General features: G+C 41.2%; 1 protein-coding gene and 2 pseudogenes across 5 annotated transcripts; 2 read left to right on the forward strand and 1 right to left on the reverse strand.

Moving 5' to 3' along the window:
- Positions 1-3,213: 3,213 nt before the first annotated feature.
- On the reverse strand, positions 3,214-37,391 carry LOC102928206 (uncharacterized). 5 transcript variants are annotated; one of them, XM_076558722.1, is made up of 7 exons: positions 37,253-37,390; positions 32,009-32,096; positions 30,834-30,902; positions 28,890-29,082; positions 5,984-6,110; positions 5,717-5,777; positions 3,214-5,167 (listed from the first exon to the last, which is right to left on the reverse strand). In XM_076558722.1, the coding sequence occupies exons 5-7, from the start codon at positions 6,015-6,017 to the stop codon at positions 3,574-3,576; spliced, it is 1,689 nt and encodes a 562-aa protein (XP_076414837.1). In that variant the 5' UTR covers positions 6,018-6,110; positions 28,890-29,082; positions 30,834-30,902; positions 32,009-32,096; positions 37,253-37,390; the 3' UTR covers positions 3,214-3,573. The 5 variants fall into 5 exon arrangements, with proteins under 5 accessions (XP_076414837.1, XP_076414836.1, XP_076414838.1 ...); XM_076558721.1 differs by lacking the exon at positions 37,253-37,390 and adding an exon at positions 32,754-36,225; XM_076558723.1 differs by lacking the exon at positions 32,009-32,096.
- LOC102927908 (nucleophosmin pseudogene) lies at positions 13,119-14,054 on the forward strand (annotated as a pseudogene).
- A 7,577-nt stretch (positions 37,392-44,968) lies between the features above and the next one.
- LOC102927605 (GTPase HRas pseudogene) lies at positions 44,969-47,274 on the forward strand (annotated as a pseudogene).
- Positions 47,275-72,089: the final 24,815 nt, after the last annotated feature.

Raw genomic sequence — 72,089 nt, forward strand, 5'->3', positions numbered from 1 at the left:
AATTTGCCACTGCCATGACTGGCTCCACTCACTATGATGAATTTCTCAATCCACACTGTCCAAATACTTTAACAACTTTCCCCAAAATTAAACCTCCACCTGCTTCTGACTCAACCCTGCCCAGCATCTCTTTTTTTACAGCAATATCCTAACATTCTCCCTCCCCTTTGCATCAATCTTCCTGGGACCCACCCACTTCCCTGAGTCTGTAGGTAAATACTTGGCAGCAGAGGAACTGTATTGTGAGTAGAAACCTTAATGTAACTTGCTGTGCCTTCAAGACATTCTCTGGCAAATCACAAATAAATCACTTCTATTTGATAATATATTGCTGCTATGCACAGATAACACCAAGGTCATGATGGGAACACAGTTCAGGTTGCATGTAACTTCCTGACCCATTGTCTAATGTTCAGTTTCCATTAAGGCCCAATAGTATGCCGAAAGCTGTCTCTAAAAAGGAGACTACTTGTCTGCAGATGGTTGTAGAGCCTTGCTTCAAGAGTCCAAAGATCTCTTCTTTGGTACAACTTCAGGGAATCAGCATCCCTATCTGCCACTGACACTTCACATACCATCAGTATGCCAGTCCAAGTAGTATAAAAGCCTGCACAGCAGCCTGCACCAGTCTCCACACAAAGCTAGCAGCTTTTTAAGTCAGTTGGTATATGGGCCAAAATAACACATCCAAGAGAGCAATGTGCTGTCTCCACAATCCAAACAGGCCCACTAAACACTGTGCTCCTTTCTTGTTGGTGGGAGGGGCCAGGTACAATAACTTGTTCTTTGCCTTAGAAAGAATCTCTCTTCATGCAAAGCACCATTGGACTCCTAAGAATTTCAGTGAGGTATAAAGACTCTTGAATTTTGGTGGGATTTATGACCCATCCTTGATGGGCATATTGTTACCAATGAGTTCAAAGTGGTTGCTACCTCCTCATCACATGGTCCAATCAACATAATATCATCAAGTGTTCACAAATGTGATATTTTGTGGAAGAAACAGGTGACCCATATACCTTCTAAGTTATGATACAGGGAATGAGAGGTAATATAATTGATGTAAAACCAGGAAGGAAGACAGTCCAGTGACATCTATCCTTCTATAGTTTTAAATAGATTGGTTAGTGCATAATTAGAGGTTAAACAATCCATTGAAATTGCACTGGGAATAACAATCGCAGTTCAGGAGGCCAGGAAGGAATTGGTAAATAAAGTTAGTTTTCTGACAGACTCTCCTAAGTCCTCATCAAAACAGAGAGAATTCGAGTTTAGATTGATTAGTAAACTATTCACCCCATGCTTCAGGGTCTTTTTCAGAAAATGGATATGTCCCTAAAGGAGGCTCCAGTGAACTGAGAGAGCTGTCACCTGCATCCATATCAGTGGTACTTAGCTTTCAAATTTGCCTGAACAAAGAAATTCACCTTTCTTGCCTCTTTTACCTATTTTAACTTTGATAATGAAGTTTACATTCATTCCAAGAATTTGATATCACTTCTTAATGATTAACATCCTCCTTAATTATTGTGACAACAGTCCAAGTTGATGACTAAGGGACCTAAAATCTCACAGGGATCTTTCTCCCTTCTTTTTATGTCTTTTCGTTTTCCTTTCAAACTCTGTCCTATACTTCCTCAGCTAAATTTCCACCTTCTGGAAACCAGGAGTTTTAAACAATTTGCATACAATATGATAGTAGTGCTTTTAATATTGTGCTCCTCATTTTCAAAATGATGCACCTGTTTAAGGCAAAGCCTGCTCTGGTTTCTGCACCATCATTCTCATGCACATCCTTCTCTGAGGGTCCTTGCTTTCTCATCTTGTAGCCAATTTCTAGTGCCTGTTCAAGAGCCACTTGTCACCATTCTTGAAATGTTGGCCCTGGGAGAATTGAACTGATAAATGAGGCACACTAACTTCTCATGCAAGAGCCTACTTTATTCAGGGCCCCAGACAATTTATACTCAGGATTAAGAAAGATCATATGAGTAAAGTTCTAATGTGTTCAAACTGTATCCAATGACAAATACAATATACATAGAATAACATGTTTTTCCATGAAGGCATATAAAGCAGTTTAATTCAATAAAAACAACAAACAGTAATGAGTAACATGAAGTAAACTCACTCCTAACTGCTATATTGTGAGGAACATGAAAACATATTCAAAGAACAATTCTGTGTTTTGAAGAAACTTAAAACACAATAGCCCTGTCTTGTTTTCTTGAAGTGTACATACAAGCACTCAAAATTCTCCTCGTATGACTTCATCCAGGACAGTGTACTGACAATACACATGAACAAAAGTGATTTTATTTTAAGGAAAAAAAAAAACATAACATATACATGAAGGTTCTTTTTAAAATATGGAGTCTCTCTCCTATCATACACATACATATATGTATGTACACATTCACTTTTATAACATCAACATACCTGGTGCCCAAGGAAGGCATAAATGGGCATCAGACTTCCTGGACCAGAGTTTACACAGACTTCTGAGCCACCTGATGTAGGTGCTAGGAACCAAACTTGGATGCACAACAGCAACAGTGCTGCTGAGTCAACTCTCCAGCTCACAAAGATGTCATTATACTGCAGAAAATGAAGATGCCCATTCACTCCTTCTGCCTTCCATCATTTGCAGGTGATGAGAGTCCCTGCTACTTGTTCAGTGAATGACTGAATAGATTTCAATTCCTTTATGAATGGACTCTGCACACTGCTTAATTGTTAACACAATTCTCTTGATGGGAATGACCCCAACAATGACTTAGCAAAGTAGAAATGAGTCCACATTATACTAGGGAAAGTTTCACAATGTGATATATACTTTTAAAAAGGATTACTTTGTTTTTACATGAAAAGATGTTTTGCCTTCATGTATGTATGAGTATGTTGGATCCCCTAGAACTAGATAAAAAGACAGTTGTAAGCTTCTATGTGGGTGCTGACAATTGAACCCAGGTCCTATAGAAATGCAACCATCTTTCCAGATCCTGGTTTTGATTTTTTGATAAAGGATCTCTCTACCTAACTAGGGCCATCCTGGAACTCAATATCAGGTAGTCAGGATTAGTAGGAATCACATTTCCTCACTGACAAAATTTTCTGCCATTCATTTGTGTTGCTGAGAATATGAGAAAAAGTATTTAGTCCTTAGAATCAAGTACCATGATCCAAAACTAATGTGATGACAGTATATATCAGTTTCATTTGCAAATACTTTTTATTATTCATATTAGTATGTGTTTCTCTATTCCTGGAATAAAACATGTTTACAATTTAAAAAAGAGACAATATTTTAATTATGAAATGTCTCTACTAACCTTACTCAAGCACCAGTGAGGTAACTCAATGGGGAAAAAGTATGTGGACTACAAGACTTGATCTCATTTATTAGTTCATGAGGATTTCCACAGGGAATTTATTCATGATTTGAACGGATACTGCAATGTGCAAAGACTTTACCACATTAATTATATTCATAGGTTTTTTTTTTTAAATTATGATTTCTATCAGGACTGTGAAGATGACTGTTCTGTGCAGTCTTTACCACATTGATTACATTCATAGGGTCTGTCTCCAGTATGAGTTTTCTTTTATTTGAAGGTGACTGTTAAATGCAAAGTCTCTACCATACTGATTATATCCATAGGGTTTCTCTCTAGTGTGACATCTTTCATGCCTTCGAAGATGACTTTTACGTGAAAATGCTTTATCACACTGATTACATCCATAGGGTTTCTCTCCAGTATGAATTCTTTCATGACTGTGAAGATGACTATTATGTGCAAAGGCTTTACCACACTGATTACATACATAGGGTTTCTCCCCAGTATGAATTCTTTCATGACTGAGAAGATGACTTTTCCTTGCAAAGGCTTTACCACATTGATTACATTCATAGGGTTTCTCTCTTGTATGATTTCTTTCATTAATGAGAAGATTCTTCTGTGCAAAGAATGTAGCACTTTGATTATATTCATAGGGTTTCTTTCCAGTATGACTTCTTTCATGACTAAGAAGATTACTCTTCTGTGCAAAGGTTTTACCACACTGTTTACATTCATAGGGTTTTTCTCCAGTATGAATTCTTTCATGAATGAGAAGATTACTCTTCTGTGCAAAGGCTTTACCACATTGACTACATTCATAGGGTTTCTCTCCAGAATGAATTCTTTCATGACTGTGAAGAGAACTCTTCTGTGCAAAGGCTTTGCCACATTGGTTACATTCATAGGGTTTCTCTCCAGTATGACTTCTTTCATGACTTCGAAGGTTACACTTCTCTGCAAAGGCTTTACCACATTGATTACATTCATAGGGTTTCTCTCCAGTATGAATTCTTTCATGAATGAGAAGCTTATACTTGTGTGCAAAGGCTTTACCACATGGAATACATTCATAGCGTTTTACTCCAGTATGACTTCGTTCATGCCTGTGAAGATTACTCTTCTGTACAAAGGCTTTACCACATTGATTACATTCATAAGCCTTCTCTCCAGTATGAATTCTTTTATATATTTGAAGATAACAGGGACTTAAAAAGGCTTTATCACATTGCTGATATTCATACTTTTTTTCTCTGTGATGAGTTCTATGTACTTGATAAAGACTATGACATGCAGATACTTTATCACTTTGCTCATATTCATAGGGTTTTCCTTCCAAATGAGTTATTTGTTGTAATTTTAAAGAGGAATCATATCTAATGGTTTTATCATGTTGTTTACATTCGTAGGTATTCTCTTCATTATTGGTTGTTTTGTGTGTTTGAAGATATCTGTGATGGCTAAAATTCTCATTACGAAGCTCACATTTATCACTTCCTCTTCCGAAATGAATTTTTTCATGTCTTTGAAAATAATTGGAAGAATTCAGGTTTTTACCACACTGATTGCATGCATAACATTTTCTTATACTGTGAGTCAAACTATATGTGCAAAATGAACCAGTACAGACAGATGAATTTCCATATTGCTTGTACTCATATGGGTTTTCTCCAATGTGAGAGTATAAACTTGTATCACAGTCATCATGTTTTCTCATAGTAGTGACTATAACATATTTTCTAATTGTTTCAGGAGAAACAGAGGTATATTGGTTCTTTCCATATTCCTCATGCTCACATGGCTTGTATCCAGAGGGACAATTGATATGCCTATTAAAGGAAGAACAACAAATAAAAGATTTTCACATTACATTCATATAGTCTAACATTTTGTGCCTCAGAGATGTGGTATATGGATTTAGGTTTCTACACCATAATAAACTCCTTGTCTCTCATAAAGTGCTCCTCTCACTAAACTATGCTAAGTCACTCACTACAAGTATATAAAGAACACTAGCTTTAATGTGGAAGCTTAGCTTAAAAAGGTCTTGGACATAATCTAATCCCCTTATCAACAGGTATATCTTGTATGATGATTGAAAGGCATGGCAATAATTGGATGTACAATTCTACAGCATGCCTCTCATATGGCTATGATTAAATTTGTGACATTTGTTGTGGCATTGTTTCCTTGTCTTGTCCTTAAAGGAATGCTTTGTAAACAGTGATCGGCTACCTGACATTGGAGTGAATGGTGTTGTGAGAATTTAATAAACATCACACAGCTGTGCTTTTACATTGCTGCTTTTCTTTAGAGGTTCAGGGTACATTAACATTTCTTCCAAGATACATATGTATCAGCTTGCACATGAAAATTACCTTCCATGTCTTCTAGAACTTTGACAATTTTCTTCAAAATTGTGGTCTTCCCATTTGTAACCTAAAATATAGTACCAGAAAATGTATGTGATATATTACTGGAAATTAGACACAACTGAAATTACTATCTTTTGTGAATCTTTGAACAATGCCTGCTTTAGTCACTAGATCCTTCCTCTTTCACATTTAAAATCACAGAACAGCAACAATCTCCAAGAAAGTCTTATCCCTTTAAGTTAAAAAGTGACAAAAACCTCACATTCTTACCTATAGAAGTGAGGTTCCAGTAGGTTTCCAGCATCACATCTTTGTACAGACTCTTCTGGGAAGGATCTAGCAAAGCCCACTCTTCATGAGTGAAGTTCACATGCACATCCTCATAGGTCACTGCATCCTAAAGGATCCCATATATGCACATAATAGAAATGTTGAGACTGGCTGCATTGCAAATGTATACTTCATTGACAATATATTTACATAATTCATTGTGCTTGATATATTCTATCACATGGGTCATAAAATAACAAATACAGTCACCAACACATTTTTTAAAAAAGCAGAAAAAGAGAATCACGCCTTCCATTTATGTACCCACAAAACAGAATAGGGCATTGTAAGAGAAGACTAATAATATACAGACGGACATGCAAACAGAATAACACTATCTAGTACATATCAGCAAAATGTTATCGGAATTATTAACTTCAAAACAGAATAGACAATACGGGTGTGGTAGTTGCCACCTTTAATCCCAACACTCAGGATGCAAAGATAGGTGATATTCTGTGATTTCGAATTGAGTCTGTCTGTGTAGATTTCCAGTACAGCCAAAGGTACACAGTGAGATCTGTCTCAAACAAACAAATAGAAAGCACTCATGGCTCACTTGAAATTTCTCCATACAGTTAAAACACTCATTCCAATTCTGTACTTGTCAATCATAAACTGGAGTGACCCCTTGTAAACTGTAAGGCTAATAATTCCTAAGAAGGTATGCATTTTTAGTGAGTTACTGACTGTTGAATCAGAGTTCTCAATAAACATTAGTAAAGTAAATGCTGATCCTAAAAAAATAATAAAAGTTATAGAGTAAAGATGTGTCAACAGATATGATCACCTGTTGCTTTTGAAGAGGTCCTAGCTCAGTTCTAAGCGCTCACTAGAGATTATCAACTCTTCCTATAATTAGGTAAAGAGAATCTAATGCTCTGTTCTAACTTCAGAAAATACTAGGAGGACAAGTGATAGCCACTCACAACCACCTGTAATTACAGCATAGGGGATCTGGCTCTTTCTGGTATCCATGGGTACGAGGCATACACATTGTACACAGGCATGTAAGTTGGTAAATATTCATACATAGCAAAATTATTATCCTAATAAAACAAAAAGAATAAAGTAACTGAAGGTGTACCTCAGTTGGTAGCATTCTTGCCTAGCATGCATGAATCCCTTAGTTCAATTCCTATTCCATGAAGGGAATAAGGATTGGGATGGCTGTCATCACAGCACTTGAGAGGTGGAGGAAGCAGGATCAGAAACTGAAGGTCATTCTTGGGGACATAGGAAATTTGAAGGCAGCCTGGGCTATATGACACCCCGCCTTAAGAAACAAAAACACAGCCGGGCGGTGGTGGCGCACGCCTTTAATCCCAGCACTCGGGAGGCAGAGCCAGGCGGATCTCTGTGAGTTCGAGGCCAGCCTGGGCTACCAAGTGAGTCCCAGGAAAGGCACAAAGCTACACAGAGAAACCCTGTCTCGAAAAAAAAAAAAACAAAACAAAACAAACAAACAAACAAAAAAAGAAACAAAAACACAAAAAGAATGTCCCAGGAGAAAGGAAAGCATGTAGGATGCAAGTGACTAGAGAGTTATGAAAGGCCATAAAGCTGGAACAGCTATCAACATCATTCATAGCTGACAGAAGTGTCAACCTGGGTGTGGGAACTAAACTATCTTCTACAAATTTCACAGGCATACTTTCCACTGAGCCATCTTTCCAGCCCCTAGACACGGTTTATACACAATGTGGCTTCAGTTTCTGACTGTTATTACTAGCAGATGACATATTTACCTTGTTTAAGTGGACTTCTAGAATACCCAAGCAATATCTAAAGAAAACAGGAATTTACTGTCCACAAGCAAGAACCCATAAGATCAAATGAATAGTCCTTGCTTGTCAAGTTACACCTATCACATCCCTATATAATTATGTATGGCTCTGAAAATAAAAAATTGAGGTTTAGGCTAAAGACTGAAGTCTGCAAAATAGAGTCTCCCTAAAATTAATCTTTTAGTGTAAGGTCTTTTTCAGGTAGGCATGGAGACCTGACACCCATGATCTCATCAACTGGGAAGTGGAAACAAGAGAGAGAATTAGAACTTCAAGGCCAGTTTTTGTCCCAAAAGATCCTATCTCAAAAAAAGAAAAACAAAACAAAAGTCTATCTAAGGTGACACATTAAAGTCCCAATTGATTAAAAGGAGCTCTAGGAAAAATAGAGAAATAGTGCCACATAAAACACTTCATTTTCATTGTAAGACTTACCTGTTTAAAACTATACATAAGTTGATGGGACATTTTAATCCCATCACAAATTTAAGTGTAATCCAAGGCCAAAGTTTATTCTCTTTTCCTATCTAGACAATTAAAAATCTAGTATTATGTGATGCATTTGTATGATATGTGTGTCAGGGCAGGCACAAGAATGCCATAGTGAGAGGCTGAAGATCAAAGGACAAAGTCCAGGAGTCGCTTTCTCCTTCCACGAAGGGTTCCTGGGAACAATTTCAGGTCATTCGGCTCACATATCAAGCACTTTTCATACTGAGCCACCTCACCAGCACTATTTCATTGAATTCTAATTCACAGATGGTCTCCCTCCTATATTTACACACATCTCTATTTTTGTGGCCTTTTTGACAAAGGATCTCTTTGTAGCTCTGGCTGGCCTAGAACTCACTCTTTGGGCCAGGATAATCTTGAACTTCCTGCATCTGCCTCCAAAATACTAGAATGACAGGGGTGAGCCCTCATGCTCTGTTAATTCAATGTACTAATTAAATCAAAGTATAATACAGAGATATATGGCAACTTCTTGAAAAAGGACTGTGGGGGACCCCCCCCCACTTTTTTGCCAAGGGTACTCTTGAGGAGTGAGGGATAAGAGACTTAGATAGAAGTATAGAGGGGAGAGAGAGACAGATAGAAACACAGGATAGCCATGGGAGGGCCTGGATCCTGATCCACCGGCCCCTCTGTCTCTTCTAAAGGGCTTTTTAAAGGAATGCCAAGGGGTGGAGCAAAAGACCTTCCCCTAGCACAGCCAAGTGCAGACCCTTCCAAACACCTGGTAACCACACACATGGCCAACCCATCTCCTTATACAGCTCTGCTGTGTAAAGCAGGCTCAGATCTCACGAGGAAACCTCTGTGGGCTCCCACAAAGTGCAAAAGTAAAGTAAAAGTTACAGATTCATTTTAAAATCTTTTAACTCTAGTCAATGCCAAGACTAACCATGTAACAGGCATCACCACTTGGTCTCCCATTGGCCTAGGAAAACTTTGTATTTTATTTCTCAAGGATACACTGTACAATGTGCACAGCATATGTCCTGGTGAGATCTTGATCCTACAATGACAAAACTTTTGTGTTTTTGGAGGATGGTCTCATTCTATTTTCTGGTCTGGCCTCAAGCTAGTGGTGATCCTTCTGCTTTGGATTTCCAAGTGCTGGGATTACAACTGGGAGTCACTAAGACTAGCTCAGAAATTCTGTGTAAAAGATGACTCAGTGGCAGATTATTTGCTTATCATGTGTGAAGTGTTTGGGTTTGACCCATAATCCACAGGGGGAAAATGCGACCTCATTGCTCATCCAATATGCCCATAAGCATATAAAATGCATGTGAGGCTCTTCAAACCAAAATGAATCAAAAAGCGATGGAGGACGCTACAAACTCATTAAAGGAAAAATCCAAAATGATGACTTTTCAATTTCTAATATCTATTCCCCAAACACTTGTAAAAGAAACACTACTGCAGGTTACATTGAATATTGACCCTCACACACTGATAATGGGAGATCTCGATATCCTACTCTCAACCATGGACAGGCCATCCAGACAAAAGCTAAACAGAAATACTGAAGTTACCAGACATCATAAACCAAATGGACCTAAGTTATATTTACAGGATACTTCACCCAAACACAAATGAATATACCTTCATCTCAGCACTGTAAAAAGGCCCCAAACCTTAGCACAATGGACTCCATGATGGAAGTGTCATTCAGGCTGTAAAACTCAGCACATGTCCAGCACCACCTGCCAAAACTAAAAACAGAGGTCTAATCCACAGAAGTCCACAGTTACAGGAAAGTCTCTAAATGTACTAACCTTGCTGTTTAGTTCCTGTAGTTCCACTTCTGGCTAACTGTTCCCATTAATTGAAGTAAATCAAACAAGAACATGTTTTCTGTGCTTAAAAGCTCATCCTTAAACAGGGATGGGGCTACACTGGGATCCTAATAAAGACATTCCATTGGCTTAAATCCATGTCTGAGCAGTCTTCTCTGGTGAATACCCACATTTGGAGATCCCATTGAGTTCCCAAGATCAGACCTCAGAATACCAAGAGTTCTCAGAACCCCTTGGAGAGAGGGGACGTGCAACAGTCAAGGGGCTACTACAGGGTACATAACCTGAGACAGTCAGGTCCCCTGGTGTCTTAGTTAGGATTCTACTGTTGTGAAGAGACATCATGACCACAGCAACTCTTATAAAGGAAAACAGTAAATTGCAGCTGGCTTACAATTTAGAGGTTTCGTCCATTATCATCATGGCAAAAAGCATGGTGTCGAGCTTAGTGCTGGAGAACTGGCTGCAGGAAGCTGAGACACACAGCTGTCAAAGCCTACCTTCAGTGACTCACTTCCTCCAACAAAGCCACATCTATTCCAACAAGGCCACATCTCCTAATAGTGCCACTCCCTATGGGTCAAGCATTGAAATTCAGTCTATGGGGGCTATTTCTAGTTAAACCACACCAGTGCTCCTTTTGATTAAGTACTTCCCAATGCTTCGGAGGGATCTGACACCAGCCCTCAAAAGGAAACAAACCAGAAACTTGCCTGTTCTGTCACCTCTGGAGATTAAGTCTGGTTGAGGTGCCTTCTGTTTAGACACATACCAGAGGTCAAACATGGATACTGATACAGTGCCAGCAACCATGGCACACATCACTGGATCCCTTTGTCTGTGTAGGTATGGATATGTGATGGACACCCTGGTTGTTTTACTTGTATGTCTGCCTCTCTGACTATGTATCTCTATATGTATGTCAGTTTTGTTTCCCTGTATTGGCCAGTATCCTTCTCGGGTGTGAAACTCTCCTCCACCAGGTTAAAGACATGTGCTCCCTCCTGTTGAGGACCTGAACCCCTTTGGCTCTGCGAGGGCACCCAGAGCAGGAAAAAAAAAAAAACAAAACAAAACCAAACACCTGCATCTCTCCTACTATAGGAGAAGCACTTGCTTGTTTTGTTGTGCTGAAATGAAGCCACATACACACATACCCAAGAATAGACAGCTGAATTAAAAAAACATCAACAATTTCCAGAATTTAAAATCCTGAATCATGACAGGACACTAGTGGAATTCAGGTGTTTCTGGTACATGGACTGCTCTCATCCAATGTGAGGTTGAACTGTTGACCTTGTGTACATCCTACTTCACAAATGGGTCTGTCAAATACGCTAAGCCTATAGGTTGAAGATGATGCCCCAACACTGTGGAGAAACCTCAGATGACTGTCCAGGCAGCTGGCTGTTTCTGTCAACTCACAATTTTTTGGAAGTTGCTTGCATATACTTGCTGTTTTTATTTTTGTTAGCTAATATTATTTCCTTCTTGGGTCTCTGAGGGAGTTGAAGATTAGTTAGTTATAGTTGAAGATTAATTAGGATAGAAAGTGAATTAGATACATTTTGGACTTACCAAAATAGGATAAATAATGGAATTATTTTCTCTGAATTTGTCAAATACAAATGGACTAGACATTGTTTAGGTATTTATTACTTGTATATATTGTATATAGCTATTGTACTTTTGTATATAGTTTTTCTTATGTTAGTTATAAGCTTTTTCTTTTTTTCTTTTTATTAAAATAGAAAAGGGGAAATATGGTGATACTTTATTTTGTACTAAAATGTTATTTGTATGTTAATAAATAAAGTTGCCCAGGGGTCAGAGCTATTAGCAAGCCATAGGAAAGCTGGGCAGTGGTGGTGCACGCCTTTAATCCCAGCACTTGGTAGGCAGAGCTAGGTAGATTTCTATGTGTTCAGGGATACAGCCAGCTTTGGAGACACATGCCTTTAATCTCAATACCAACCATAGAAGACCTGGAGGTCTGTACAGACAGGCAGTGACGAGGCGGTCATGTGGTTGGGTTTAAAACCAATGAGAAGGCAGAACAGAAAGTCTTTATAAAGCCTTTAACACAGGAAGTAGCTCTCTTTCGGAAGGGTAGGACCACCGCAGGAGGAAGGGTAAAGTTTTAGCTCTTAGCTCTGACCTCTTGGCTTTTTTCTTTGCATTGGTTCTGTGTTTCTTATTTAATAAGATGGTTGGTTACATCTACATTGTTGCTTGACTCCTGCTCACATTCAGTGTTGGTTCCAGTGTGGAGGTGGAGAGGTCCGGGCCTCTAGTTCAGACCCCACCTCCCCAGCCATCTAAGTGAAATGAATGTACACAGGTTGGGAACAAATAGTTCCCTCCCCAAGTGAGTATTCCCTTCACTTTGTAAGCAGTCCCAGGAAAGGAGACATGTTCTCCTGGTGCAAACCAAAAGCAGTGATCTATAAAACCTACCATCTCTGAAAAAAGCAAAATCACTGGCCCTGTACTAGGCAAGAGAACTGTTGCCAAGCAACACAACCAGAAAGAATAAGTACTCCCTCCTCCCCAACACTGACCAAGGAAATGTTAAGCAACTTCACTAAGTACATTTTAGAAAGATTAAAGATGGCTGCTAAGGAGAGTTCCTTTGTCACCCAGTAAGCCAGAGTATTAGAAAAAAATGTTACAAAGGTTTAAAATAATTTAAAGGTATAAGTAGGTCCCAGTTGCTGGAAGTATTTCAAAAGTTGCCAGTGGTGTTTCAACTACAGAAAACTGATTGGGATGAGACGTATTGTATAAACTGAAAGCCACCTTCACCTTCTCTGATAATGGGACACAATTAGACTTACAGATACCCAGCAAAATTTTGGCATCTTACCCTCTTTCAGAAAAAACATTTCCACCCTGGCGTGATTCCATCCTGTGTGTCTGTTCTGAGGAGCAGCAGACAGCTTCCTCCATCCGACTTCTCTCACACCGAAGTGCACGCCTCCACCTCATGGAAGACTCGATGGACATGGACATGAGATGAGCCCTCTCAGGCCTCAGAACTATCTTTTCGGTTGTGAACTAAAAGCTGACAAGGATTATCACTTTAAGGTGGATAATGATGAGAATGAGCACCAGTTATCACTAAGAACGGTTAGTTTAGGGGCAGGGGCCAAAGACGAATTACATATTGTAGAGGCAGAAGCAATGAACTACGAAGGCAGTCCAATTAAAGTGACACTGGCAACTTTGAAAATGTCTGTACAACCAACAGTTTCTCTTGGGGACTTTGAAATTACACCACCTGTGGTCTTACTGTTGAAGTGTGGTTCAAGGCCTGTGCACAGTAGTGGACAGCACCTAGTAGCTGTAGAGGAAGATGCAGAGTCAGAAGATGAAGATCAAGAGGATGTGAAACTCTTAAGTATGTCTGGAAAACAATCTGCTCCTGGAAGTGGTAATAAGGTTCCCCAGAAAAAAGTAAAACTTGATGAGGATGATGAGGATGACGACAAAGATGATGAAGATGATAATGATGATGATTTTGATGATGAGGAAGTGAAAGAAAAAGTTCCAGTGAAGAAATCTGTACGAGATACCCCAGCCAAAATGCACAAAAATCAAACCAAAATGGAAAAGACTTAAAACTATCAACACCAAGATCAAAGGGTCAAGAGTCTTTCAAAAAAAAAACGGGAAAAAAACTCCTAAAACACCAAAAAGACCTAGTTCTGTAGAAATCATTAAAGCAAAAATGCAAGCAAGTATAGAAAAAGGTGGTTCTCTTCCCAAAGTAGAAGCCAAATTCATTAATTATGTGAAGAATTGCTTCCGGATGACCGACTAGGATGCTATTCAAGATCTCTGGCAGTGGAGGAAGTCTCTTTAAGAAAATGGTTTAAACAGTTTGAAATAATTCCGTCTTACTTAACTTCTGTAACAGTTGATATATCTGGCTGTCCTTTTGAAAATGCAAAGTAAGAACTTTCCCTACTGTGTTTGATAAATGTTGTCCAGGTTCCATTGCCAAGAATGTGTTGTCTAAAATGTCTGTTTAGAGCCGGGCGGTGGTGGCGCACGCCTTTAATCCCAGCACTTGGGAGGCAGAGCCAGGTGGATCTCTGTGAGTTCGAGGCCAGCCTGGGCTACCAAGTGAGTTCCAGGAAAGGCGCAAAGCTACATAGAGAAACCCTGTCTCGAAAAAAAAAAAAAAAAATGTCTGTTTAGTTTTCAAGGATGGAACTCCACCTTTTACTTGGTTTTAAGTATGTATGGAATGTTATGATAGGACATAGTAATAGTGGTGGTCAGATGTGGAAATGGTAGGGAGACAAATATACATGTGAAATAAACTCACTATTTTAATAAAGTAAAAAAAGAAAGAAAGAAAAAAATCTTTCCTAGTTTAAAGTTCTACATCCAATCAAGAGATACACATTACCCAATGACCCTGGAAACAAAGGGGGAAATTGAAGTTCATATTGCCTGGCTTGGAGAGTCAAGCATCCTGGTACTCTGCCAGTTACCCTGGAATATGCCTTTCCTACCTATAAAGAAACCTGGGACCTCTGATTCTCATGAGACTGGTTCCTCTAGAGAAACAGGTGTATGCTGTCTTGGACCTGAAAGATGTATTCCTCAGCCTCCCGTTGGCAGAAGTGAGTCAACCCATCTTTGCTTTTAAGGGGAAAGACCCTGTGAGAGGTTATAGTGGGCAGCATAACTTGACCAGGTTACCCCAGGTGTTAAAGACACTAAAAGCAGAGTGCCTACTTTTCCTTAGGAGTTTTCCTGAGAAAACAGACTATGAAAGGGCCACTGAGGGACTGCTGCAATATTTTCAGAGCTTGGGCTACAAAAGAAAGCCTAGCATTGTAGAAGCCTACCTATCTTGGCTACTATGTGGGGAAGGCAAAAGGAGCCCGCCTTACAGAAGGATTCAGGACATACTTATGAACCTAACACAAAAGACCAAGAAACAGGTTCAAGAGTCCCTCGGAGCTGGATATTGCTGCCTTTGGATATCAGCATTTGTGGGAACGGCACAGCATCTATACACCAGCACAAAGGTGGGCTCTGAGCCACTAATCTGGACTGAGATGAAAGAAAAAGCATTTAAAGCTTTAAAAAATAGTTCTGACTTCTGCACCAGTCATACAATTTCCAGATATCTCAAAAATCTTTTCACCTCTTTGTCCATGAAACAAAAGACAAAAGGGATTTTAACCCAAATTTTGGGGCCAGGGAAATGACCTGTGCAATATCTGTCCAAATGATTAGACTCTGTAGCCACAGGTTGGCCCACCTGCCTAAGAGCAATGGCAGCTACTGTTAATGTAATGAAAGAATACAAACAAGTTAACTCTTGGTCAAGATCTTATACAGACACCACACCAGGACATGGTTGAGACCCTTCTCCGAGGAGCTCTAAAACACTGGCTGTCTAATGCTGTGTTACCCAGCACCAGGTCCTACTCCTGGCCCACCCTCAAGTCTAATTTGAGAAACCCACTGCCATCAGTTCAGCTACTCTCTTGCCTGATGACACAGATGCTCATCCATGACTGTCAGGAGATGTAAAATGAAACCAGGTCCTTGGAACATCAGCAATTCCATCAAATGAAATAATTTAGGCCAGCCGGACAGCGGTGGTGCACACCTTTAATCCCAGTACTAGGGAGGCAGAGCCAGGCAGATCTCTGTGAGTTCTAGGACAGCCTGGCCTACAGAGTGAGATCCAGAACAGGCACCAAAACTACACAGAGAAACCCTGTCTTGAAAGACAAAAAAAAAACAAAACAAACAAAAAAAAAATAATTTAGGCCATATAGGGAGAGATTTACCCCCTATGAGATTATGTTTGAGAAATGACCCCCACAGCTTCTCAGGTTCAGAAACAAACAGTTGCCTGAACTATCTAGCCCTTACTTTCTCAAGGAACTAGAGGCACACTAGTTCTCCATAGTAGCCATTTATTGGACTGTCTGAGACCAGGCTGACCTCTGAAGCCACCAACAGTTTCCTCTTGTTCCAGTCCAACGATACAGTCAATTGAGTAGGCAAGAATACTGGAGCCTGGAAAGGACCCTAAAAGGTGATTCTCTCTACTCCTATGGCAGTGAAGATAGCTGGCATTATACCATGGATATACCACACTCAGGTTAAGAAAACAGAATTTGCAGATGCTGCCAAGTGGAATGTCTGCAAAACGGACCCATTAAAACAAATGTTTCATCGGGTCCCTGTTGTATGATATTTTGTTTGTGTCCTGACAAAACTTGCCTGAAGATCAGAGGGCAGAGCTAGCAAGCAGTTAACCACAGAGGCTAGGTAGTGGTGGTTCACACCTTTAATCTCAGCACTTGGGAGGCTAACACCTTTAATCCGAGCACTGTGGAGATGGAGACAGGAATGTAAGACAGGTGGAGACAGAATCTTGGCCCTTTTCAGTCTGAGGATTTATAGAGGTAAGAAGTCTCTAGTGGCTGCTACTCTGCTTTTCTGATCTTTCGGCTTTCATCTCAATATCTGATTCCTAGTTTTTATTAAAAAGGCTAATTAGGATAACATTTCAAGTCTCCATGCCCTTCCACTCCCTATCCCTCCAATTCCTCCTGAGTCTTACAACTTATGAATACAGGGTCATGCTCCAACCCCCACATCCCTTAGGCTTGATATGGGAACTAAAAAGACAGACACAGTGAAGGTATTGCCTAATTTAACTACAGACCAGCAACTCATATTGATTTTGACCTTTGCTCACTGAATCCCACTTGAAATGTCTGGTAGTACTAGAGAAAGGAAAGATATGGAGATTTATCTTTTGATACAGAAATACAATATATTTGTTTCTGGTCACCAGAAACAAAGGAGTTTCCATTATAAAAACTGGGTTTGTGAAACTGAGGCCTCCTGGAAAAGTTCAGAAAAAAAGATTCTGGTGTAGCTGAAGTTTTCCTGGTCCCACCTGGCTCCTGTGGTGCCATAGTTCCGCAGCTGCTCAGACCCAAATGAACACACAGAGGCTTATATTAATTACAAACTGTATGGCCTAATGGCTTAGGCTTCTCACTAGCTAGATCTTACATCATAAATTAACCCATTTCTATAAATCTATACCTTGCCAGGTGGCTCATGGCTTACTGGTATCTTTACATCTTGCTTCTTATGGCAGCAGCTGGCAACGTCTCCTCTGCTGTCTTTCTCCTTCCTCTTTATATGTTTGGATTTCCCCCTACCTCTAAGCTGCCTTGCCATGGGCCAAATGGCTTCATTTATCAACCAATCAGTAACATATAGTCAAAGCATACAGAAAGACATTCCCCCATCATTCTGGACTTTGGAAAACAGTGAAAAACTGAAGAATCAGACTATATGCCACAAGAAGGAACCCTGGGGATGGAGTTAATCAGTCCTCCCAAAAAATCCACCAGGATTGCTGGTTATGCTTAAATACCTGGCCCCTAACCAGACTGACACAACATTGACTGACAGAACTCACTGTGACCAGGGGCAGCCAACATTAATGTTCTGCTCTATGGGGTAATTCATCTGCATAACAAAAACATTCCTAAGCCTCTGAGATGGCATTGGTGGGCATATAGCAATGATTTCACTAAATGTGCCTTTTCTGATGCTTTCCAAACTAAGTAGACAAGTAGATGACAACCAGATGGTATTAAAAGTTTCCATTTCTGAATTAAATCGGCAGTTGGATTCCCTTACAAAAATGGTCCTACAAAATTGAAAAGACTTAGACTTATTTCTCATGAGATAAAGGAAAGTATGTATGGCTTTGGAAAAAACCTTTTGTTCCAATGATAATTGATCAGGAGCAATTTAAGAAAATATTGCCATGGTTGAGGAAATAATTGATACCAGTCTCTGTTCCCTTGGTCCCCCTGGCTAACTACTCTATCAGTACAAACTGAGCCTTTCATTCTCATTCTGATTGGATTAATGGTGGGGGCCCTGCATGTTAAATGAAAACAGGATAAGTCTATGATTTGATTCATTCACTCAGTCCAGTGGGGAATGTAAGAGGACCCAGAACTCAGTAGGCCCAAGATCTTAGCACAACTGACTCAATGATGAAAGTGCCATTCAGGCTGTAAAACTTAGCAGGTAAACAACACCATCTGCCAAAAATATAAAGAAAAGCCTAATTGATCGAAGTCCACATTTATGGAAAGTCTCTAAATGTACTAACCTTGCTGTAGTTCTGTTCTTGTTAATTGAAACATGTCACCCCAGAACATCATTTTTGTGTTTAAAAGCTCAACCTGAAAAAGGCTCAGGGCTAAACTGGAATCCAGAATACTCAGCGTATTAAACCCATGTTCCAGAAGTCTACTCTGGTGAGTACCCACAGCAAGCACCTCATAGAACTTTCTCGAAATTGACCACATACTCAGACAAAAAGCAAGTCTCAACAGATACAAGAAAACTAAAATAACTCCCTGCATCCTATCAGACAACCACAACAACATCAGAAGAACCAGGTTGCTTACAAATTCATGGAAATTGAACACCTCTCTAATGAAGGAAAAATGGATCAAGATAAAAAATAAGAAATTAAAGAGTTTCTAGAAATAACTGTACAACAGATTGAATGCTTTCTCAAGAAATCAAGTCTATTTTTCTTTCAGCCTTACTTGATTTCACAGAACATGCATGGAATACAGGGAGACAATATGTCAAAATATCACAAAAACAGTATGTTTTAGTGACTGTTTATTGTTGTGAAGAAGCACTATGATCAAGGCAACTCTTAAAAATGGAAGGCTTTTAATTTTGGAATTGACTATAGTGACAGGGGGTTACCTGACTATTATCTCAAAAAGAAGCATCACCATGGGCAGGTATGGGCTGGGTGTTACATCCTGACACAGGCAGTTAGGCAGAAGGAAACACTTGCCTTGCACTGGTCTTTTGAAACCTCAACGTCCACCTACAGTCACACACCTATAGAAACAGGGCACACCTACTCCCAAATAAATATATCTCCTAATTTTATTCAATCAGTTCCATTGATTGGGGAGCAAGCATTCAAAGATAGGAGCCCGAGGCTGTAGAGCAATATTTTTTGTCTTAATCATTCTACCCAGCTTTGCTTTTGACACTGTTCAACACCCAATCAATTCTATGGGGTTAGTTTTCTAAACACAACTCTAATCCTTACATCCTCCAGATTTCAACCTTGAAATAGCTTTTCATGACACTAACATAACAAGACAGTGGGTATCAGCATCTTGACACCACCTTCACAGTACAGGTTTTACTTGCAGCCACTTTTGGTTAAGAATACCAGAATGTTGGTTCATTGTGTAAAATCTTGTCTTATGCCCAGCATTTTTAACATCATCCCTTTAATCCCAGGACTCTAGAGGTAGAGACAGGCAAATTTTTCTGAGTTCTAAGTCACTCCACTCTAATTGTGAGTATCAGGCCAATACACAGTGTGGTACTGTCTCATAACACAACCAAATAACAAACAAAAGGGTACACTAAATTGGCTAAACTTGGACCAACGAGATAGCTGAGTGAGCTATCTTGTTGTTTGTGGGCATATGAAAGCACCTGCATTCATTTCCCCAAGCACACCTAAACCTTGTAAGGAGAAACTCACCAATTTTTTTATTTATCCCCTCCCCCCAAAAGCCCATGGTAAGCATATGCCCCCAACATACCTCACAGAAAATAATCTATTCTCCATCACTTTTACGGTCTCTTTGATTTGTATATAGTAGACCCTTAGTACAGCCTAGCCTGCTGGGCCTACCTAGGTTAGACTTTTCTTTGGAAAACCTTGGTAACAGCTGAACATTTCTCTCTAGCTGGGTTATTTCCCGGCAGTCAGACTGTTTGCCCTGGGTTACATCAAACCCTGTCTCAGAACAAAAAGAAAAAAAAAAAAAGAAGAAGGATGGAAGGATGGAAAGAAAAGCCTGGGATAGAATGGTAATGCTGAGTATTATGTAAATAACTTATAAAAGATCAGAAGCTGGGAGAATGGCTCACAAAGAAAAGCTGTGCAAAGCATGATTCTGAGTTCAGCATTGTATCCACTGAGGGGATCCTGGTCCCGTCCCTGTGTCCTATCTCCCTGTGATGGCTATTCTTGGTTGTTCACTTGATTACATTTGGAATGAACTAAAATACAAAAATGGAGGGCACACCTGTGAGGTGTTTTTCCTTGAATTGAACTAGGTAATTCCACTCATAATATGAATCTGCAAGGTAGAAACACATAGGCCTTTAACCTGCATCCTGAAGCCAGAAGACACATCATTATTCTGGGTCACACCTTCAGAAGCTTTCACTCTTTGCCCTCTTTCCCTCACCTTTATATCAACCCCATTCCACAATGGCACTGGAGCATACTTCTTCCAGACTGAAGGGTTTACTGAGGAGCAGCATATTCATAGATATGCATGGACTGAGCAACTTCTGGATTCTTGGAATTTGCGATCACTGACAGCCATTGTTGGATTAGTTGTACTGTTGCCTAGTCATTCCAATAAATCCTCTTTGTGTGTGTGTGTGTGTGTGTGTGTGTGTGTGTGTGTGTGTGTGTGTGTGTGTGTATACATATATGTATGTACAATCATTCTTTAAGTTTTGTTACTCTAAAGAATTGAGACTAATACAGATTTGGTAATAGACTTCCCCCAACCACTGAATATTTTAATGGACTCTGTATATTGTGCTCAAACAATTCCTCTATTAGAAACTGAATACTTAAAGCCAACCACAATACTAGTGTTACTTTATAACCATTTGTCTCTCTTCAGACATCTATACAAAAACAAATTCAGCATTTTTTCCATAGCTCATTCTTGCTCGTTCTTATTTGCAAGGTCTATTAACACCTGCCAATGCCTAAGCCAAGGGACTGGCCTCTTCCTCACCCCAAGTTCTTTCTTTTCAGGCCACTCAAAAATCTCACAAACTTTTTCAGCAAAATGCAAGTAAATTACAAGTACAATTTTCTTTGCCTCGTGAGCAAGCTCAGCAAATTATTAGACTTGTCCTTGTTCTTTACTTTGTTGTCATCTGCTGTCAGAATTAATCCTCAGGAGTTAAAATCCAACACCGTTTGGCAAATGAATAATACTCATATCTCAGAATTTGACCATTTAAAATATGTTCACCTAACAGTTGATACCTATTCAAATATGATTATTGCTTCTGCTCACAAAGAAAAAAATGACCTCAAACACCATTAGTCATTTATTATACACCTTTCCCTTTTTAGGATTACCACAACAAATAAAAAGTGGCAATACCCCTTTTTATACCATCAAACACTTTAAAGAAATTTTCAATTGTGGAAATATTAATCATGGTACTAGAACCCCTTACAATCCACAAGGACAAGCTATTGTGGAACAATCCATCAACTACTGAAACACTTTCACATAATGAACATCATGCCCAATACAGAAAGGAAGTGCTCCCATTTCTACATCCTAAGATGAAATCAAATTTAACCCTCTTCACTGGGGAACAAAGGAGCTCCACTGTCACAGGGTCCTGGAATCCAATTAGAGTCATTAGTATAAATGGAGAAATGGGATCACATCAATGCACTACTGGGTTTAAGGGAGGGTTAGGAATAGAAGCCCAATAAGAAAAATTCTTTGTTTTACTTACTTGAGCAGTGGTGATTGCTAACAGGGACAAGGACAAGGATTCAGATGTTTTACTCCATATAATGAACCATCTCTTCTCCTACATTGGCTAATTTTTTCAGCTCCCCCCAAGTAGGAAAGGTACAAATCAGTGTGGAAGAGAATGGTTTGGTAATAGTTTTGGGAGTCTGACCCAAAGTCAGATGAGTCATTTGTTCAGTGGGCAAGTAAGATTAAAGTCATGGTCACTTGCTCATAATTTCAGCAGTTTTTCTAAAATCTAACCATCACCTGTATCTGTGGAAATATAAGGATACCCCTTCCCATTTATAACATTCTTTTTTCCATTTTAAAGATATTTCCTCTTTATACCAATCATATTGTCATTACTCTCAATATTTTCTCCAATAGTAGACTGACAATGAATTTCAGTAGGTAGAAGATGATTATCATTACAATTCAAAAAAGTTAAAGTAAATAATGACTAGAATAGGATGTTTGTAGAATTAAGAGCTGTCTTTCCCCCTTTTAGTTTAATTAACATGCTTTAATGTCATGTCAGATCTTTCAATAATGGCCTGTCCTTGAGGAATATAAGGGATATCAAAAATATGTTTAATATCTCAGCCGGGCGTTGGTGGCGCACGCCTTTAATCCCAGCACTCGGGAGGCAGAGCCAGGCGGATCTCTGTGAGTTCGAGGCCAGCCTGGGCTACCAAGTGAGCTCCAGGAAAGGCGCAAAGCTACACGGAGAAACCCTGTCTCGAAAAACCAAAAAAAAAAAAAAAAAAAAAAAAAAAAAAATATGTTTAATATCTCAATGTTGTAAAAATTCTTGAAATTTTTGTGACATATAAACTGGAACATCATCCATATAGGTTGTTAAAAAATATCCATGATATTAAAAGCTTTTAAAAAATGTAACGTAACTAATGAAGCCTTTTTAATACTTAATGCAGTGGCTTTTTGAAATGTTGAAAATGTGTCAATACAACGATGTACGTATTACAATCTATCAAAATCTTCCTTTTTCAAGACAGAGTTTCTGTATGTAGCTCTGGCTATACTGGTACTCAATCTGTAGAACGGGCTGGCCTTGAACTCAGATCCACAGTCCCTACCTCCCTAGTACTGGGATTAAAAGTGTGGGACACCATCACCCAGCTACCAAAAAATTTTAATGTGCATTACATCCATTTGCCATATCTCGTTCAATATATTACCTCTGGGATACTTATCAGAAGGCAATCAGGGTCTAAGAAAAGTTTGACAAGTTTCACAATGTGAAGGTATTAATTTTGCCATTTTTTGAGTTAAAGGAAATTTTCTTTTTTAAGGCACGCCATTTAGCATGTGATTCTGTATGAAACTTAATAGCTTTAGGTTAAAAAGTACAATGATATATTTGATATGCATTGATTAACAAATCTATGAATTGATTAACATCGGCCATAGGACTGGAAGATTAGTGAGTGCTATGGTAAGAATAATAAAATGCCATCTGCTGCCAAGTATACAGCAAAGACTTCAGGGAGGTAGGGAGGGTAGGATCACTGGGCTAGAGGCTGGAGGGTCAACCAAAGGCTAGGTGTGGCTGATGCCTTGGAAGGGCATAAAAATGAGAAGAAAGTCTGTGGAGGGCAGGCACAGTTGAGGGGGAGGGTCTATCACCAAGGTAGATGGAGCCAGTGCTGGAGGGGTTTGGGGAGGTCAGTGTAGACATGGCCACAGCATAGGAAGGGGCAGCAGCAGGCAGGGTAGGAGATGGGAAGGACCAGGGCAAGGGAGGTGGAGCCAAGACAACTGTGTGTGGCTTGATACTTGATATATGGAGCACAGTCTCCTTCAGTGCTAGACCTACCTAATCAAGCAAGAGCTTCACACAGGAACCATGGTGCAGTCACAAGCTCCCTGCCACACAAGCCTCCTCCCATGAGCCCACACACCTGTGACTTCTCTGAACACACACACACACACACACACACACACACACACACACACACACACAATGATGGCAGTCATGCTGATACAGATATCATGCATGCCTCACATATATAAATCTACACACAGGCTACTCCCACAAACATACACTCACAAGTTTCTCAAAATGTATAATTAGAGTCAGAGAGATGGAACAGCTGATAATGTGGATTGATGCCAACACTACTGACCTGAATTTGCTTCCAACATGAGGAGAACCAATTCTCAAGTTGTCTTCTGACTGACAACTATGCATTGTGGCATGTGTGCTCAAAGATGGAATATTTGGGGGGGGAAATCAGTCCATTACTCTTTCATTTAGCCTTACTAGATTTCACAAGACATGTACAAACACAGAAATAATATGACAAAACATTAACCACTATCTGTAGCAGTTCAGTCTTAAACTTCTTCATCTGCCTCAAAAGTACTAAAATGACAGGTTTTAGGCCTCATGCTCAACTAATGAAATGTACTGATCAAATCAAAGTACAATAGAGAGATATATGGCAACTTCCTGAAGAATGGGGAAAAAAATAAAATGACAGTAATTTTAAAATCTTTGAACTCTCACACATGGAAAATCTAACCACACAATAGGCATCACAACTTGGTCTCCTATAGGCTTAGGGAACCTTTGCATTTTATTTCTCAATGACACACTGTAGAATGTACCCATCTTATACCTTGGTGAGATCTCAGTTTTGTGTTTTTGTAGCAAGGTCTCATTCTCTTATCATTCTCGGATGGCCTCAAGCTAGTGGTGATGCTGCTCCTTCAGCTTTTCAAGTGTTGGGATTCCAGGTGTGAGTCACCATGACTGGATGAAGGAAATTCTGGATAAAAGCTGACCTAGTGTCAAATTATTTGCCTATCATGTGTGAGGTGCTTGGGTTTGATCCCTAGTCCTGGAAAAAAAATAAATAAATAACTAGTGTGGCCTCATTGCTCATACAGTATGCCATAAGCATATGAAATGTATGGGAAGTGGCTCTTCAAACCAAAATTAATTAAAAGACATGGGGAAGGGAATACATATTCATCAATGGAAAAAAACTACCAAGACTACATTTCAATTCTCAACATCTATTCCCCCAAACAAAAGGGCACCCTTGTTTGTAAAAGAAACACTACTACAGTTTAAATCACATATTGACCCTCACAAAGTAATACTGGGAGATGTAAATAACCCATTTTCACTCATAGACAGGTCATCTAGACAAAAACTAAACAGAGAAATATCAGAGCTAACAGACATTATACACCAAATGGACCTAGCAGATATTTACAGAACATTTCACCCAAACACAAAAGAATACACCTTCTCAACACCTCATGGAACTTTCTCCAAGATTGGCTACAAATTCAGATACAAGACTAATCTCAACAGATAACAAGAAAAGTAAAATAAGTTCCTGTATCCTATCAGACTACCACAAATTAAAGCTGGATATCAACATCAGCAGAAGCATCAGAAAGCTTACAAACTCGTGGAATCTCAACACCTCTCTACTGAATGAATAATGGGTCAATATAGAAATAAAGTTCAGAAATTAAAGACTTTCTAGAAATTACCATACTGCAGATGAAATGTTTGGTCAGGAAACTTGTCCATTACACTTCCATTGAGCCTTATTCAACCTCACTGGACATGGACAGGATACGTAGAGATAATACACCAAAATATTACACAAATAACGTGTCTCACTGACTGTTCCATTGCTGTGAAGAAGCACTATGACCAAGGCAACTCTTATAATGAAAGGCTTTTAATTTTGGGATTGATTACAGTGACAGAGGGTTAGCCCATTATCACCTTGAAAGGGAGCTTCAGAGGGCAGGCATGGGGCTGAGTGTTACATCCTGATACACAGGCAGGCAGGCAGGATGAAAGAAACACTTGCCTTGAACTGGTATTGTGAAATATCAAAGCCCACCTACACTGACACACCTATACAAACAAGACACACCTACTCCAAAAGGGCACACGTCCTAATTTTACACAGTTAGTTTCACTTACTGGGGACCAAGAATTTGGAGATAGGAGCCTGAGGGTGTTGAGCAAATACAAAGCCTGTCAGGAACACAACCTAAGAAGAAAGGGCTCTAAAGTAAAAGTGTGAAAGTTATTGAGGGAAACAGAGAGAGAAGGGGACAGAGAGAGGAAGAGAGAAAGGGACAGACATAGAGAGAGAGGGAGAGAGAGGGAGAGAAAAGGAAGAAATACTTTTTCCAAATGGGGAGAGAGCTAACTCCTCTGGCTGGTTACAGGATTCCTTAATAAACATTTCCTACTCCATCTACAAAGAGATTGAACAATTTGAGACCTCCAAACTCAAGTTTACATCTCTATCATTTCTCTTAGTGCATGGCATTATCCCTTGTTTCTCTCTCTACCCAGTTCTTTCATAGAACCTGGGAAACCTAGGATCAGGATGGTGGAAACAATAGAGGAAGTCTCTCGGTGTGGTTAAGTGTGCCTGTTGTAGATGATACCATCTGGAAGCTACATTTGTAATTGGAGAGAAATGTCTCACAAGGCTACTATGGATTTAAATTTGATTTAACTATTTTAACAAGATGAAATCTGAAAGTCTTCAATTCCAGACAACATTAAGAGTCAGAAATCTGTGTGATCACAGCAGAGATCATAACCACACCAAGAGACTTCCTCTATTGTTTCCACCAGAGGCCAAGCATCATCGGTGTCTGGGTACTAAGAAGAATGTGAAAGATCTGGATGACAATGCTTGGCTTCCACAGTACAATCTGTGTGGTAAGACACAGGGAGAGACCCAACTGTTTCTGCTTGAGGCCATGCGATACTTCCCTCTGTTCCTTAGCTGTGTGGGGTCTACCTGCCAAGGGCGTGGGTAACATCCCCTCCTACACTCATGCTAACCTCACAATGGTGTTTTCTTAAAGAAAATGGTGTGACAGTTCACATTTAACCTTTGACAAGTGTGGATCCCACTTGGACCTGTAACTGATGGAGGATGGGATCGTCTCAGCTACCCTTGAGTAGAAAGCAACCTTGTGGTTTGCTGCCATCTTGACTATTAGGTCAACGGTATATTACCCCAATAAAGAATTTAGCTATCCTTTCAGCACTGTCCAATAAAATTTCTAACAATTTATTCTACCAAAACCAGAAAACTGATAACTGAAGTCATCCTGAATAAAAAAAAAAGATCAACACAAGATTGAACAAATAGTACAGTGATACCAACTGACTGGAAAACTCAGCATACAACTGCAATAAAGACTGTACTGTTTCCAAAAGACAAAGAGATCATCAGAACATGACAGGACACAGAACAGAAAACAAAAAACTGCCATTAAGATAGAGTCAATTTTTACAAATGAGGCCAGGAAACCCAGTAGGCCTGGCTTTACTAATACAGGATAGACAGGACCACTGTGGCATCTACATGCAAATGTGTTAATGATGCAGACGTTACACCCTGCACAGAATTAACTGCAGACAGATCTACACCTGAATGTTCAGTGCCAAGTGCAGAACTTCAATAAGACACTAGAGAAACAAGGGGTCAGCAAGGTAGCAAATCTCCTTCCCCTGGCAACAGAAACGCAGTTGAGGCTCACTGCATGTTTATGTCACCAACAAGGATATTTCCACATAAGAGTTCCTGCTCCCCATGCTCTGCAAATTGCAACAAGTAGAACCATATCACTCAGAGCTCCAGCTTCTGAGTTGAAAACCTCAGGGGACCAAACAGTATGGCATCAGACTCGAAATATGGCCATGGATTCCCATCATCACCCTCACTCTGGAGGAACACTATCCAGCTCCAGTGGTTCCACCCCTTGTGGAAACTGTAGCCCCTAACTCACCATACTGTGGATTCTGAGTTCACCCTGCTCTCTTCACAGGTCTCGGCAACAGGCAACAGATCACAAGTAAACACACAGGAACACCAGAGCCTCCTACAGCCCTTGGACCTCTTAGCCTGAAGTGTCCTCCCCATACTGTAGGTGAATTGGCCTAGCAGTCTGCCTGAAGGCCGACTGCCTAGAGAGGTCTGAGTGACTAGAGCACCTTCCTTAGTGATGGAGTGTTATAAAGACATACAGCTCAGTGGATCCAAGCCCTGGCTTCCCTCACAGGAACAGAATTATCTAGATTTGAGAGATTTGCATTGTAATAGAACTTGTGCCTGGCCTCTAAAACTTGACCATTCAGTCTTCCTGCACTCAGATGGCACCTCCCCTTATTCCTCCTATGCACAGGGTCCTGAGCATACACAAATCATTATTCAATGTGCAATGAAGCAATCCCTCTGTCGGACAGCTGAGAGGAAACCCAGTCAATCTAGGTCAAATTTAAAATACCTAATTGATATTCATCAGGAATCAGCAATTCTAAAAAGGCTCACCTATATTTGCTCAAACCTCTCTCAGCTGCACATTGGTAATCAAAACCATAACACCTTCCCAGCCTTCTGTGGTGGCACTGGCCTATGATGCCAGCATTTGGGAGGTCAAGCCAGGGCATCCAATGTCTTTCTATATGCTATGACTATGTTTTGCTCTCACTGGTTGAGAAATAAAGCTGTTTGGCCAATGGAGAGAGAGAATAAGATTAGGCAGTGCATTCAAACTGAAGACTGAGATGAAAAAGGGTAGAGTCACAGCAGATGCTGCAAGCTGCTGCCAGGAAAAGCAAGATTTGAGAGAACAAGTAACTCCACGAAGCCACGTGGCAAAAATGCATATATTAATAGAAATGGGATGCGTTAAGTTGTAAGAGCTAGCTAGCGAGAAGACTGAGCCATTAGGCCATACAATTTGTAATTAATATTAAGCCTCTGAGTGATTATTATGAGTGGCTACAAGAGCCCGGGTGGAAGAGTTTCATCCAGACCTTGGGGCTAGGCAAGACTGAGAAAATTCCTACTACACCATTGTCTAGAACACCAAAGACCAGCAATTAGGGGGTCCATAAAAGGGAAGGTGATCAGGGTAAGGATGTAGGATGAAATATAAAACGTAGGAAGTTTGGTATGAACATGTCTTACATAAGCCGAAGGCTCATGCTTAAGTTCCTTAATATGTATAGCTCTGATACACCATTTGTAGTTAGAGAGTAAGACAGTCAGCTGAAAGATAATTTAGCAATGTTGGAGAAAGTAACACAGAATACCTCAGACTGAGCTCACAGTGGCCATGAAGAGCCTGGTTCCCTTGACTCCTTCATGATGCTCACTCAAGCATTGGACCAGACCTTCCCAAGTCTGCCCATGTCAGGACACAAAAGTAGTATTCCACTGGTGATTTCATCTGGGCATCTGAGAAAACCTTGAACAGGTCAGGCTCCCAAAAGGCCCAACTTCAACCTACACAAACAAAAACACATATGAAAATGGAAACATAGGGATTAATGCATGGAAAAATAAGACTTAGAAAAAAAGACTAGTAGAGATTGGAGGTAGAATCCACATAATAGAGAATAAAAAAATCTTAATGACACCAATAGGTGATTTTAAAAACTGTAATTGATATACCTTTAACTATAATATTCTTAAAAGAAGACAGATTCAAATTGATAATTTCTCACATAAATTTAGAGTTGGAAGAGGTGGTGCAATCCTGGAACCCCACCACATGGCAGATTGAGGCAGGAGCATCACACAAGTTTAGGGCCTGGTATAGCTACAGACTAAGCTGATAAAAAAATTGGGCAACTTAACCTGCCTCAAAATAACTTTTTATTTATAACTCTGTGGAGAGATGCTTGCCAAGTATGAGAGAACTCTAGACTAAGTACCCAGTCTTCTCTACCCTAAAAGTGAAAATAGAGCAACTGCAACCGATACACTGGAATGGGTGGGTTAGAAGGGAGTGCTCTGGCAGTGACCAGCTGGTCGGCTGAGTGAGTAGAGGCACCGTAACCAAGTCTGGGGGCTTGAGAGAGAACCCACATCTCCAACTTGTCCTCTGGCCTTCACACATGTGCTGTGGCATGTGTGTTCACACATGTCTGATTGCCCCTTATTCAGAATTTTTAAAAAGAAAACAGAAAACAAGAAAAACAAAAATGGATCAAAACTAAAAAAATTCAGCAAAATAGCTAGTTATGTTGTAGCTCAACCAGTGATCAATAGGAACTCCTTCAGAACACGACCAGCATGGCAATGGGGAGCAAAGCATTCACAGTTCACTTCCTACCCAAGTCATCAAGTTATCAACACAGAGCTCCCTTAGGGTGAAAGGAGAAAATAGTGTTTCACAGCATTACTTATCTCCCAGGTACTTTCCTTTGGATTAAACAACTAACTCTACTCCATGTCAGCAAAGAACAGAAAAACAAAGAAAGCCAGATGAAAAGCAAGGAAATTCATAATAGGAATGATGAATGCAGGGCTGTCAAATCACACCCTTAGCAGGATGCACCCAGGTCTGTCTCTGTGGTATGGACTTTGCCTCACCCCTGCTCAGACAGTGATTTCACAGCATCCAGACTGAAGACTGAGTCTGTTCTATGGCCATCAGCTCATTACTGAGCTCCTTTCTGCTGGGAACAGTGTACTGTGGGCACTTTTCACCTCTGAGAATATGTGATCTTAAGAGTAGGCAGTTCGGAACAAGGGAATCTGTGGCTATTATGTAGAACTGAATAGTATTGTAAAATAAAAATAAAAAAATAAAATATATATTAAAAAAAAAAAAAGCAAACCAGGACAGTCCTGGACTAAAAAAAAAAAAAAAAGAGTAGGCAGTTCAACACACAACTGTGCAGTGACTCCCCTGGGGCTAAAGTGCTGGATCATGTATCAATCCTCCTCACTGCTGTCCTGGGCCTATGACACTTACAGATGGCACTGGGACTTCCATACAGATGCAGAGAGGTGACAACCACACAGGGTCACCCTCCTACTGTAGTGTTGTATAATGTGGGACAGGCACAAGAGGTTGCCTGCATGCCTTCCATCTGAGAGACCCCACTCTGCAGTCCTGAGAGTCACCACCAAGCATCATCATCATGCTGTGCTGTCTAACAGCCTCCATATCCTGTATTGTTAATACCCAGGACAATCCACCCTTTTGTGAAGAGTACATAGGTAAGCCACACTGGGATATCTCTTACCTGGCAGGTGAAGTGATACCTTGCTCCTTTCCCCAGCCCTGCTGTGCTGCTAGATGGTTTCTCTGACATCTGGGAACAGAAAGTAGTGAGTGGTAGAAGGAACTGTGTTTTTAGATTTTATTATACATGTATGAAAACTTAGCCTACATGTATGTTTGTCCTCCACAAATGTGAAGTGTCCTTGGAGATTAGAAGAGGCTTGGTGGTTCCTCTGGGACTGGAATTAGACAGTTGATGTGGGTGCTGGGAATTGAACCCAAATCCTCAGGAAGAACAATCAGGGCTTTTAACTGGGAAGCCATCTCTCTATCCCAGATAGAATTAAGTTTTCAAATCAGCCTGCAACAAAAGGTTTTGACCTAATTTTGACTTCTAAGTTGTTCCTGGGAGTAAAAATACAGTGTTACTTATCTGCATAAAGGGCTGGAGAGATGGTTCATCATTTTCAGACCACTGGCTGTTCTTGCAGAGGACAAAATTTTAACTCATTGCATCCAAATGACAGCTCAAACCATTTGTATCTTCAGTCCCAGAGGACCTGACACTATCTTCTAGGTTCTTCAGGGCATTGAATGCATGTGGTGCACACACGTGTGTATATATAGGAATAATATCTATCCATCTAAACAAAACTTAAGATCTTAAGAACACAAACACAGGATCTTCTGGATCTGTGGTTCAGAGACATACTTATCAACTCATCACAAGGCCTGCCTGAGCTACAGAAGGAATGCTAGGCCAACCTACACCACTTTTAAAATACTTTATAATTGTGTTTCTGTGACGGGTGCATGGGTATATCATGTTGCTTGTGGGGCTCAAAAGACAACTTTGTGGAGTCTCTCTTTATAGCTTTTACATGTGCTTTAGGTACTAAATTCAAGTGGTCATGTGTAGTGGTATTTGCTCCACCCATGACCTTGGGCTACCCCACTCAAAAGAGGCAGTACTTTCTACCATTGTATGTGACCTCTTAAAAGGAGCAGGGAAAAAAAGGGCATGTGACTCTTCTCCCTCTCCTTTATGTGATTCATATGCATACAAACACTTTGCACACGAAGCCATCTATCTACTTGACCCAGCCTATCAAATTACATGCAACTTTGATTCTTTGTTCTTTGGTTGTGTTGTTGAGACAGTACCACACTGTGTATTCTTGCTGGCATGACACTCACCATTAGACCAGGGTGGCCTGGAACTCAGAGGAATCTGTCTCTGCCTCCAGAGCACTGGGATTAAAGGGATGCTGTTAACAAGACTGGGCTGTAAAGAAAAGAATTTACAGGACTTGACACTTTGGTATTCTTAACCAAAAGTGGCCACAAGAAAATCCTAAACTGAGAAGACGGTGTCAAGATGCTGGTACCCACTGTCTTGTTATCTTAGTGTCACACAAAGCTATTACAAAGGTAAAATCTAGAAGATGCAAAGATTTGAACTGTGCTCCTAAAACTATAATGCTATAGAATAAATTGGGAGTTTGAGAGTGTCAAATTAAAGCCAGACTCAGAGTAAAATGATTAAGACACATCTTACCATACAATTGACATGGGAAAAAGAATCCACTGGGACTGAACTTGGCCTGGAACTGTAGAGGTGACTGACTAGATATAGTAAGGGTATGAGGGCTGAGCAAATTCAGAAACTGAAAATGTGTGAAAACGTGGTTAAAGGAAGATGGGCTTTGTGTCCTCACTTGATCTTCCTGCCCAGCTTTCTGATGGCTGGGAATTCCGATTTTGTTTGATCCCCAGGACCCACATGATAGAATGAGAGAACCAACTCACATAAGTTGTTATCTAAGATCAACATGGGGACCATGAGATGGGGATGCTCTTCCCCATACAAGCCAGTAAACAAACAATTATCATTTTAAAAATTAAAATGTATCTACATTTTCATAAGCAAAGTCATTCATACCCTCAAATCTGGCAAGGATCCAGCTTCAGTTTCCATCCCAGTGCTGTGGATGGAAGGTGTGCTCCACACTCCACCCACCCCTACCTTACAGTTCAGTTTGTGGACTCCACACTCCTCCACCTCTACGTTACTGCTCAGCTTGTTGATCATCTGTCTCATTCAGGGCATCTAATTCATGTAATAGGGACTCTAGCCCACCAAAATCTAGTTCATCAATAACAGGCAGCTATTTCAGTGGTAGTGTGAGATCAACCACTCCTATTAAAGATCACTGTCTAGTTGTATTTGTCTACATCATAATACATAGTAAAAAGTGTTCTACTCCTGACCTACATCCCCAGCACCTGAGTTTCCATGCCACAGTTACCCTGAAACCTAAACCACATAAAGACCTAACAAAGAAAGAGAATAAAAGACCTTTTCCTCTTATGAACATAGATGCAAAACAGCCAATAAAATATTCAAAAACCAAATCCAAGAACACATCAGAACAATCATCTACCCATGATCAAGTAGGCTTCATCCAAGACATTCAGGGATGGGTCAAGATACAAAACTCAAGAAATGTAATCCACCATATAAACTATCAAAAAGAAAAAAAAAAAACCTACATTATCAACACATTAGATGGAGAAAAGGCCTTTAACAAAATCCAACACCCTCTCATGATAAAAGTTCTACAGAGAGAAAGGATACAAGGAACATACCTAATCAGAATAAAGCATTTTCCAACAAGCCTATAGTCAACATCAAATTAAATGTGGGAGAAACTCAAAGTAATTTACCTAAAATCAGGAACACAACAAGACCTCTAATCTTACCATGTCTATTCAATATAGAACTGGAAGTATTAGCTAGAGGAGATTAAGGGGATAAAATTGGAAAGAAAGAAGTCAAAGTATTCTTATTTACAGAGGATGTAATAGGATATGTAAGTGACCCTAAAAATGACACAGAACTCCAATGGGTGAAAAACACTTAAAGCAAAGTAGGATGGATACACAATTAACTCACAAAAATCAGTAGCTCTCCTCTGTAAAAATGATGAAGGGAATAAGAAAGAAAGTAGGGAAATAACATCTTTCAAAATAGCCCCAAATTACATTTAAAATATCTCACAGTAACTCTAACCAAGTAAGTGAAAGACTTATATGATTAAAATGTTCAAGTCTTTGAAGAAAGAAAGATCTCTCACACTCAGGAATTGGTAGAATTAACATAGTAAAATTGGCAATCCTATCAAAAGCAAGCTACAGATTCAATGCAATCCCCATCAAAAACCTAACATAATTCTTTACAGACCTTGAAGGGACACAATTCTCAACTTCAGATGGGAAAACAGAAAACCCAGGTTAGCTAAAGCAATTCTGAACAATAAAAGAACTGCTGGAATTTGAGAGACCCCCACCCCAGTTCCCCCTAAGGCCCGGAGAGCTGAGGAAAGGGACATCTTAAAATAGCCAGAACCAAGTCAGTTCCCATTTCCAGACAGGATGAAGTCAGAAGTTTTAAAAGTACAAAATCAGACTGTCTGGTGGTAGCTAACCATGAGACGCCCCCCTCCCCTGAGATAATATGACCAAATTTTGGAGATGGGCTGTAAAACTCCTGACAGAGCAAAAAATAAGATGAAAGTCCAAACTCAGGAAAACTGGACCAATCAAGGGTGGACCCGTACTAACCCCCTCCTCTGAAGAATTTTGTGGTTTTTGCCTTCAAAAGCTAATCTCCCCAAGAAAGAGGAACTCTCCTCCCTGCCTCACTGTGCCGGGCACTGCGGACGGGGGTTCCTTGCTAGCTCGTATTGCGCCAACAAGTAAACCTTGCTATTGCATTCTGGATATATCTGGTCTCCTGGTGGTCTCTTTGGGGGTCCTTATCTGGGCATAACAGAATTCACACCACTCCAGATTGCCTGTTGTAATATAGAGGTATAGTATTAAAAACCACATGGTATTGTCATAAAAACAGACACACTGGTCAATGGAATAAGATTGAAGACTCTTGACATGAACCCACACTCCTATGAATATCTGGTTTTTGATTAAAAAAAAAAAGCCAGAAATACACACTGGAAAACAGCATCTTCAACGAATGGTATTGGTCAAACTAGATGTCTGCATATAGAAGAATGTAAATAGATCTATACTCATCATCCTGCACAGAACTCAACTCCACCTTTATAGGAGACTGTATGACCATGCCTTGTGTGAAATGTTAGCTGCTTATGCTACACACAAGGCACAGCCAAATGCCCAGTGTCTCAATGTTCTCACCTGACTAAAGTGAGACAACCAAATTTGCACTTACCAACACGAGAGAGTTGCCCAAATAGAAATTTCAATGGCTCAAGGTAACCCCCCAAAAAAAAAATTGTACACACACTAATTTGGTTTTCCTTCATTCACATGGTATGAATTAACACATACTGGGAAAGTACACAAAAAAGCACTCATCCTGCCCAATCAGATCCTTTTTTAAAATACAGACAGCTACAGGTGATTGACTTAAACCACCTCTAATCTAGCTATTGCCTAGCTTATTTTCCCCTGCAGTGTACACAATAAACTATTCCTTCTATTCTCATCTGAATGGAGGTCTGTTCAACACAAATACTTCTCTAATTAGTGCAATAGACAGCCCATTCTGAAAACAAATAGGTAGTTTTAGAAGAGTATGATGCTGTAAACCTTTAATCAAGAATTGAGGAGGTTGAGTCAGGAGGACAGCAGCGTCATTGCCCCATGGGCCTAAACACTGGGACCAAGGCAAAGAAAGTCAACATAACAAACCTTATCTTAAAATATTTTTCTGAAAGCTGGGAGGTGTAACTGTTCTGGAATTAATGTGCCATCACAATGAGAAATCACACACTTAGGAAAATCTCTTCAGTAATTACAAGTCTCCTGTTCTACCAAATACACAGAGGACCTGACAAGAAACAGTTTGCTAACTCACATAAACCATAGGCTTATGCATTTCACATATGCTCTCAACCTGGAGAAATGCTGTTTACTGCCCTCCTGCTAGCATGGCTTGCTCAGTTTGATTCCTCATAGAACTCAGGTCCACCTGCCCAGGGTAGCACCAACCACAGTGGGATGGGCCCTATTACATCAACCACTAATCAAGAAAATACCCTATAGATTTGCCTACAGACCAGTGTGACTCTAGCTTATGCCAAACTGACCAAAGCTAACCAGCATACCTATTGAGTCATCTCCCAGCCCCCAAAGACAGATTTATAAGCAAAACCTCAACTCTCTTAACACTTGCTCTTCAGCATATACTTGTGCAGGCACACACATGAAGTTTTGAAAATCTGTTGAGTTTAGGACTGGAGAGATGGCTCAGCATTTACCACCACTTTTTGGTCTTGTAGAAGTCCTGGGTTTGGTTCTCAACACTATCATGGTAGCACACAATCATTCTTAGATGCTGTTGAAGGGGATCTGACACCTCCTTTTGTCTTCTGTGAGCACAAAACACACATGTGGTGATCAGACACATATGCAAGCAAATCTCTCATACACATGAAATAAAAGAACAGAAAAACTAAAAACATATACCCTCATATCTCATATAGGTCATCATAAATAAATAAGCCAGAAATACACAGAAATGTGACAAATATCTGTAGCCAAAACAATAACTTTGTAATTAAAAAATTCAAGAAACTTGATCAAAGGAGAGATTGCATGACTGTAGACGAGAAGCCTAAATATTATTTCAGCACAAAATTTGTCTATAGAGTCAGCAACACTCCAATAAAAAGTCTAACAATTTTTCCTATCAGCAACAGAAAAATGATGACAAAAGGTCATCATGAATGAAAAAAATGATAAAACACAAGATTAGGTAAACAGCACACACTCTGATACCATCTGACTTTAAAACTTCCCATACAACTGCAATAAAGACTGTACTGTCTGAGAAAGAATTAAGAGATTAATAGAATATAAGAGAAAACTTAGAAACAAAATCACAATTAAAACAGTGTCCAACTGAACACATGAGGCCAGGAAACTCAGGAAGTCTGGCCTTCCTAACACACATGACTGGACCACCCTGGAATCTACATGCAAATGTGTTAATGACACAGAATTTACAGCCTGCACAGAAATAACTGCAGGCGGATCCTACACCTGAATGTTCGGTGCCAAGTGCAGAACTTCTAGGAGACACTTTCTTTAAAGTAGAGCTCTGTCAGTTAGCAAATCCGCTTTTCACAGCGATGACGAAAGTGGCGCATGCGCGCACGCTTCATGGTGCCCTCACAATAAGGAACTATCTACACACAGTTCCCACATCCCCAAGTTCTTTGCAGCCGTAGCCGCAGCCCGCAGACGGAAGTTATTCAGAGGCCGGGAGTTGTAGGGACAGCATGGATCTCACGGACCTCACGAGGCGCAGGTCCGGCCGCCGGTTCCCACAGCCCCAGGACCCTACACCGACTCCCGCGGCTCCTCCCCGCATGGGGATCGGCGCCCCTCGCTCACCATGGCGGATTCCGAGCTCGCCCCGCTCTCCTCACAGCTCCCGGCAGCGGGTCACAGCGCAAAACACGGAACACGAGCGGCTCAGAACAGTCCCAGAGCAACCAAGCCAGACGCATGGAGGACCGGAAGTGCCATCACTTATTCTGACTGGCAGTCCGCTTAAGAGTCCTGATTGGTTAGTGCGTCCTGAGTAGGGGGAGCAACTCCCTTAAGGATGGAGCGTTGTGAAGGGACACACCACAGTAGTTCCTAGCCCTGGCCTCCAAATCGAGCCCAGAACTGTCTCAGACTTGCAGAAAATACCATTGCAAAAGAACTTGAGCATGAACTGCAAAGACGTCCCTGCACTTTTCCTGCACTCAGTAGGCACTTACCGTCCTTCCTCCTGGACACAGGGTGTTAAGTCTCAAATCTAGTACAAAAGGCTGAGGTGCGTATTTAACCTATAAAAGCAGACGCTGGCTGCCAGGTTCTCCCTGCCTCCCCCAGTCCCTATCTGTGGCAGGATATGGCTGCCATGTCCTACCGCCTTCCCTGAACTTTTCCAGCCCAGGGGCTGAGCGGCTTTTCCCTATATACTAACCATTCTGATAACCCAGTTTTTTCCATGTACACTTTGTTTTCCTGACCTCTTCAACTGGCTCTCCCCACTCCTCTGCCTCCTCTTCTCACATTACTCGGGCTCCTGTACACTCTGGATTCTCCCAAACGTCCCTGTCTCTCCCTACACCTTCCCTTTTATCAAAAACAAACTTTCTTCTCTACCACACCTAGGAGCAGTCATGTCCTTTCCTCTTTTTTTTTTTCCTTTTCTCCCCCCCACCCCCCCGCCCATTCACGGCATCTCTAGCATACACAGATCATTACTTAATGTATAATGGAGTGATCTCCCTGTCTCACAGATGAAATGATGCCCAGCCCATCCAGGTCAAATTTAAACCACCTGACTGCCGTTCACCACGCATCAACAGTTTCAACAAGGCTCTCCTAGGATTGTTCATGCTTCTCCCAGCTGCACATTGTTAGGCAAACATGGACACTTTCCCAGCATTTACTCATTAAGTAAACAGAAAGTAGGTTTAACATTCAATTGTCCTCTGTACTGAGTACACTGACAGGAGGATCGCTGTGAAATTTAGGCAATCCTGGGTTATGCATGAGACCCTATCTCAAAAGAGCAAATGACAAAGCATGACCAGGCTCTGCCACCCCAGCTTTTGGGACCATTAGCGTCAGTCTTTGTTCTGGAGTCCACGTGGGACTGTGGCACCCTGGCCTTTGCCCCCCAGTCCACGGTCCACTTTTTGACACCCTGTCTGGCATCTGTGACGGTGCTGGAGCAGCAGCCAGCAGCAGTGGCAATGGCATGAAGAATCCCTGTCCAGCTGCTTTACTGCTGTGCTCCACTGCTCTGTGGAGGAATTTTATCCTGTGTTCTGCCTGCAGGCCTTCCGCTGAGGATTCTTTAAAGCCACACGAACACTTGACTGACATGTTCAGTGTGGGTCACCGTATGATTTCTGTCTCAGTAATCTACTTTCCCAGGGCTACTTATTTGTACCTGAACTTGGAAATTAGCAGGTGGAGTCCTATACTAATGTGACTTCTAAAGGGTTGGACAGTCTTTGCCCCTGGAGAGGCCCAAGATGCGTATGGTACTATTGTCACAATTTATAAACAATTAAGCTGAAGATGGCTTTACCTTCCAAGATGACCCTGCTTGGGGTCAAATATCTTCAAATTCCAGCATACCAAACACCTGCAAATTACAAAGCATAAAGCTTATGTTTATTTATACCACCTTACTTGTGAACATGAAGACAGCCATGATGACCATGACAGATAATTTTACAATGACTCTTGCTTTATTTGAGGGTGCATTGAGTGGGTGGCTTTGGCTGCCATGTTTTTATTGTTAGAAAAGAAAAGTTAAGAAAACCATCTTCCGCCGGGCGGTGGTGGCGCACGCCTTTAATCCCAGCACTCGGGAGGCAGAGGCAGGAGGATCTTTGTGAGTTCGAGGCCAGCCTGGGCTACCAAGTGAGTTCCAGGAAAGGCGCAAAGCTACGCAGAGAAACCCTGTCTCGAAAAAAACCAAAAAAAAAAAAAAAAAAAGAAAACCATCTTCCAAAGGTACTGGCTCGTCAGCTTCAGAAACCTGCAGTGCCTGCAGAGAAGGCTCAGCTGTCCAGACTGTGCTACTCTTGCAGATGACCTGAATCTGGTTCCCCAAACCCAGGGCGGTGGGCTTTTAAATGTCTGAAAAAGCAAACCTGTTGGTTTAAAGTTACAATGATTTAATATTTATATTTTCAGCTGGAGCGATGGCTCAGCTGGTAGGAACACACATTGCTGTTTCGGGAATTCAAGTTCCACTGTAGCACCTATATCAGGCAGTTACATGGAGAGACCTTGAATCATAATTTAATTAAAAAAAAACAAACACGTCAATTCAAGTTTTTATTTTTGAGACAGAGTCTCTTTTTCTCTATCTAGCCTTGGCCATCAAAATTGCTCCGTAGACCAGTCTGGTGTTGAACTACTATCCTTCTGCCTATCAAGTGTGGGTATTAAAGGCTTTTATTGATTAAGGTCCTTTATAAAAGCCACAAGTGATATTCACTGTAGCACCATCTTTATATACTCTATTTTTTGTTGTTGTTGCTGTTATTGTTTTATTATCTTTTTTTGTTTTTTGGTTTTTTGGGGGTTTTTGTTTGTTTGTTTGTTTTGTTTTTCAAGACAGGGTTTCTCGTAGCTTTGGAGCCTGTCCTGGATCTTGCTCTGTAGACCAGATGGCCTCAAACTCACATAGATCCACCTGCCTCTGCCTCCCGAGTGCTGGGATTACAGCCGTGTGCCACCACCGCCTGGCCTTGTTTTATTATCTTAAACATTTAATTTATTAACATTTTTGAGAACTATTTTACCTGTCAGTCAATAACTTATTAAAAATGAATTCTTCCTTAGGAATATCATATTTGCCTTACACTTTAAACAGGGTCACTCCAGTTTTCTGATAGACTATTACAGAACTGTAGTGAATATTTAACTCTTTGCAGGAATTTGGAGTGAACCCCTGAGTTCCATCTATCTTTTTTCTTTTTCCTTTTCCTTCTTTCTTTCTTTTTTTTTTGTTTGTTTGTTCTTTTGCTTTTTTTTTTTTTTTTTTGAGACAGGGTTTCTCAATGTTTTTTTTTTTTTTTTTAGACAGCATCTCATATGTACCTTTAGTTGTCTTAGACATGAAATCCATGCTGGCCTGGAAACTAAAGAGAAGGGTGTTCTCTGACTCCTTAGGTCTTAAAGTTGTGAGCCACCATACCCATCCTGTCCATCCTTTTTTGAAGCTAGTAATTTTGATACAGTTTTGCTGATATAAACTCAGCAGTGTTGCGCTGTTTGCATGTGTCTCTGTATATGTTACTAAGCATTTATTCTGAAATGCCATATCCTATTCAGGGGGCAGAGCAATGAATGAGAGGCATGATCCTTCTTCTCTGTTTCCCTCTAAAATGAGTTGGGGACTGCATTTGAAATCATGTGACGTGGAAGTAGTATATAGAGCACACAGAGTTATGTAGACTTATTCTCACTGAGTTGTACATTTACAATGCTGTCAGTCTCACCACATCTATTACATACATATATGGGATATTTTAGCATGTAGTGACCTATGAAGATGTGTGTGTGTGTGTGTGTGTGTGTGTGTGTGTGTGTGTGAAGTTCACTCATGAAGAATGGCTTTGCCAGATCCTTTTCAGAAGAGTCTCTACAAAGATTTGATGGTGGAAACCTACCAGAGCTTCACTTCCATGTGTAAGAAAAGGAGTTTTTCTTCCTTTTTAACTTAAGGGGACAAGCCTTTTTTTTTTTTGGAGATTGGTGGTCTTTAGTAATTTGGACTCTGAAAGAGAAAGGATGCGGTGAGTAAATCAGGCCTTGTTCTAAGGTTCACCAAAGATACTAATTTCAATTTTTTCATAACTTCTAATATTGTTTTATACATTTTCTATTACTGTATTTTAGGCTACAAATGGGAAGACCTCAATATTGATAAACATAGTCAAAGTTCATAAGACATGATTGACAGTTAATCTTTCATTCTATTGGGCATGATAAATTTAATTCAATAGTTATATACATTTTGATTGGCTTTGAAAATTATAAATTTATAAGCTCAAGTTCCATTTGCTTTTGGGATATCATCTTACAAGGACACCAATTTTTAGTAAGGCTCATTAAGGAAGGGAATGGCTCAGTTGCCTTTAGCCTACTGGATATGGGTGGGTTAGGACTTCTGTTGGTCTCTTCTGTGTCGAATACACAGATTGCAAGCTCAGTGCCACTTTGAGATCTTTGGCAACGGTTAACTCTGCAGCTCACTCACGATTGAGCCTGTATGACAATGAGTGTTCAGAGACGGGTAATGTCTGGGGGTTGCTCACAAACCTAAGGCAGAGTGCCTGGGCAGGCGTATCCATGATGGGTAAGGTGACCTGCTGATGTCGCATACAACCTAAGTCAGAAGCTCATTTTTTTTTTTTTTTGGTTTTTTTGGTTTTTTGAGACAGGGTTTCTCTGTGTAGCTTTGCGCCTTTCCTGGAGCTCACTTGGTAGCCCAGGCTGGCCTTGAACTCACAGAGATCCGCCTGGCTCTGCCTCCCGAGTGCTGGGATTAAAGGCGTGCGCCACCACCGCCCGGCCCAGAAGCTCATTTATTAGTAAAAGGTGGACCTGTAGGATCCTGGCCCCCATGGGTAACTGTTGGGTAACAATGGGTAACTGTTGCCTTGCTTGCTGACCTTGACCTTGATATCCTCCCTATGCTAATTCTTTCCCGGGTTTCAACCTCCTGAATGCTTAAGAGAAGTTCCTTGTCTGTGTATCCTGCATAATGGGTGTTAACAGCTTAGATGCAAGATTATAAAACATCCATAGCGAACTCCTGCCCTCCAGGGTTCTCCCATTGTGCTGTAAGCCTGTGTTTAAGACCTCCTCCCTCCTTCAATAAACGGCATTCAGCATTAAAAAAATTAAAATTAGAATGGAAAAAAAAAGAAAATCAACTCCTGAAAGTTGTCATGTGACTTCTAAAGGCTTGCCATGGCACATAGATATATGTACACACTCACAAACACAAAATAAAAAAACATTTAAGTGTCATAAAAAAAGAAAAACATAATCAAAGTTCATAAGATATGGTTGACAATTTCCATATGCAAGCTGATACATTAGCCCCTCTGAAGAAATTTTAACGTGTCCTGAAATTTTAATGAAAAACGACAGTGAAAACAAGCACAGCTTTGTGAGGATTATTGCATTCTCACAAAACTATGTTTATCACTGTCAGGTAACTGATTAGTGTTTGTAAAACATTCATTTAAGGAACAAGACAAGAAACAATGCCATAACAGATGTCACAATGTTAATCATGGCCACATTAGAGCCATGTTGTAAAACTGTCCATCCATTTAGTTTCATACTTTTCAAGTATCCTAACAGGCATACACATTGTTTAGGGGTTTAGTGTACGTGCAAGGTCCAAGAAAATCTTCCATATTAATGTGAATGTTACTCAGGGTAAGGGGAACCTTTAGTGTGGGTAATTCTATTTCAACTAAGGAAGAACCAGCCCTAAAGGCTTTTCGGCTCATGCTCAAGTCCAGAGGGCTTGAGTTATCTGATAGCAGTGCTATCAAGACCTGGGACACTATCGTCACCCTGGCCCCCTGAGTCCCTAACTCCAACCTTTTCTCATGGACTATCTGGGCCCAGGTGGAGAGATAAGCCATACAGAGAGAACATTTTGGCATCCTGCCACCCTTGGGATTCTACTCGACTGTCACAGCCCTTAAAATGTCCTTCCACCTGTATGCAATACCTCTCCCCACAGGGGTCCACAGAGGAGAAAAAGACAACACAGGGCCTGGGAGAAAGGGGGAAAAGCATCGAAAGATAAGGAGGAAAAGGAATGGGCTAAATTCCACAGGGAGCGCGTTGACCAAATTGAATGACCAGCAGTGGGGGTTAAAACGAAAGTAAAAGTCATTCTCCCAGTTCTTGCACCCTGAAGGATCCTGGGCCCCTGCCTTATGCTCCTGGGACCAAGCCAGGAGCATCACCCTACACAGCCCTGCGGAGGGACCTGCATGACCTGGATTCTCATGACCGGCCTTCCGAGGAGGTATGGGGATTGGCGGAAGCAACCTATACGGAGGCTTATCCTGTCAAGGAAGGGCCATGAGAGGACTCTGACCTGGTGCAGCTGGCCTCGCTCCCCAAGGGCCCTAGAATGGTGCCCATGGGAGGCCAAAGATCTTAAAGAGCTCCGAAAGGTGGTGGCCGAGTATGGCCCAAATTCTCCTTGGGCCCAGACTCTATTACAGGACATTGCCTGCCACCCGTGTGTCCCTAAGGACTGGCTGGACATGGCCAAAGCCGTCTTCACTAGCTCTCAGTTCATCAAATGGTGTTCCTTTTTTAAAGAGAAATGTGGGGTGCAGGCGGAGGCCTTCCGACAAGCCCATCCCGAGATTCCAATTACCTATGCCATGTTGGCGGGGACAGGAGAGGGACACTCCACTGGAGTACAGCAAGCCGGGATACCAGTCTGTATCAGTGATCAAGTGAGACAAGTGGGGCTTAATACCTGGTACAAATTGGATGAAGGGCCGACCAAGTCCCCTATATCCCAGGTGAGGCAAAAACCTGGGGAGCCTTTGCCAGACTTCATAGACCGGGTCCAGCAGAGTGTTCATCTTAAGCTACCAGCGGGAGAGCTCCGAGATCAGTTTGTAAAATTGCTGGTTTGGGAGGGAATGAATGCAGACCACCACACAGCTGAGGGGAAGCTCCCTAAGGAGATAGGTAGTGGCCTCCCAGGATGTGGACACGCAACAACATCAATCTCAATCGCTGGCCCTGGCCCTACAAGCTCAGACATCTGCAATGACTGAGGCTATCACTAAGGCTTTAGCCAGCGCCAAGGCACTTCAGGGCCCTCAGGGAAGGAGGTCTGTTTTAAATGTGGACAGGAGGGGCACTTTAAGAGGGAGTGCCCACAGCATCCCTCTCCCCAATTGGCTGGAGGGATCAAAGCCACCCTCCATCCCCTGCCCTAGATGCAGGAAGGGGTATCATTGGAGAAAGGACTGTAGATTCAAGTTTGATCTAGAGGGAAAGCCTTTAAACTAGAGAAGGGACATCTTCCAGACTTGTTAAGTCAAGGAGGAACCCAAGAGACCCACTCGGGTATACCCCCAATCCTAAGGGCCACTGCCCCCTGGGTATCCCCTATCAGGTGGAAGCCTGGAAGTCCCATCTGGGTGGAGCAGTGGCCATTAATCAAACCTAAACTTATGGCACTCCACCTTCTGGTGGAAGAACAAATAACTTTGGGCATATATGCCCTTCCATGAGCCCCTGGAACACACTGGTGTTTGTCATCCAAAAAGCATCCGGAGCCTGGTGCATGCTTCAGGACCTAAGTAAGATAAATGAGAGGATGGAATTGGTGAGCACCCCCTTAAGGGTAATGCCCTGGACCCCCGCTATACCTTCAGAATATACCCTAGTTGTGATTGATATTAAAGATTGTTTTTTCTCCATCCCATTACATCTGGATGATTATGAGAAATTTGCCTTTTCCATCTCTTCTCTTAATTTTTTCCCAACCTGATCAATGATTTGAATGGACTTGAATTGCCACAAGGGATGGCCAATAGTCCAACCTTCTGCCAACAATACCTAGCCACATTCTTGGGACCTACATTGAGCTCAGACACCTACCTTGCCTACGTCTATATGGATGATATAATCCTGGGACACAGGGACTCCACCTTCTTGGAGGGCCTCCTTACCCAAGTCCCCACAATACTCCTAGAAGGGGGGTTCACAGTGGCCCCCAATAAGATTCAAAAGGTACCTCCTTTTAAAGTGCTAGGGTCTCATCCTACCTTAACCCAAAGCCATCCCCCTTAAGCCCCTGTTGGATATCCCAGCATCCATGACCTTAACCCAACTTCAGAGCCTTCTGGGGAAATTAATTGGCTACTGCCTTGGGTCCCTATCCCTAAAGATAACCTTGGAGACAAGTTTCTAAACAGTCTTATTAAATAAGAAACACAGAGCCAAATACAGGGGTGAAAGCTGTAGAGATCAGAGAAATAGAACCACCAGCTAACCTTAGCTCACCACACCGCCATAGCTTCCTGAGAGAGAGCTTCTTCCTGTCTAACCTGGGCCTTTATTGCCTTGCTGTTCTGCCTTCTCATTGGCTCTTAGCCCAGCTACCTCACTTCCTTGTCATTGCCTGTCTGTACAGACCTCCAGATCTCTATGGTTGGTATTGGGATTAAAAGAGTGTGTCACCATGCTTGGCTGTTCCCTAGTGTGTCCTTGAACACACAGAGACTCTGCTTGCCATGTGATTAGATTAAGGGCTTGTGCTACCACTGCCTGACTTGTTTATGGCTGGCTATGTCCTCTGATCTCCAGGCAAACTTTATTTGTTAGCATACAAATAAAATATCACCACATATCACCACATAACTTTGTATCCTTATTTGTCCTGTTAAAGGGCAAAATGCCACAAGATATTGTTACCATTACAGAAAACAATCGGGTGGTATTTTTATTAATTTACTTCCTCATATTCCCCAAGCACATGTTAAGCTGGATGGTAACCCCATCTCCCCTCTCATGGTTCAGAGGCCTGCTGGAGGGACAAGGGGCTTCCATTCATATCCACCATATGAGGGGACACTCAACCTTATAAGAGGCCACTCAGCTACATGACTTGACCCATATTGATTGAAGAGGCCTACAACACAGGTTCCCCCAGGTCCCTATAGGGGACCTCAAAAGGATAGTGCACACTTGCAAAACATGTCAGCCCTTTTTAAAGGTGCCCCCATTACAAACACAGGGGGTAAATCCTAGAGGCCTCAGACCCAATACTCTTGACAAACGGATGTTACCCACTTCTTGGCCTTTGGCAAGCTCAAATATGTTTTTGTCCCCCTAGATACTTATTCAGGAGCTTGTTGGGCCACAGCACACACAGGTGAAAAGACTAAACATGCACAAACACACTTCCTTCAATGCTTTGCCACCTTAGGCTTACTGACACAAGTTAAGACTGACAATGGACCCTGCTTTACTAGTAAGGCAATGTTAGATTTTTTTTTTGACAGATGGCATATTAAACATACCACAGGGATCCCTTACAACCCCTAAGGCCAAACAATTATAGAAAGAAATCACCAGTGTCTTAAGGAACAACTCTTAAAACAAAAAGGGGGAAATAGGCCCCCATATTCAGTTACTCTGCACCCTGCGGCCATGACGCTCTGGTCTCGGGGCTACAAGGACACCCATGTCAGCCCCAATCAGGGCCTTCTGCTCCCCACCCACCCCTTTGTGCCCTTAGACAGTCCCTATAGAAGCAGTGACAGAATACAGGCTTGTGGTGGTGGGTGCTTGAAGGCATAGGAAAGAGTGCCCTGACCATCCAGCTGATCCAGAACCACTTTGCGGGGGAGTATGACCCCACCATAGAGGACTACTATCAGAAACAGGTGGTCATTGATGGGGAGACATGTCTGCTGGACATCCTAGTCACAACAGGTCAAGAGGCATGTAGCGCCATGTGGGACCAGTACATGCACACAGGGGAGGGATTCCTCTGTGTGTTTGCCATCAACAACACCAAGTCCTTTGAAGACATCCATCCCTACAGGGAGCAGATCATGCAGGTGAAGGATTCAGATGATGTGCCAATGGTGCTGGTGGGGAACAAGTGTAACCTGGCTACTCATACTGTTGAGTCTCGACAGGCCCAGGACCTTGCCTGCAGCTATGGCATTCCCTACACTGAAACATCAGCCAAGACCTGGCAGGGTGTGGAGGATCCCTTCTACACACCAGTACATGAGATTCAGCAACACATACTGTGGAAGCTGAACCATCTGGATGAGAGCAGCCCTGGCTGCATGAGCTGCAAGTGTGTGCTATCCTGATGCCAGGTGAGGTAGGGACCAGCAGACATTTGGGGCAGTTGCCCCGGCTGGCCAAATGAACTTCGCATGTCCCTGTCCCACTCCCCGATTCTGCCAATCCCCCTGCCTATGGTCAGTGGTGTTCTTTGTGCCTGTCCCAGTACAGGCTCAGGACATGGAGGTGCTGGATGCAGGGAGGAGGTGCAGATGGAAGGAAGGAAAGAGGAGGGAAGGAAGGAAGTGATGCTGGAGCCAGTCCAGTCCGGGGATGGTGGACAGAGGTGACCAAGACCTTCCCATGGACAATTTAAACAGACTGTCATGAACTGTCCCTGTTGCCACTGGCACCCCAGTCTTCAACCCCTCTCCATTCCCTCCGGGAATCCCAGCACAGTCCTGGGGATGAAGTGTTCAGGGTAGATGGGAAGGGTATTTCTGGTACTCCTGATGCAGAGAGAAATAGGCAGGTATTGCCTGCTTTGACATATTAATGGATAACTCAGCAGTTTGTCACAAATTTGAGACCTAACAATTATAGTCTCAAAAAATTAATTTAAAGCATTAAATCAAGCTTAATGGTCCCATGTGATCAATGGACTAACAATTTTTATTGGAGCATACCAAGGATTAATCACATCCTTTCTCTCTAGTCATACATTTTCAGCCAGAAAAATAATAGGCCAGTTATTCAGAGTCACACCAATTTGTTCAACACTTTTTTTCTGTTTGAACTAGTGCAACAACAGTAATTAGGTTTCTAGAAGGAAATTCAATTGTTTGTCCAAATTCTTTACAGCCCTGGTTGGCAGGAATCCCAAAATTATTTATTTGGACATTTAGATCAACTAAAGTTGATTATCTGACTAATCACTGAAAATCCCAAATGCAGACAAATTTAGACCTTTCAACCTCCTTCCTGCTACCACCCTTTCTCTACTGTGGGTACACCAGCTTGCAAGTGGACTCTGACTCTTACAAAGGCCCCTTATGCATTTGAAACTCCCTACCAAAAGACTGGGCTTTATTAGGACACACATTCCCTTGTATTTATTCTCCTTCTCACTGACCTGCATAACTGTGTTCCCAGTACTGGATGGCACAGGCAGTTTTAAGGGTTCAAAGCTGGCATAGTGTGCTGGATTGTTTGTTGTCAACTTGAAATAGGCTGAAATCATCTTAGAAGAGGGAACTTCAATTGAGTAAATGCCTCTGTAAGATTGGGTTGTAACTGGAGTGTAGGCATTTTCTTAATTAGTGATTGATGGGAGAGGGCCCAGCTTATTGTAAGTGGGTCCAAGCCAAGGGCCAATGGACCTAAGTTCTATATGAAACAGGCTAGGCAGGTCATAGAGAACCATAGAATAAGCAGCACACCTCTGTGGGCTCTGCATCAACTCCTACCTCCAGGTTCCTGCGCTGTTTGAGTTCTTGTTATGTGGTGGCTGACAGAGGCTATCTAGTGAGACCTTACTGAGGGTCAAAGAATCTGGGCTTGCTTTACCTAGCACAGCAGCATAATGGGATGATTTGGCCAGGGTTTTGTCTACCAGGTGTTTGGAAGGGTCTACAGTTGGCTCTATGGTGTGCTTTGATGTTGCAAAGAAGGGGTCTTTGCCCCTCCCTTTGGCATATTATAAAAGCCCTTTTGAATAAAACTCTAGGTGACTGGGTATTGACCCAGGGCCCCCTTGAAACTATCCTTTGTCTCTGTCTTTCTTATCATCTCTTTCTACCTAATATTTCCTCATTCCTCTCTCCTCTATCCAAAAACCCTTCAAAAGGTGGAAGCTGGACTCCCACACTGTTCTGACTTCCTTTGATGATGAAGAATGATATGGAAGTGTAAGGCAAATAAACTGTTTCCTCCCCAACTCATGTGTGGTCATGGTGTTTCATTGCAGCAATAAAAAACCAAAACCCAGACACCTACCAGACATCTTGCTCAAAAAAACAAATAAAGAAATAAGCATTTATGAAAATTTGAGTATAATTCTTAATGACTTGGAGACATTGGGGAACAGAAGGAAATACAGATTAGTGATCTATGTGAAAAGGAAAATAGAAAAGGTGATACTGTAGAATTTGAATGAGAATAACCTTATAGGCCCATGTGCTTTAATACTTACTCATCAAGGGCTGCTGCTACTAAGGAGGGATTGGGAAGTGTGGCATTGTTCAAGTAGGTGTGGCCTTATTAGAGCAGATGTGTCACTGGGAGTAGGCTTGGAGGTTTCAAGGGCACAAGCCAAACACAGTGCCTTTCTCTCTTCCTACTGCCTGCAGATCTGGATGTAAAACTATCAGCCATCATGACTGCCTGTGTGCTGCCATGATCCTCACAATTATGATAATAAAATAAATATATGAAACTATATTTTAATGCTTTTCTTCAAATACTTGCTCCAGTAATGCTATCTCTTCACAGCGATAGAACACTGGACAAGAGAGAAGTTGGTGCCAGGGAGCAGGGTATTGCTGTGATGAGCCAGACCATGCTGTTTGTTCATGGTATGTGATCTTTGGGGCTTCGGATTAGAAAAATGGTGGAACAATTTAAGTGGGCCTTAATGAGCCATACTAGAAGGAATGTGGTAGACAGAGGTGCTGAGAGAAATGTAGATTATGATGGTCCTGCTCAAGAGGTTTTAGAAGACAGTATATGGGCTAGAAAATATTCCTTTGGTGTTCTGGAAAAAAATGTCTGCTTTCTGCCTGTTTTCTGAAGGAAATAAAGGGGTTTAGAATAATTGCATTGGCAGAAGTAGTATCAAGACAGCTAATATTGACTCTGTCCTGTGGTTTTTAGAGGTCACTCTGATGCAGAGTTATAATGGAAGGCAACAATCTGAGCAAGAAAAAAAGTCCATTTTTTTTTTTTTTTTTTTGGTTTTTCGAGACAGAGTTTCTCTGTGTAGCTTTGCGCCTTTCCTGGGACTCACTTGGTAGCCCAGGCTGGCCTCGAACTCACAGAGATCCGCCTGGCTCTGCCTCCTGAGTGCTGGGATTAAAGGCGTGCACCACCACCGCCCGGCTAAAGTCCATTTTTTAGCAGAAAAGGAGGACCAGAATGTAGATGTAACCAACTGTCTTATTAAATAAGAAACACAGAACCAACACAAAGAAGAAAGCCAAGAGGTCAGAGCTAAGAGCTAAAACCTTACCCTTCCTCCTGCGGTGGTCCTACCTCTCCGAAAGAGAGCTACTTCCTGTGTTAAATACTTTATATAGACATTCTGTTCTGCCTTCTCATTGGTTGTAAACCCAACCATATGACCACCTCGTCACAGCCTGTCTGTACAGACCTCCAGGTCTTCTATGGTTGGTATTGAGATTAAAGGCATGTGTATCCAATGCTGGCTGTATCCCTGAACACACAGAGACTTACCTAGCTCTGCCTACCAAGTGCTGGGATTACAAGCATATGCCACCACTGCCCTGCTTTCCTATGGCTTGCTAATAGCTCTGACTCCTGGGGCAAATTTATTTATTAACATACAAATAACATTTTAGTACAAAATAAAATATCACCATATTTCCCCTTTTCTATTTTAATAAAACGAAAAAAGGAAAAAGGTTATAACTAACATAAGAAAAACTATATACAAAAGTACAATAACTATATACAATATATACAAGTAATAAATATCTAAACAATGTATAGTTCATTTGTATTTGACAAATTCAGAGAAAATAATTCCATTATCTATCCTATTGTATCTAATTCACTTTCTATCCTAATTAATCTTCAACTATAACTAACTAATCTTCAACACCCTCAGAGACCCAAGAGGGAATAATATTAGCTAACAAAAATAAAAACAGGAAGTACATGCAAGCAACTTCCAAAAAATTGTAAGTTGACAGAAATAGCTAGCTGCCTGGACAGTCATCTGAGGTTTCTCCATAGTGTTGGGGCATCATCTTCAGCCTATAGGCTTAGAATATCTGACAGACTCATTTGTGAAGTAGGTTGTACACAAGTCAACAGTTCAACCTCACATTGGGTGAGAGCAGTCTATATACCAGAAACACCTGAATTCCATTAGTGTCATGTCATGATTCAGGATTTTAAATTCTGGAAATTGTTGATGTGTTTTGAATTCAGCTATCCATTCTTCTTGGCTATGTGTGTATGTGGCTTCATCTCAGCATCCCATTCTTCTCCACATCCCTCTATTAAATGCCATTCTACTATTAAGAGGCGTGAGCTTAATTACTCTTCAAGAACAACTGTTTCAGCTGCTGTTCCATTACATATCAAAAGCCATCGGCCCACTGCCTGTTTAGCTGCCTTCGAAGAAAAGGGCACTGTACCTTTTCCAGATTGCGAAGGCCACTTCAGGGATGGTGTCATATTGTCCTGGCCTCAGAAGATACCTTTTGATAAAGCCATAACCACACTTGTTTTGGCAAGAATCAGTAGTCCTTTGTTTTATTTCCTGTCTGTCCTGTTTGTCAGCAGTTGATTCGAGGATACTTTATTGTCCAGTGGCTAACTTTTGCCACAATGAAAGTTAACTCCAATTGCAGTTTTTTCAATGCCCATATTTCTCTGAAGTAGATTGGTACTGCCAGGAGCTGACATGTCTCATAGTCATAACAAAAAAGAAAAATTTTCTAAGTTATTAAAACATTCTAAATGCCATATTCTGTAGATCTCTCAAGGGTTTGAAGATGACCTGTCTATCTAAAATATATCTGCTCAATCTTGAAAACATACCTAATATGACTACAAGTTCTATTATAATATCTAACTACTAACTTTCATTTCTTTATATCCTAATAGTTGGTAATAACAACATTCAAGGATCAGAAAATTGCATTATATTGTTAAATGAATAGTATAAGTAAAATTAGAAATATACATATAGCATTTCCTAACAATACCAATTTCAATATATATAATTTGTATACAATATAAAACAATCCAATCCAATGTAAAGTAATTACATTTTTCTTTTCTTTTCTTTCTTTTTTTTAAGAAGAACCTTTTACATCTAATCTCCTATGCTTAGCCCTTTTCCTAACCCTTGACAACAACTTGTAACCAGCCCCCCTAATCAATGAAAATTATCCCAGACCCAAAACCCATTAAAAGACCAAAAAAACCACCTGCCCCACACCACCTCTTTGGGAATGTGGGCGTCGTATTCTTGAAATTGCTTCCTGCTGGGTATGGGCGAAGTTTTCTTTATCCTGAAAAGAAAAATTTTAGGTTAATTGTCAAATTCTAGGAAAGGTAACTATATTCTTCATTATCCAGTCTGTGTATAATGCCAAAGTTCAGGGTTGATCTCAAATCCTTATTCAAGTAGTCTTTGAGACTGGATCATCTCAGCTAGCCCTGTCAAAATTGCGCTGAGCACTTTGTAGTTCAAAGCTCATCTGTAGATGATGTTTGTCAGCTTAGTGATGTTATTATTGTCTACGTGGAATTGTGGTTGTTGTGGAGCCCCATCTTCTTCCTGGAGACTTCAGTTGATGTTAGGGTGGGCCGTGAATTCCTGCAGAAAACTGATAAGAGACTCAAACACAAAGACATATATATGCAGCTAATTGAAGCCTTTTTTCTAGAATTAGTTAGTACTCTATATGACCATTCATATCTTAACAAAGTTTAAAATATATATATATATATATATATTAATCTTGTAAATTTTGATATAAAATTCATACTTTAAGAAAAGTTTAAAGAATTGGAATAAATCAAAGAGTTGAGATTAGCAATAGAATAGTCCCTTAATTATTTTGGCTTTTCTCTTGTCCCATAGCAGAAGATGGCTCTTTTCTTCTGACATGATACAGGGAGTTTGCATTTTCCTTTTAACAACATGCTTGAGTTTAAAGAAGGAGAGAGCCATTCTCCAACCCCAAAGTCAACTTTAAATCTTAATTGAACTGGGACTATTAGAAGATCAATAGTGTTAAATCTTTATAGAAAAGCAGAAACAAACATTTAGGAAGACATAGCATTTTTTAGATGATATACCCATACGCCATTTCACTCTGTTTCCTGGGATAGATGATTTGTCCCTATTTTTCAGTTGTCTCATTTGTCCTGTATTCTTCAGATTCCTTAACGTTCATTCTCCTAAAAGACAAAAACAAAAACCTTTCCCCAAGGTTTTTTTTGGGATGTTCCTTTTTGGCAAGTTATTATCTGATTAAATGAAAAGGCATGTGTTGCTGGTATGAGTTAGTTTAAATTGGATGTTCATGCTGGTTGATGAACTATCACCTCCTCTAATTAAGAGGTCTCTCTTGTTCAAATCAAACCTTTACCAATTTTGATGGTACCCACAGCTTATCTTCTCCTGTAGAAACAAAAGCAAAGCCTCGTCCCCAAGTAACACATATCCTGGTTTCCATTCTGAGGTTAGCACATCCTTAAAGTATATAGATTTAATTCTGTAGTTTTTTTCTATTATCCAATGTCTCTATGCAGCAGTTGTTCCATTCTCACTGGCATTGAGAAAATTCAAAGTTAATAGAGCATTATGTAATCTATTTCTGGGGGGTTTTGTTACCCCTTTCTGTTTATTTAGCATATCCTTTAGAGTTCTGTTTGATCTTTCTATAACTGCTTGACCTGTAGGATTACGTGGTATACCTGTAATATGTGATATATATATATATATATATATATATATATATATATATATATATCTCAAAAAAAACTGTTTCTTTTTAACAGAGACATATGATGGAGCATTGTCAGTTTTAATTTGTGCAGGTATACCCATGATGGCCATAACTTGTAGCAAATGTGTGATTACAGAATCATCTTTTTCAGAACTCAAAGCAGTTGCCCATTGAAATCCAGAATAAGTATCAATGGTGTGGTGTACATATTTCAATTTTCAAAATTCTGCAAAGTGAAACATGTCCATCTGCCAGATTTCATTCCTCTGAGTACCCTTTGTGTTACATCCTGCCGGTAATGGTGTTTGATTGTAGAAGGAACAAGTACGACATTTATTACTATTTCTTTGGCTTGTTGCCAGGTTATGGAAAAATCCTTTTTTAAACCTTCACTATTGACGTGATGTTTTTTATGAAATTCTTAGGCCTCCAGCACATTTCATATCAATAATTTATCAATCTCATCATTGCCTTGTGCTAGAGGGCCTGGCAGACCAGTATGGGATCAGATGTGAGTTATATATAAAGGATGACTCCTTTTCCTCATTGTATCTTGTAATTGAATAAATAGTGAAGTTAATTCTGAAACATCAGGGATAAATTCTGCAGTCTCAATATGTAATACTACTCTTTCAGCACACTGAGAGTCAGTTACTATGTTGACAGGTTCCGAAAAATCCATTAATACCAACAGAATAGCATACAATTCTGATTTTTGAACTGAATTATATGGACTTTGAAGCACTTTACTTAAATTTTTGGATTTGTAACCTGCCTTTCCTTGTTTGTTGGCATCTATATAAAATGTATGAACTCCAAATATGGGTTTTTCCTATATAATTCGAGGCAAGATCCAATCAGCTCTCTTTATAAGATCAATTCTATGGCTTTTGGGATATTTGCTGTTAATTTCTCCCAAAAAATTACTGCAAGCTTTTTGCCAAGGTTCACTTTCTATCCATAATTTTTCAATGTCCTCCTTAGTTAAAGGTATGACAATTTCTGCTGGGTCTATTCCTGCTAATTGATGAATTCTCAATTTTCCTTTCTAAATCAAGTCAGAGTTTTTTTTCACAGAAATTTTAAATTTTTTATTTGGTTTATTTGGTAAAAATATCCATTCCAATATAATATCTTCTCTCTGCATTAATATTCCTGTTGGAGAATGCCTAGAAGGTAAAATAACCAAAATGCAATCCAGCTTTGGATCAATACGATCTAATTGCCCTTCATGTACTTTCTTTTCTACCAAGGCCAATTCTTTCTCAGCTCCAGGTGATAATTCTCTTGGTCTATTTAAGTCCTTGTCACCTTCTAAGGTTTTGAACAAATTATTTAGTTCATCATTTTTTACCCCAACAATAGTTTGTAGATGAGAAATGTCTCCAAATAATCTTTGGAAGTCATTAAGAGTGTGTAGTCGATCTCTCCTAATTTGCACCTTTTGGGGTCTAATTTTTTGTAGCTCTATTTTATATCCTAAATAATTAATAGAATCTCTTCTTTGTATCTTTTCAGGAGCAATTTGTAATCCCCACCAAGGTAAATTTTTCTTTACTTCTTCAAACATTCTTTCTAAAGTATCTGCATTTGAGTCAGCTAATAAAATATCATCCATACAATGATAAATTATGGATTTAGGAATTTTTTACGTACCACTTCCAATGGCTGTTGTACAAAATATTGGCACAGAGTTGGGCTATTCAACATTCCCTGTTGGAGAACCCTCCACTGAAATCTTTTAACCGGTTGAGAATTATTATAAGTAGGCACTGTGAAAGCAAATCTTTCTCTGTCTTTTTCACGTAAGGGTATTGAAAAGAAACAGTCTTTTAAATCAATAACTATGAGAGGCCATCCTTTTGGTAACAGAGTAGGCAAAGTAATTCCAGATTGTAGAGATCCCATTGGTTGAATTACTTTGATAATTGCTCTAAGGTCTGTTACCATTCTCCATTTGCCAGATTTCTTTTTAATAATAAATACAGGAGAATTCCAGGGCTGGTTGATTCTTCAATATGCTGAGCATTTAACTGTTCTTCTACCTGCTCTTCTAAAGCCTGGAGGTTCTCTGTTGTTAAAGGCCATTGCTGAACCCATACAGGCTTGTCTGTTGACCATTTTAAAGGTAGAGCTGTTGGTGTTTTTGGAAGATTATCAGTTGTTGTGCCCTGTTCTTGTATGACATGGATGGCTGATGACCACTCATTAGAATAATATCTTCTAATATTTCTCTCAGAAACATGTACTAGTTTATGATTTGTTTCTGAGATTGGAGAGATGTTAATCTGAGTATTCCATTGTTGCAACAAGTCTCAACTCCACAGGTTCATAGCTATGTTAGTCACATATGGTTTTAATGTTCCTTTCTGTCCTTTTGGACCTATACATTTGAGCCATCTTGCACTTTGTTTCACTTGAGATAATGTTCCAATTCCTAACAGTTGAATATTTACCTCCTGAAGAGGCCAAGTTGGATGCGAAAATTCTGGTGCAATTATGGTAATGTCCGCACCTGTGTCTACCAGACCAGACAACAAAACACCATTTATTTTTATTGTTAATTTTGATCCTTGTTCATTAATAGAAGTTGGCCAAATTTTTTTCTTTATGTTTTCTCCTGAATTTCCTATTCTCTCTGTTTCATCATCCCGACCAACACAATTCATTCCAATAGGCATTTGGTTATTTAGTTGCTTTGAGTAGGGGTTTCCTCTACAACTGCAGGAAAGGTCTGAACTGGATTTACTGTGGGGGCCTGCCTGTGGCCTCTCTGGGAGTTTCCCAAACCCTGAGGCAAAGAAATACCCTGTCTGTCCCTTGTTGATCTACATCCATTGGTCCAGTGTTTTCCCTTACCACACCTTCTGCATACTCCAGAAGGAAGGGGCATTCTGTTGCCAGTGTTCCTTGAAGAAACATTATTTCTAGGAATGACCTGTTTCCAGTCCCATTTTTCAAATGTCCTTGCTTTCAACACCCAAAACATCTAACATTTCTCAAACCTTTGGAAATTGCTTCTCCTACTCACATATCATCATGGCCATGAGCCTCAACATTAATTGTGTCTCTAATGCAATCCTCCAAGGGTGCAGATCTTGCCTTTAACAGCCTGATTATTCTTTTGCATGCTGCATTTGAGTTCTCAAAGACCAAATTTTGATTATCTGACTATCCTCTAAATTCAGGACCATTCTCTGTACTGTTGAAGTCAATCTTTGTAAGTAATCTGTGAAAGATTCTTTTGGGCCCTGTATAACCTTTTTTAATGACTCATTTTTTCTCCTGGTTCCTCTACTCTGTCCCATGCATTCAAGGCTGCTGTTTGACATAGAATTAGGGTTTGGACATCATATAAACATTGTGTTTGTACTGAAGCATATTGACCTTCTCCAGTAAGCTGATCCTGGCAGACTTGTATTCCTTTATCCCTCCATTGTTTTTCTATATTTTTAGCCTCATTATTGAACCACATTTTCCTCTGGATATTTTGTCTGGGTTCAAGAACAGCCTGTGCCAGATCCCACCAGTCCTTTGTAGAATCCTATTACAAGCTGACCAGGTGTTTAACAATTGCTTTACATATGGGGAACGCATGCCATAAGATGCTATTGCCTCCTTAAATCTTTGTAAGTCTAACATTTCAATTGGAATCCAAGTATTTTGGCCATTCTCTTCACCAGGTAGCTGCTGTATGGCTACTGGACAAATTAAGGGTGATTGTGTGAAAACAGGCTTTCTTTCTGTAACCTTATGATCCAATTTTGAAACAACTTTACTGTTAATTTCTTCTGTCTGAATTTGGATTTCTCTATAATTCATTTTTACAGGCTTAACAGGCTTTTCTAAGACTGTTAGCCTGGCACTTAAATTGACTATCTTTTTAAATATTAAAATGAGGATAAGAAAAGTAATAAACTGAATAATTCAAACAATATTAATCTTCTCATATAGTTGTTCCATTGTCAGAGTGCGTAAAATTTCAAACAAAGCCCAATTTTCTTCCAATGTACACATAAAGCCCATTTTTAATGTAGAAAAAAATTGTCTTTTAAATAGATATCTTTTTTTTTTAAAGATTTATTTATTTATTATGTATACAGTGAGTTCTGCCTGCAGGCCAGAAGAGGGCACCAGATCTTGTTACAGATGGTTGTGAGCCACCATGTGGTTGCTGGGAATTGAAATCAGGACCTCTGGTAGAGCATCCAGTGCCCTTAACCTCTGAGCCATCTCTCCAGCCCTAAACAGATATCTTAATTGACTTACCAAATCTGTGTAGAAGAGTAGAAATCTGAGGGAATTTCAAAACAGCCACCTGGTGTTCGAGATGTGAATCCAGAGAGAGAGAGAGAGAGCAAGAAAGCATAGCCGCTTGAGCCGAGTCAAGCCTTGGCTTTATAGGCAAGGGCCCTGTTCAGTAGGGCAGGCCTCAGTTGTTTGTAGCAGCGGCTTTAAGCAAGTAGCTCCAGCTGTGGGTCAGTCAGACCTGGGCCGGAGCTAGGGAGCCCAGCCACCCAGGCCAGAAACCAGACCTGCTGCCAAGCCAAGCCAAGTGGTTTTTAATGGATTCTTGTCACATTGGGCGCCAGATGTAGATGTAACCAACTGTCTTATTAAATAAGAAACACAGAACCAACACAAAGAAGAAAGCCAAGAGGTCAGAGCTAAGAGCTAAAACCTTACCCTTCCTTCTGTGGTGGTCCTTCCTCTCTGAAAGAGAGCTACTTCCTGTGTTAAAGTCTTTATATAGACTTTCTGTTCTGCCTTCTCATTAGTTGTAAACCCAACCATATGACCGCCTTGTCATGGCCTGTCTGTATAGACCTCCAGAACTTCTATGGTTGGTATTGTGATTAAAGGCATGTGTATCCAATGCTGGCTGTATCCCTGAACACACAGAGACTTACCTAGCTCTGCCTACCAAGTGCTAGGGTTACAAGCATATGCCACCACTGCCCTGCTTTCCTATGGTTTGCTAATAGCTCTGACCCCCAGGGCAACTTTATTTATTAACATACAAATAACATTTTAGTACAAAATAAAATATCACCATACCAGGAAGTGTAACAGAAAGCCAGTGGAAATGTAGTTAATGGAGGTGGCTAAGTCCAGCCCTAGTAAGCAGCAGAATTTTGCAGATTTGGACTTAGTTCTGGCCTTAAAGTCAAGGATACAAGAAAAATGTTGTGGAATCTCCCTCTGAAACTAAGGACAGCCACTGAGGTCAGGTATGTGTCAGGGGTGGCTCTCCATGGAAGTTCACAGAAACTATTTCCTGAATCTATAAAAGTGAAGCCTGGATTGTGTTGGAGACCCTAATATTGGAGAAGCCAGAGTCATTAGGTACCTACCAAGGAAACCTACTAACATAGTATGGAACAAACCCAAGGCAAAAAACAATGTTGCTGTCAGCAAGGCTGAAAAGATTTGGAGATCTTAAGAGTGGTTCGACATCAGACATGGAGATACAGAACTTTTAGTCTGCCAAGTTGCTTTTTGGTCTTGCTTTGTGCCAGTATTTCCTTACTGTGTTTCCATTCTGCCCTTCTGTAATGGTAAAGTTTATGTTTGGAAACTACATGTTTGAAGTATGTGATCTGATGCAGAGTGGTGTAACTAGAGTGTTCCTGCCTTGTCCACAGTCAGAACAAATCTTTGTCACCTGCCAGTCCCATAGCCGCTCAGACCCAACCAAATAAACACAGAGACTTATATTGCTTACAAACTGTATTGCCATGGCAGGTTTCTTGCTAACTGTTCTTATAGCTTAAATTAATCCATTTCTATAAATCTATACCTTACCACATGGCTCATGGCTTACCAGCATCTTCACATTCTGCTTGTCCTGGCAGCGGCTGGCAGTGACTCCTTCTGTCTTCCTGTTCTTTCTTTTCTCCTCTCTGTTAGTCCTGCCTATACTTTCTGCCTAGCCACTGGCCAATCAGTATTTTATTTATTGACCAATCAGAGCAACACATTTGCCATACAGAACATCCCACAGCAGAGTGCCCCCCATAGGCCAATATGTTTGAATGTTTAGTCATCATAGAATGCTTTGAAGGGATTAGAAGATATAGTCTTGTAGGCATAGATATGGTCTTTTTGGAGGAAGTATGTCACTGTGGGTGGGCGTCAAGGATCCTTGGTCCCAAGCCAGGCCCATAGCCTTTCACTCTTCCTGGTGCCTGTAGAAAAGGATGTAGAAATCTAAGATACCATGTCTGGTTATGTGCTGTCATGCTCCCCTTGACGACAATGGACTAGACTTCTGAAACTATAAGCAAACCCTGGTTAAATACTTTCCATTATAAGAATTCCCATGCTCACGTTGACTTTTCACAATAAGACAACACTAAATAAGAAAGATGCCAATGACTGCCTTTAGAAGATATAAAATTAACTAAAGAACTCTTAGAAACATTGGTTTTTAAAAGAGAATAGGTTCTTTCCTGGTAGTGAGAATACCATTAATAAGAGATTGTATGACCCTGTCTGTGTAAATGTTAGCTGGTGAGTGTTATATGTCAAACTCCCTGTGTCTCAATCTTCTCACAAGACTCAAGTGAGACAATCAGGTTTGCACTTACCAACATGGGAAAGTTGCCCAACAGGAAATTTTATTGGCACACCCTAACATTCCTAACAGTATACCCACCAATTTGGTTTTCTTTCATTCATATGGAATGAACTAATGCATGCTGGGAAAGTACACAGAAAGTAACTCACACTGTCCCATCAGAACCTCCTTTATAACATAGACTGGTGCATCTCACTGACTTAATTTGAAACGACCTCTAATCTAACTATTGACTAGCCTGTTTACCTCTGCAGTGTACACAGTGTACACAGTCCTTCTATTCTGGTCTAGAATGAGAAGTCATGCTGCACATATGAATCCTTCTCCTGTTATTGCAATGAACAGCCCATTATGTGACTCAAATCAGTTCTATTAGAATTGTCTGATGTTACAAAATTTAATACAAGAATTTAGGATGGTGAGTCATGAGGACAAGGTCAATGCCCTGTGTGACTACACATGGTGATAAGGAAACATGAGTCATCATAAGAGACATTGTTTCACAAGTATTTTTCTGAAAGGCTAGAGGTGAAGCTGTTCCTGATTTAATGTGCCTTCCCAATGAGAACTCATCCCCCACACATATAGCTTAATAACACTAGTCTCTTTAGTAATAACAAGTCTCCAGATCTGTAAAATGCTCAAGAGGATCTGCCCAGGTGTCAGGGACAAGGACAGAATCTCTAGTTAGTGGAAAATTACAGACCCCCAATAAGACAGGGAACTAGATCATCTTACAGTCAGGTTGCCTAGCAACAGGACAATGAGTCAGAGCCCTTGACCCTCTCACCCTGTAAACATCTTATACAAACATCCTGTTAGCTTGCCCCACCTTATGCAGATGACAGCTTCTTGCTCCCCCAACTCTGCTGAACTATATAAACCTTTGTGGAAGGAAATAAAGTTGCACCTTGATCAGAATCTAGACTTGGTGTCTTTCCTTTGTATCTCCTGTCCCTACATTCCCTCCTTAGGGTGGTCGAGAACCCGTTGAAGCCCTGCAGGTGGGGCAACTGGCGCCTAACGTGGATGAAACCGGCTCTTAAGGTTCGGAATGTGGTCTCCCGGAGGAAGACCAAGGCCTTGGTGAAGTTGTTGGATCCCCCTGAAATGGCCCAGTTCAGGACGCAATCCCAGAGGAGAGTGGAGACGATGCAGGTAAAAAAGTAACGAGCCATGGGACAGGCAACGTCGACACAGGATTATTCATTTCTGGCCTAAATGAGCCCCTCAAGATACAAGGAACTAGGGTATAAAAAAGACCTTAAAGCCTTTTTTTTTTTAAATTAATGACATTCTTAGGGTCTATAAACATTTCCCTGACATGCAAGAGCTTATTAATATAGGAGAAAAAAATCTTCAAAGAAGCCTTTCACTCCTCCTCTACCTGCCCTAAGATCCCCCGAGCACTTTCTCAAGTGCCTTTGGTCTGTCCCTAGGATTACGACCTGCGCTCTATGGAAGAGGGGATGCTCATGACTTTTAAACCTAGGAATCCTGAGGAGTCCACCCCTGCCCATCTTTATGCCTCTCTTAACAATTTTGCCTCTAACTTCCCTCTAGACCCTGCCAAGGAGGCTTTCCTAGAGGGCTGGTCCGAAGGTAGTGAGTTATCTCAATTGATTGATCACAACCAGTTACAGATTTCTTTGTTCCTTCTCCACTCCCACTACTTCACTTGAACAGCTGTCCTCAAAAACTTGGATGCTAAAGAAACTTCTCGGTAACTCTCCCTATGATACAAATACAACACAGGCAAAATTCCCTCCGGCCGAGAGACTGTTCCAGCCAGACAAAAACAAAAGTACCTTCCTTAAACACTTGGCCTTTAAAAAATGCAAACCCTGCCTGCCAGGAACTAGGGCTTGGGGTAGCTACTGGTGCTTTCAGGATTTGCCGAGGCAACCATGAGTCCCCTGGGTGGCTAGAGGGGATGGGGGACATTTTGTCTCTGGATGGGCAGTCGCCTGATGTGCAGGACGGGGCTGTCTCTGAGATCATGTTTCTGCTCCAACAGAGTAAGGCCGGTCTGGAGGGGGTGATGGTAAAGGATCTCAAAATGTAGGAGATATTGGTGATGGTTTGTCTTTATGGGAATGGGGGATGGAGCTGGCCTTGGAGGTGGTTCCCGGGACTGGGATGCTGGCTGGGCCAGATGCTTGCTATTGTGGAGGGTCGGGTCTTAGTGGCACTGAGAGGGAGGGGGAGCTTGTGGGACCGTGGAGTGGGGAGGGGAGAGCCTTTCCACCTTGGTGCCTGCTGGCTCCTTCATTCATGGGGAAAAAGTCACAGGAGCTGGCAGGGGGAGGGGGAGTCTGGGGGGGGCAGCAGCCTTCTGATTCTCATGATGTGAGGTAGGAGAACATTCAGCATTAACACCATTGCTGATCATCACAAAAAGACTAAATCCTGTTAATGGTGCCATAAAAGAGATACACTCTGCTCCCAGATGGTTGCCGGAAGGCCTGGTTAGAGCTGTAAATATACCTGATCTGCCCAGGAGAGAGCCCCTCTCCTGAGGAAACTTCTTCTGTTTTAAATGCTGTCCCTCTGGCAAGCAATCCAGGCTATTGTCTTCATTCACAGCAACACCCACCAGTCCTTTAGCTCTGTTATCACTCTACTCAGAGTTCCTGTGGGGGGGACAATGGGAACTTTACAGCAAACTGTGTTCAAGACCTTTCACACAGTATACAAGTCCCATAGTCAATCATGTTCTGGGCTGAGCAGGGACACTGCTTGTCACAAATCCAGTCTGACAGCAGGGGTCACGTTTCCAAGGGCAGTGCTGAACTTTCATCCAAGGTGTCAGAAAGGCTTGATGGACTTGCTGGTCTTGGTGTCACAGGTGGTCATAGCCATGTTGGGCCAGGTTGACACATCCTGTGGCTGGCAGGTAGCACAGTAAACAGGGTAGCACCAGAGACGCCACTCAGGACACTTAGGTCCCTTCCACCTAGACTAACCTGTTATTCCTCAGATCAATTCCTAGATCTTTAGGAAGAGAAGCATCACTGAGATGACTGCCTTGACGGGAGCCTGTTACTGCCATCACCTTAGCAGTCCTTCTGGAGGTTGGAGCAGCAGAAACAGGCACAGAAATTGCCTCTCTGGTCCTGTTCAACCAACATTACTCTGAGCTTCACCTGTCCATAGATGAGGATATTGCCCAATTTGAACAGGGAATTTCTGCCCTCAAGTCATCCCTTTCCTTCCTAGCTAAGATAGTTTTACAGAACAGGAGAGGCCTGGATCTCATCTTTTTACCACAGGGTGGCCTTTGCACTGTGCTCAAAGAGAAATGTCGCTTCTTTACAGACCACACCGGGGTAGTCAGAGATAGTATAGTAAAGGTTAAAAAAGAACTAGAAAAAGAGAAAAAGAAAAGGAGAACAAGAACTTGGGTGGTTCTAGAGTTAGTTTTCAAACTCCCCTTGGCTAACGACCCTTCTTTCCTCCCTCCTAGGACCTGTTTGTAGGCCTGCTCCTGGTCCTTGCCTTTGGGCACTTTCCTGGCTCATCCGAAGCCAAATAACAGACCTGCCAGCCAGGCAGATCCAGGTTCATTACCACTGCTTTGATATGCAGGACTCCAGGGTTGAAATTTCTCCTGACAAGATGCCCCACACAGACCCCTTCACTCGGGGGAGGCTGCACCTGTGTGTGGGAAAAGGGCTCACTTAAGGCATGATTGGAGTGCAGCTGGGACTGCACAGGCTTGGGACCATGGTACCCCAAAATCCCAAGAGCCTGGATTATATGCCCTGTTGCATAGCAGTTGTGCAGTAGCAGCCTTGTGCTTACCCATTTCCGCTCCCTCAAAAAAACTGCATGGTCCATTGATTCCCGTACTATGGGGACGCCTGTGGTGCTTGAGTCTGGAGAGACATTCCCTCTCAGACCTTTTCACAACCTTTAGAGGGATAGGGCCTCTGTAATCCTCCATGCAAAGCCTCTTTCAGAGCCCTCCTTTTAGACCATTCAAACCTAGTTTATGTTGGCTCTTAGATTATTACTAAGAAGGGGGAGATGTCAGGGACAAGGACAGAATCTCTAGTTAGTGGGAAAATACAGACCCCCAATAAGACAGGGAACTAGATCATCTTACAGTCAGGTTGCCTAGCAACAGGACATTGAGTCAGAGCCCTTGACCCTCTCACCCTGTAAACATCCTATACAAACATCCTGTTAGCTTGCCCCACCTTATGCAGATGACAGCTTCTTGCTCTCCCCACCATGTGCAACTATATAAACCTTTGTGGAAGAGAAATAAAGTTGCACCTTGATCAGAATCTAGACTTGGTGTCTTTCCTTTGTATCTCCTGTCCCTACATTCCCTCCTTAGGGTGGTTGAGAACCCGTTGAAGCCCTGCAGGTGGGGCACCCAGGAACAGATTTGCAAACTCATGTACACCATAGGCTTAGACACTGCACATATGCTGTTGACCTGGAGAAATGGTGCTTTCTGCCCTGCTGCTATCATTCCTTGCTCAGTTTTCTTTCTTATACAAATCAGAACCTCCTGCCCAGGGTGTCATCAACTACAGTGGGATGGGCCCTATTACATTAATCATTAATCAGAAAATCTCTAGATTTGCCTACATGTCAATCTGTTGTAGGAATTTAGCAGAATCCTTAAACATTAGAGTGAATTGTAGTGGGTAGCTGTTCCAACTTTGACCTTGAAACATTGCCCCTAGAGTGATGGCAGGTAACTGCCACACCTGCCTATGATCTGCCTCTGAGACTGACCTGCCACTAGGGCATCACCAACAGGGACACTCTTAAGATTCGAGGTGCATACATGTTTGTTCTCTCTTTTGGATACCTCCTGGTCCTGGAATCTGGACGGGAGACCAAGCCGGAATTCTCTGCTGTATGGTACCTCATCTTTCTTGGACCCTGTAACCAATCATTATTGGCTGTAAGTTATCCTAGAAATAAACCTCTCTTGATTACCAGATAAATTATGTGAAATTGCCTCATTAAATACAGCAATATCTGGTGCCCAACATGGGGCAAACAATAAAATTTGGACTCAGTGTTCTTTTTTGGAAAACAAAAAGGAAATGGATAGATATAGGATATTAAGGTAGATTATTGCATTTACTAGTAAACTAATTTAGTAAAATATCAGCCTTAGATAATTTGCACTGATATGGATTCTTGTATATTGATACAAATGCAAACTATTTTTATATTCCTATTTCAGATAAATTGTATATTGATACAAATACAGAACTATGTTGTAATGTACATATATTTCTACTCCTGTTTGAAATATTTTACATGTTGATACAAATGTAAAATTATACTTGTCATACTGTATGTATGTTCTATCTCTGTTTAAGCTATTTTGTGTACTGTCACAATCTTGAGGTCATTGTTCTTATGCGGTACATCTACTTACAGTCTGTTTATCTTATTATGTGAATTCTTAGTCCTTAAGTTATTTTAGTAGAGAAGACTTACTGAGTTATAATCACTCATGATTGTCATTTCTATAGTTATGTTAGTTAGGTTCTTCAGACTTACAGAATCATATGTCAGATGGATAGGTAGCCTTCAAACACTTCATAGACCTAGAGAATATGGCATTTAAATGTTTTGATAATTTTGAATTCTGTTGGTGTGAGACACAATTGCTCCTGATAGCACTGATCTGATCCCAAGAGAATGTTGGGCTTCTGAGGCATTTCCATTTGGAAGTTTGTCTTCTTCTTGGCACAAAAAGAAAAAATTGCCTATGGGCAAAGAAATGCACTTGCTTAGACTGTTGACAATACAAATACTGTCCCTTTCTATGAGCATAATACAAGGAAAAGCAACGATTGAACTCTGCCAAGACAAGGTAAGATAGTCTTTCAAAAACCTGCTTCTGAAATTGGTCTGACAGATACTCTTGGTGTGTGGGCAATTTGAATGCACCAATGATATTGAAAATTTCTAAGTGACTGTCCAGGCTGCCAGCTGTCTCTGTCTACTCTTGTGAGACTCCCGAAAGTTGCTTGTGTCCTTCTCCCATTTCTCAGGTATTATTATATTCCTTCTCAAGTCTTTGATAAGATTGGAGACTAACAATTATAATTACAATCTTCTTGTATTTTAGCTAGAACATATTAAGTATTAGATTCAGGTTCTTCAAGATAGGACATCTTTTGGAAGGACCTCTGTAATGTGTCATTTACCTATGCTCCAGACTCTTCTGGATTGTAGTATGTGTTTCTTGTTTGATGTTGTTCTTATTGATATATTTTAATCTTGTATGGTCATTATCCCTTATTCCTCTGGGACAATATTTGGTAATCACCCCTATTGTAAATAGTTTTGTATTAGGTTAGAATTTTCTTATTTAGACAAAAGGGAGCAATGTAGTGGGCAGCTGTTCCAGCTTTGACCTTCAAACACTGCCCCTAGAGTGATGGCAGGTAACTGCCACACCTGCCTATGACCTGTCCCTGGGGTTGACCTGCCCCTAGGGCGAGGCCGAGAGGGAACCCATTAAGACTCGAGGTGCATATGTGCTTGCTCTCTCTTCTGGATACCTTGTGGCCCTGGAATCTGGATGAGAGATCAAGCCAAGTCCTCTGCTGGATGGTACCTCATCTTTCCTGGATCCTGTAACCCATCCCTATTGGCTATAAGTTATGTCAGAAATAAACTCTCTTAATTACCAGTTAAATTACATGGAATTGCCTCATTAATTACAGCAATAGTGAAGATTTGTTTTCTAGGCCTGGAAAACATGATTGTTTTCTGTGATTTGTAGAATTCTTTTTCTTAGGGGGCATTACAGCCTTTGCATGATTTTGGTCACAAGACACTTCTAACACACTTGAAGGTTTTAATTATTGGGTACTGAAAATGGTACACAATAAGGACTAAAGAGGAGGGGCATGGTGTTTTCCTTTAGAGAAACATATAAATTCTATTAGGGACCGTGGTATGAGGAACTTATTTTACTCAAAAACAACTTTGTGTAACAATCAATAAATATGTCTGTCAATGGCAGTTTTAGGTTGAGTCCATCAAAAGATGGACCTTCCTGCTGCCACACAGGCCTAAAAAAATTGATCTTGGAGTAACCTCTTTCTTTGACCAGCTCATGTTACACAGAACCCCTGAAATCAATCTAACTCTAGATTGTATCAAGCTGATAAAATCTATCAAGCATACCTAGACAGTCACCTCCAGCTCCCAAACACAGGTTTTTAAACAAACCTCAACTCTCTTAATACTCAGTTTTCAGTGTGTGGATCTGAATGAATACACACAAAATTTTGATAATCTGTCAAGGTTAGGACTGGAGAGATTATTCAGTGGTTAAGTCTACTTATTCTTCTATTGAAAGACATGAATTTCATTCCCAGCACTAACATTGTGGTACATAATCATGTTGCACATCCTGTTGCAGGGGATCTGATCCCGTGTTCTCTCTTCTATGGGCACCAAACATACAAGGAAGCAAAACACACATATAGGTGAAATAAATAAATAAATACAAGAAATTAAGAAGTTCTCACATATCTCTTTTATGTCACAATGTACAAAACAGCCAGAAATACGTAAAAATGTGACAAATATCTATATGACTAAACCATGCTCCAAGTGCCTCAGTTGGCTTTACCCCTAAGATATGCCCCAAGATCTTTATTGGTGTTATCTTGGCAGGTCTTTACCCCTGAGCCACAACTGCATTCCCTGGTTTCTTTAAATATTGCATTGCACTCATGTTTACTGCCATAACTTTGTTTATGTTCCAGAAAGTTAGACTATCTTCTGGGCCCTCCTGCCCCAACCCTGCCCTCACCCAGTGTTCTATACTGTTTATGTTTCCTTTTTAGAATGAGTTTATAGTCCTGTGTGGACGGTTGTGATATAGGTGGCATATTGGAAGTTTTAACATATCAGGTGTTGTAGAGTAATGGGAATCAGAGGGGCAGAGTATAGGGAATGGTAGTGTGATGGGGTCAGCTGGGCACCATTGGTAAGGTCCCATGTTGATCTCCCAGTACATGATGAGTCTCGTTCATCATCCTGCAAGCTAGAAAATGTTGTCTATGAGGCTTCAGCTGGCAGTGGTGAAGGATGGAGACTGAATGGCTCCACTGTATCTCCAGGAGCCTTGGGCCTGCATCAGCTGCATTTATAGCAAGACACACCAACACCATACCTCTGCACCTGAAATCAAAACCCCATGTTTACTGGCCACAGATGGCTGAAGCAGGGACATGTCACTGAGGTGCCTTGCCCGGGCTGCATCCAGTCAGCTCTCAGAAGTCAGTCTGTATCCTGACTGCTCTGTCTGTAGGTCCTGTCACCCAACCCTGTCCCCACAGAGCCAATACCTCCATTCTCTGCAGCAAGACTGTCATTTGGTCACACAGTGCCTCCTCCTCGGATTTGACTAGGACAGCCTGCTGTATCTTCAAAGCCTCCTTTAGCATAAAGACTTTTTGGAAAGCTCTGTAATCTGGAGAGGGCAGGGGCTCTAGAGCAGCCACCCTGAGCCAAATGTTGACCTGTGACCTCCACACATGCATATGCACACAAGGAGCACACCAAAAATGGAATAACTGGCTTCAGTGAGATGATTCTGAGGATAAAGAGATTGCTGCCAAGTCTGTCTTTCTACCTGAGTTCCATCACTGGGACCTACATGGTAGAAGGAGAAAACGGATGCAAATCAGTAGTCCTCTGAGCTCCACACATGAATGTCCTCACTCCTACATTAATAAATACACGCAATTTAAAAACCTGTATAGATTTTTAAACATGGGATACACATGGGAAACTTGGCTTCAAATCCTGACTTTTGATCCATTTAGTGCCTGTGTGACTTTGTGTGAGTGCCTTCATCTCTCTGTGCCTGTTGAGAGAGAAGTATTCCACACTTTAGCATGGTTATAATAAACAATTGATTCATCCACACCCAGAAATGTTCTAGCTGAGCTCTCTTCTTTCTTTGTGCCTGTTTCCCATGTGAAAAGTGGGGGTATTTTACAGTACAATACCTAGCCATCCCAGGTTCTTCAGTTTTGTGTATTCTTGGCTTGGTGCAACCTGACAGTGAGCAAGAGAGACCAATCCTTTTTGTCATTCTCCTAGTCTTTTTCAGGGACACCTTAGAACAGCTCTGGCCCTGTTATGACCACTCAGACTCTATGTAAATCCACTGGAGCTGCAGCTTGCCCATGGGCAGGTGGACCTCAGTTGTGTGCATCTCTTTCTTCATAAACAATGCCTCACACTGCATTTGTGGCCCTAGTCCATGTAAGATTCTCAGGACATCTAGACCCCAAAGAGGATTGGATCCTGGGCCTCTTCCCATCCTTCCATGCTGAACTGATGGCATTCCACCTCAAGGAAGGGTCCTGGAATCTGACCTGATCCTAGGAAAATTCTGATCTTGCCATGCACCTCTGGCTATTAGCTGTATGTCCTGGGATACATAGTTAAGCCTCTCTCTGCCCTGGTTTCCTTCCTTGGTAGTCTAAGACTATTCGCTAGATATTTAGGTGGCTGAGGCCAAGTATCAGGTGTTCAAGGGCTGCAGTGTGGGGTTAGGGTCAGCCTAGGCAGCAAGAGAGACTCTGTCTCAAAACATAAGCATGCAATATCTTTTAAGAAAAGTTTTCGTTTGCAGGGATTTTTTGTTGTTGTTGTTGTTTGTTTGTTTTTTGAGACACGGTCCCAGTGTGGATCTGTGATTCACCAAGTCACCTATGTCAATGTTTTCTGTGCAGATGGGTCTCATTGGGTAGAGCGATAGCATAGCATGCCCTAGGCCTCTGCATAAACAGGACATGATAGTGAAACCTGTCATTCCAGTAACTGGAGTTGGAGGCAGGAAGATCATGTTTTCAAGGTCAGCCTGAACATCGTGAGCCTATTTAAAAAACAAAAATCCCAAAACAATGATTAACAACAACAACAACAATAACAGCAACAAAAAATCAGGGATCAGTGGTGGGCAGGGCCCAGGAGGTAAAGGTGCTTGAAGCCAAGCCTCATGCACATGATTTGGTTCTAATGACCCACAGGAGAGGACTGGGTCCCACAGGCTCTCATCTGACTTTTGAGCTGTACCATGCTTGTGTATGCACACAGATAACAATAATAAATTAAATATTGAAGTGAATAAAAAGGGATGAGACATGGTTCGACATTTCAGCACCTCTTGTAGAAAACACAGATCAGTTTCCAGCACCCACACGGCAGCTCACATCTGTAACTCCAAAGTTCAAGGGAATCTGACCACCACTTCTTGCCTAATGGGCAGTATCCTTATCTGAAGACAGACATGCAGACAAATGCCCATATTCATGAGGAAATATACCTTAAGGAGAGTCTGGTGGCAGAAGCAATTCATATGGAAGACCTTACTCTTGTCCTCCCATGCTTCAACCCCAGCTCCACCAGCTGCCTCTGCAGCCAGGGCATGTGCTCAGCTCAAGTACTCCAGCCCTTACTGGCTGCATCTCAGGTGGAACAAGGTATTATCTAGCCTCTGGGTTTGAATCCCAACACTTCCCAAATATATGGTCATCACTACACATGTTTGTGCAATTATATACTTGTAAAGATATTTTTATCACATTTTATTTTTGTGTGTATGTATCTGCAGTCAGGTGCACACATGCCACAATGCATAGGTGGCAGTGGTCAACTTGAGAATTGGTTCTCTCTTTCCATCATGTGGGTAGCAACATTAGATCAGTAGGGTTGGCAGCAAGCCACATATTGGCTTGTCCATCTTGCTGACTCTAACTATACCTTTTGAGAAATATGGGAGTACATGTTTGCAGTATGTATCTAAGTATGACAGGTATATTTATAAGTGTAGGGCATGTGTGATGTGTGTGTCTGCAGGGCTGCCATTTTTGCATGTGTCTTTAGAGAAGTCTTACTGGTTGTTTGGTTTGTAGGAGAGGCAGAGGTATTGTGAAGAGGAATATTGAATGAGAATGGGCATCATGATGGAACTAGGAGATATGGTGCTTACCTGAATGGCATACATGAGATGGTTGCTATATAAAAGCCACTACAGCACCATTCTCCCAGGACTTTCCCATGAGAACAGGGGAGGAGAAGTCAAAGGGATCAGAGATTCAAGATCATCTTTTTCTGCACAATTAGTTTAAGGTTAGTCTGGGCCACAGAAGTCCCTCCCTGAAAAGAAGAATGAGGAGGGAATGGGAAGAAGGCAAGGAGAGAGGAGGAAGTGAATGGAAAGGGAAGTGGAGGGTAAGAGAGATGCAGCTCATCTACAGCAAGACACACCCACACCATACCTCTGAACCTGAGTCAAAACATCATGGCCAGTGGTCACTGATGCCTGAGACAGGGAGGTGACTGAGGGGCCTTTTCCAGCCTGGATCCTACTATCACTGTCTGTATCCTGTCTTCTCTTTCTCTGGCTCCCATCGCCCACACTCTCATGCACAGAACCATCCTCTGCAGTGACACTGTCACTTGGCCACTCAGCACATCCTTCTCCTCAGAGTTGTCCAGGGCAGCCTGCTGTGCCTTCAGGGCCTCCATCAGCATAAAGATTTCTTTGGATAGTTCTATAATCTACAGGTGGCCTCCGCTCCATGAGCAGCCACCAAAA

Source organism: Peromyscus maniculatus, chromosome 22 (genome assembly GCF_049852395.1).
Source record: "Peromyscus maniculatus bairdii isolate BWxNUB_F1_BW_parent chromosome 22, HU_Pman_BW_mat_3.1, whole genome shotgun sequence".
Taxonomy (NCBI): Eukaryota; Metazoa; Chordata; class Mammalia; order Rodentia; family Cricetidae; genus Peromyscus; species Peromyscus maniculatus.

Coding starts and splice junctions, on each gene's coding strand:
- LOC102928206 (XM_076558720.1), bottom strand. Junction 5,778..5,983: donor CTGGAACCTCACTTCTATAG/GTAAGAATGTGA, acceptor ACTATATTTTAG/GTTACAAATGGGAAGACCAC. Junction 5,168..5,716: donor AGTTCTAGAAGACATGGAAG/GTAATTTTCATG, acceptor TTCCTTTAATAG/GCATATCAATTGTCCCTCTG.